The sequence below is a fragment of the Zea mays genome, chromosome 10, assembly GCF_902167145.1.
Source record: "Zea mays cultivar B73 chromosome 10, Zm-B73-REFERENCE-NAM-5.0, whole genome shotgun sequence".
Taxonomy (NCBI): Eukaryota; Viridiplantae; Streptophyta; class Magnoliopsida; order Poales; family Poaceae; genus Zea; species Zea mays.
The window spans coordinates 20,597,121-20,668,519 of record NC_050105.1 but is presented as its reverse complement, the minus strand read 5'-3'; the positions used below and the strand labels follow the sequence as shown (position 1 = coordinate 20,668,519).

Below are 71,399 nucleotides of genomic sequence, written 5' to 3'. Positions count from 1 at the left end.
CCTTTTGAATAGTACTCGCGGAAGGAAATAGGGCAGCGAGGCTTACCGACGGCGAGGGAGGTCCAGCGAAGGGTGGGGTGGGCTCCGGGATGTTCTTGCGGTCACGACGAGGTGCGGCTTGCCGTCGGTGGTGGCCGGAATCAGTCGATCCATGAGCGCAGGCGGGTGAGCTTGTCGGTGGCGTGTGCTCCGGCCTATCCACGGTGATATAGGTCAATCCAAGGGCACGGGGAGCTTCACGGGGTGCTAATGAGTCGACCCGTGCAAGGAATCGAAGAATAACTCACCGTGGAGCTCGGTCTACGTTCGCCGGCGGGCGGGTGAAGTCCGGTGACCTTGATCCGGCGTCTCCGGCGAGGCAGAGCTCGATTCCTCGCTCTGGGAGCTTCACCGAGGCACGTAGAGTCTCTCTCGAGGGTGGGACGGGGCTGGGAATGGCTCGTTTGGCCTGCCTATGGTGGCGGGTGCTCGGGCGACCGCTGGCACGCCGTGTGCAGGGCAAACTCCGGCGATCTCGTGCTCCGGTGAGGTCGAGAGCGCGCGGGGTCGTATGGCTAAAGCCTTGGCTGGCTTTATAGGAGCAGGCGCGGGCAGGGGACACGGGCGTGGCTTGGCGTGGCACGGGGCCCGCAGGTTCGGGCGCCGGGCGTGCTCTGGCAAGGTCAGGGCGCGTCGAACAGGTGGAGGTGTGTTTCTGCCCTTGTTCGAACGCCTGCTGAGATCGCAAACATGCGAATCTTGGCAAAAATCCGGCACAGACCTCTTCCTGGCACCTATGGCTATCTCTTGTATGTGAGTTCCAAGGGGAGATAAGCCCTAGGTGAGAAGATTTGCGGACGCCAAATCTGGGTTGTCTCACTATCCACCCCGAGACAAAAGTGATGTCAAATCATGTCAAATGGTTTTGGCTCGGGTTCAAATTTTTCCAGTGGTTTCCTTAGGTAGTTTGGCACCATTTCGATATTCGGACCAAGTGGTTTTGGTGCCATTTACTAAGTGAACACGTCTGATCTTTAGATTAGGGTTAAATTTTGACTTAGAGAAGATTAGAGAGCTCTAGTGTGCTCTCTACTTAAGGAGTGGATTTGGGGTCTTTGAGGGGCCTTTTTGTAATGTTTCCCTTGTGCATTTTATAGGTTTTAGTGTGTACTTAAACTTTGGTTAAAGATTAGAATCAAGATTTGGCCACTTGATTAACTTAGCCACTGATCCCTTGCTTGGAAGTCTAGTGCCCTTGGGGGTCTAGGGTTTAACCTCTTTGGCTCAAGATGAAAATTGTTCAAAATGTTTGGGTAAAGCTTTTTTCATTAACATTTCTTAGCTAACCCATGTTTCCAAGGTTTTAGGTGCTCCTTCTCCTCCAATTAACCACATGTGATAACAAGTCATCAGTGCAAGTATGAAGCCAGCCAGTGTCTTGGTAACACCTGAGGTGTTACAAAATGTTGCCTGAAAAGCCCTTAAACAGCTATGCCAAAACTACAGCAGAGAGGTTTTTGAAACCCCCCTTCGTTACTTTCCACCTAGCAACAAAAATACCCCCACCTGGAGGAAAAGACTTTAGGCCCTATCAGGGAGAGATCCTACCGAGGATGACCCCCCCCCCATCGTCTACATGGCCGGATATCTCCACACTCTCGATAACCACTACGATGACCTCTCCTCCCACTGGATCCACCTAAACTCCCGGGTGGAAAGCCTAGAGCAGCAGGTCAAGGAACTTAAAAAGGAGAAGGCATCCCTCCAAGAGTGTCTCGATATAGTAGAAGGCGAGGAGGCCAACACTCGTGAAGCCTACCAAACCCTGAAGATGGATTACGATAAGAAGCTAAAGAAGCTCGCCCCCACGAAGAAAATCCAAAAGAAGACCAAGAGCCAAGGATGCCAGACTGAGCGGAAGAAGAAAGCCCCTCCAGCACCACCTCCCCCCAGGATAGAGAACTTGTCCGACGTCGAGGATATGTCCCTAGCTAGCCTTGATGACCTTCTCAAGGAATTTGGGGACACTTTAGAAAAAAGAGTTCGGAAGTACCTCAGAGAGCGCTCGCGTGTAGTGCGACTTCTAGTAGTTGTATGCTTGTAATGAACTGGTGTAATGAATAAATGAAAAAAATTGGCATATGCATAATAGTAACTCTCTCCCCCTGGCAGATGGCTTCGGATAAAACCACGCCTACCGCCTCCGGGATTGGAGCAGGGTTTCCCCTAAGAGCTGAGGGAGAAGCTGATGGAGAAGGGAGTGAGACCCACCTCCCCGCACCTCCAGAGCTACCCTTAGATTTAGCCGAATTTCTAGCCAACCAAACCCGACTCATTGAGGCCCTCACTAGAAGTTTGGAGAATCAACGCCCGAATGGTGGAAGACCACAAGACAGGATGGGAGATTTTCTGAGGCTCAAGCCTCCCACATTCGCTGGATCTAGCAATCCCCTCGATGTTGATGATTGGCTGCGCACGATTAAAAGGAAGTTAGAAGCCATCGGATGCCCAGAGAATCAGCGTGTTCAATTGGCTGCTCATCAACTTTCCGGAATGGCCTTAGCTTGGTGGGATACCTTCAATGCTGCCATCAGAGATGCTACCTGGACAGAGTTTGAAACTGCTTTCCGAGAGCACCATGTGCCCCAAGGGATCGTTCAACTCAAGGAAGATAAATTCCGGGAACTAACTCAAGATGGAAGATCGGTCAGTAAATACGTGCACAAATTCACAGAATTGGCCCGCTACGCGCCGGATGACGTTAGCACCGAAGTCAAGAAGATGGCCCGCTTTTTGAAGGGGCTCGGACCAGAACTCAAGACCATCCTAGCCAGCCAAGATTTCCTCAGCTTCTCGCACCTCTCAAACAAAGCCATACAAGTGGAAAGGGCAAGGGAAGAAGAAAAAGGTCACCTCAAGAGGAAATTCCAAGTCCTCCGGGCTCAGCAGCAAGACCGGCACCAGAGAACTCGATCCTTTGGGTTTCCACCCAAGGGACCAAGTTTCATTAGACCAGCTGGATCCACTCCGTCACGTTTCAGTCGGCAGAGTCAGAGCTCCTTTCATGCCCCCTCGGTTGCAAGTAACCAACTGCCAGCAAATGCATGTTGGCACTGCGGAGACCCCAGTCACTTCAAGAACAACTGCCCCCAGTTGAAGGCATCAGGACCTGCTTACTCCAACTCGGTGAATGGCCCCAAGAATACCTCAACACCCGCCCCAAGGCACCCTCCTCCATCAGCCAGCATAACAAGACCCAGTATCAAGGAAGGGCATGAGTAAATCACGTCGATGCTCAGGAGGCTCAGCAAGCTCCGGGAGTAGTGCTCGGTGAGTTCCTTATTGAATTTACTCCCGCTACTGTACTTTTTGATTCAGGAGCATCCCATTCTTTTATAGCCACTAGTTTTGTGGAAAAGCATGGCATCCCCTCTACCCCTCTAGAGATTCCCTTGGTCACCCGAACCCCAGGGTCAGACCTTCTATGCCAACTCAAATGCTCCCAAGTCAGAATTCTTTTAAGTGGGGTAGTTTTCTTGGCAGACTTAACCGTCTTGCCATCCCAAGGGATTGATGTGATCTTAGGAATGGATTGGTTAACCAAGCACAAAGGTATCATAAGTTGCGCAAACAAGACAGTCCTTCTCACAGACCACCAAGGAAAGTCAGTCTCATGTCAGGCTCAACCACCCGCCAATGATCCAATGATGTTTAATCTAGCAACAGAAAGCATATCAGTGGTAGAAGAATTCATGGATGTATTCCTAGAAGAGTTTCCAGACATGCCACCAGAAAGAGAAGTGGAATTCTACATAGATCTGATTCCTGGTACGACGCCCATCGCAAAGAGACCATACCGCATGGCTCCTACCGAGTTAGCAGAATTAAAGCTCCAAATCACAGATCTTCAACAAAAAGGGTACATCCGTCCCTGCTCATCCCCTTGGGGAGCACCAGTCCTTTTCGTCACTAAGAAGGATGGAAGTATGAGAATGTGTATTGATTACCGATCTTTAAATGAGGTTACAATTAAAAACAAGTATCCACTCCCTCGAATCGGTGACCTCTTCGACCAGCTTCAAGGGGCCAAATACTTCTCCAAGATAGACCTAAGGTCTGGTTATCACCAGCTGAGAATCAAGGAAGCAAATATTCAGAAAGACTGCTTTTGTCACCCGGTACGGACAGTATGAATTCACAGTCATGCCTTTCGGACTGACAAACGCACCCGCCTTTTTCATGAACCTCATGAATAAAGTATTTATGGAAGAGCTGGATAAGTTTGTCGTAGTCTTCATTGACGACATCCTTATCTACTCCAAGAACCGCGAAGACCATAAGCGTCACCTCCGGGTCGTCCTCGGAAGACTCAGGGCACACCAACTTTATGCTAAGCTCAGCAAATGTGAATTCTGGTTAGAAAAGATAGCCTTCCTTGGGCATATCTTGACTGTAAAAGGAATAAAAGTAGACCCGTCCAAGGTAGAAGCAGTATCAAAATGGAAGCAGCCATCCAACGTCACTGAAGTTCGAAGCTTTCTGGGAATGGCGGGATATTACCGCCGCTTTATCAAGGGATTCTCCAGCATAGCAAGACCTATGACCGGGCTCCTCAAGAAAGACAATAAGTTTGTGTGGACCCTGAAGTGTGAAGAAAGTTTCTAGATCATAAAGGAGAAGCTCACGACCGCACCCGTTTTGACACTACTGGATATACACCAGGAATTCGTCGTCTTCTGTGATGCCTCAAGGCAAGGCTTAGGGTGTGTTCTGATGCAAAACGAGAAAGTCATTGCTTATGCATCACGCCTACTCAAGCCACATGAGCAGAATTATCCCACCCATGATTTGGAATTGGCAGCCATAGTGCATGCCCTGAAAATATGGAGGCACTACCTAATTGGGAACAAATGTCACATATTCACCGATCACAAGAGTCTGAAGTATATCTTCACTCAGCCAGATCTCAACCTCCATCAGAGAAGATGGCTGGAACTGATCAAAGATTATGACCTTGAGATTCATTATCACCCCGAAAAGGCCAACGTGGTAGCAGACGCCCTCAGCCGAAAACCTTTCGGGATAAAGGGAACCAACTTTTTAGAAGATTGGAAGAAGGAATCAGCTCAGCTGAATGCATGTTTGGGAAACAACGGCAGCCTAGAAGTCAAACCAATGCTAGAAGACCCCATATGCAAAGCTCAACGCCTGGACTCAGAGACAGCAAGACTTATGGAAAAATCTTGCAAAGAACAACTTCCGGACCTCAGGACAGATGAACAAGGAGTCCTTTGGTTCAAGAACCATCTGTGTGTACCAAAAGGGGAGGCACGAGAAGTCCTGCTCGATGAAGCTCACAACTCAGCCTACTCCATCCACCCAGGAACCACCAAGATGTACCTAGACCTCAAAACCAGATACTGGTGGAGAGGGATGAAGAAAGAGATAGCACAGTATGTGGGCCGGTGCGACACTTGCCAGCGAACGAAGGCCGAGCACCAGAAGCCTGCAGGCCTATTGCAACCCCTTCCAGTGCCCGAATGGAAGTGGGAGGAAATAGGCATCGATTTTGTAACCAGACTACCCCAGACGCAAAAAGGGAACGACTCTATCTAGGTAATAATAGACCGTCTTACCAAGGTAGCCCGCTTCATCCCAGTGAAAACTACCTTTGGAGGAGCCACCCTTGCACGGATTTATCTTAAAGAGATAGTCAGACTCCATGACATCCCAAGGAAGATAGTGTCAAATAGAGGAACCCAGTTCACCTCCAAATTTTGGACGAGCCTCTAGAAAGCTATGGGCACCAAGCTAGACTTCAGCACCGCCTATCACCCCCAGACAAATGGTCAGACAGAAAGGGTCAACAAGGTCCTCGAAGATTTATTAAGAGCCTGTGTGTTAACGTTCGATAGGAACTGGGAATCCAGTTTGCCTTATGCAGAGTTCTCGTATAACAACAGCCATCAATCCAGTATCAAGATGTCACCGTTCGAAGCATTTTATGGACGAAAATGCCAGACCCCTCTCATGTGGTCCAACGTAGGGGAAAAGACACTGGAAGGGCCTACCTTTGTTAAAGAGGCTGAAGAGAAAGTTACCCTGATCCGCAAAAGATTACTTCAAGCTCAGAGTCGGCAGAAAAGTTATGCGGACAACAGGCGGAGAGAACTCAGATTTGAGGAAGGAGACTTCGTCTACCTCAAGGTCTCCCCGATGCGTGGTGTCAGAAGGTTTCAAGTGAAAGGAAAGCTAGCACCGCGATTCGTCGGCCCCTATCCCATCATTGGCAGAGTGGGACCCGCAGCATACCGTCTTGAATTACCAGAGTCCATGTCCGATATTCACAATGTATTTCATGTGTCCCAGCTCCGCAAATGCCTGCAAGTACCAGAAGGTCACATCGAAGAAGAGGCAATCCAGATTCAGAAAGATCTTCAGTACCGAGAGAAGCCAATAAAGATTCTTGACTCAGCAGTCCGGAAGACTCGCAACTCAGAAGTGAGACTCTGTAAAGTTCAGTGGAGCAGAGAAGGAGAAGAGGAAGCTACCTAGGAGAGTGAGGACTCTTTGAGGAGGGAATACCCTTACCTTTTCTCAAATCCAGTCTAAATCTCGAGGGCAAGATTCCTTTAAGTGGGGTAGGTTTGTAACATCCCAAAATTTCAATCCAAGATTTGGAACCCTAATCTCCTAAACTTTTTTTATGTCTCCCTAAACTCCATCCCATAGGTCATCTCATCATATGCATACACTTTGATTGTTAGAAGCACCTCACATAGATTATTTTTAGCACCTAAGATTATTTTGCTAATTATTTGTTCAAGAGAAAAGGAGATAAAAGAATTAGAAATAGAAAATAGGATTAAGAAATAGAAAAAGGAAAAGAAAAAGGAGAAAGAAACCCCCCTCGGCTGGGCCGCTTCCGGCCCAAGCCACCCCCCTCTCGCGCGCCCGCCCCTTCCCCCCTCTCCCTCCCGCGGCCCAAGCAGCCCAGCATCACGCGCCTGCGCCCGCGCCTGACACCCCGGCCCCACCCGTCAGCCACGCTCCCCCTGGCAGCCCAGCCCCACCTGTCAGCTTCTCCCTCCCCTCGCCCGTGACCAGGCCACCAGTGCGTTCACCGCCGGCCACCATCCGCCCCATCCCCTAGCCATTAACGCGCTCACCAGCTCGGTTGGCGCCATGCGCCCCCGCGCACTGTGCCCGAGCCGTCCCCTCACCCCCCCCCCCCCCGCCTACCCGAGCCGTCCCGTCGCCATTTTGCGCCATCACCATCGTCATGGCGAGCTCGCCGGTGCTCGCCGCTCCTCCTCCCTTCCCCCTCCCCGGCCACCTATAAAAGGACCGCCCCGAGCCCCTTGTTCCACCACACCAGGCCTCAGCCACTCCACCTCCCTCCCTCGGGCCCAATCGAACTCGGCGTCGTCGCCCCTCCCCTCTCCGGTGAGCTCCGTCCTCCTCTCTCTAGTGGAGTATGATCAAATTGCTCTAGCTCTTAAGGTCTGTCTCTCTGTCGCAAGCCTAGCGCACACCTGCTCGTCGCCTATTGCGTCCAGTGGCCTCGCCGGCGACTTCACCGCCGCGAGCGCCCGCCACCCACCGTGGACCGACCACCCCAGGCCTCCACCGATCAAATTGACCCCACCTCCGTGACCCCCTACCCCCGCTCGTGCTTGGCCACCACCCCGTCCACCCAGAACCGGACCATCGGCGAGGAACCGCCGTCAGGTTCACCGGCGACCGGTTCTCCCCCGCCGCGGACCGCTCTCCTTCCCCCCTGACGTCGTCTCCCCTCTCCCTCTCTGGCGCGTGGGCCCGCGCCCACGGTGTCCGCCGCGCCGTCCCCGCTCTTCGTGGGTTGTCTGGGCCCATTTGGCCGCGACACCGCGCGCCCGCGCCCGACCAGGCCAAAATCCCCCCCCCCCGGCCCGGTTAACCTAGAATTCCTTTTCTTTTTCCTTTTCCCATTTCTTTTTCCCATTTTCACATATATATTTATATGCTGATATTTTATGCACCAAAAATAGTTTAAATAAATTATAGGCCACAAAAATAATAAGGTATAATAATTGGCACACCCCACCAAGTCACCATGATTGATGTATTGTTCCTTATCTGTGTTTGTTAGCGGAAGAGGGATCCGATCCTCCGGAATTTATAGCTCCGGAAGAAGGGCAGGAACCCGACCCCTCCGAGATAAATCTTTTGTGCTAGGAAAGCTTCGACGAAGGCAAGTCCATCCTTCCCTTGATGCATAATTTACCTATTCTCTCTACCACTACTTAAGCCGGGATTAAGGGATGGAATAATTGCATTGTGAGCAGAGAGATAGCCCCGCATTAACAAACATCTTTTGAGCACAAAATATGGGATGGGAAAAAGGGGCAATGATTTTGACCAAATGATGTTTTCAAAAAAGTGTGCGATGAAGGGTATTCACCCTCATCACCTGGTGAGTGGGATGATCAGGGACTCCCTGGTTTAGGGGAGGGCCTAAGGTGATGGCTCAGCTGGTTTAGGTGTGAGCAGAAGGATTGTCCCCTCATATAAGGACCGATTTGTCATCCTTCACTACCTGTACTCATGAAAAGTACAACCACTCTAGGCTGTGTGAGCAGTCACTCAATCTGAACTCGTATGGTCCAACCCCAGGGTTATGAAGGCTGGGGAGCACCGGGAGGATAAGGAGGGGGAATGTTTTGTCCGGTTTGGACATGGCGGTGGCCTGACTCCTTCCGGTATAACCGTTAAGGTTAGGACGTGCGAGTAAGGAAAGATATTCGGATTCGGATCTCATTGGCCATGAGATCGCAGAGCCGGACTAGTGGGTAAAGTGTACCCCTCTGCGCAGAGTTCAAACCTATTCGAATAGTCCGTGTCCACTGGAATGGACGAGTCTGGCGTGGTATGACAATTAGTGTTTTTACAACCTTCGTGAACAAGGAAATGTGTGAGTGTGTCTTTGGAAGAGAAAATGGTGCCACGGGAGCGGGAAGCTCAGTGGTGGTTAAGCAACGTGTTATTTCTATTTCTTTGGGAAAACCCTAAAAAGTACAGTCTTTCTCTGAGAAAAAGAAGAGTGACTTCAACTCCACCATATAAAGCATGTATGATATAGGTCCCTTTCTCTTTATGGGAGCGGGGTGGGCTTGCAGAATACCTAGTGTATTCACCCAGATTTATTTATGTTTTTCAGCAGCTGAAGACTTCTTTTCTGCTATGCTTGATTGAGGGGGTTGTGTCTTCACCCAGTTCTGCCTGTGGCTTGGGCTAGTTTATCTTCTACTGCGCTTTGTATTTCTGGCTCTCTCGAACTTGTACTCTGGTATTGTAATAACATTTATTCGAACTATGTACTATTTGAAGTAAGGAATGTGGTTACTAGCCTCCTGAGACTAGTAATTGTATCACATTTGAGTCTCAAAGGATCGGGGCGCTTCAACTAGCCACTAAATGTTTGGAGTGAATTTGGACTTGGAGAGGATTTGATCTCTTGTTTGTGTCTTGGAGTGAAGTCTAGAACTCTTGTATTGAATGTAATGGCTGAAAACTTGGATGCCTTGAAGTGGTGGTGGTTGGGGGTATTTATAGCCCCACCCACCAAAATGGTCGTTGGGGAGGCTGTCTGTCGATGTGCGCACCGGACAGTCCGGTGCGCTAGCCACGTCACCCAACCGTTAGGGTTCGACTGTTGGAGCGCTAACATATGGGGCCACTGGACAGTCACTGTTCACTATCCGGTGCGCCTTATGGCGCTGCTCTGACTTCTGCGTGAACTGTCCGCGCACTGTTCACACAATGTTCACCTTTTGCAGACGACCGTTGGCGCAGTAATCGTTGCTCTGCTTGGCACACCGGACAGTCTGGTGCAGCACCGGACAGTCTGGTGAATTATAGCGAAGTGGCATTTCCAAAAACTCGAAGCTGAGCAGTTCAGAGTTGATCTCCCTGGTGCACCGGACACTGCCCGGTGGCACACCGGACAGTCCGGTGCGCCATACCAGGGCAGCCTTCGGTTGGTTTTGCTCCTTTCTTTTTGAACCCAAACTTTAACTTTTTATTGGTTTGTGTTGAATCTTTGGCACCTGTAGAACATGTAATCTAGAGCAAACTAGTTATTCCAATTATTTGTGTTGGGCAATTCAACCACCAAAATCATTTAGGAAAAGGTTTGACCCTATTTCCCTTTCAGAAACTCACCACTTTCTCAAGTTTTCACAAGGATTTCAGTTTTGCCCAAACTAAGTCCAAAAAACACTTTTCTCTACAAAATGAGTTAGAGTGCAAACACAAGTACTAGAAACATTGTAATATCCATATGTAACATACCTAAGGGTTCAAACCTCACAGTTTTACCCTTTTACACAAAGTTGCAATTCCTGGCCTCTTTTGAGCTCATTTGGACTTAAGCATCTTCAAATTGCATTTAGTGAACATGTATTCATACACTTAGTACACAAGTTAGTCCAAGATGAGTCAACCGACACCTAGATTTGAACCTAACCTAACCCTAGACAATCTAAGATCCTTTATCAAACCTGCTCTACTCTCATTTCGAGTCAAGAGATAGATAAATAGTCACATCGCATTAAACTGATCGGGGGCGCTCGTAGTGACTTAAGGGGTCGAAACCAAGAAGTGGCTTATTTATACCAAGCATTCCTCTTATGGCTAGATCCAATATCCTGGTCCCTGCAGAAAGAAAAAAAAAGAATGCCACGTTCTTCCTTTCAGGAATGGAGGATTAGGGAGAGGATAAAGGATTTTTAGTTGGGATGTAGACATGATCAATAGAACTCGGCTAGATCCGAGCTAGGATAGTGGCGCCCATTCCTAATCAGTTCAAAAAAGGTTTGCTCATGCTGGAGGTACTAACCACTTAGTGATCGATCCACTAGTTCACACAAACCTGAAGAAGTTATCACAGACTTGCACGTGCGGTTCTAGCCAAGCTTTCCTTCTGTATCTAATAACATTGCTTCTTGCCGTCGGGCACCTCTCCTAACTAATGCCCATTTATTCTAGAATATTTTTTAGGAGGGACAATTTTACCAAATCCTTCTATTTTTAAGTACGCCTAGTACCATTTCAATGTGTTTCGATTCTTTCGAAAACGAGAGGTTTGATGCTTTTGAATTCATTGATCAGTAAACCTACGGTTCTGGTAAAGTCGGGACTGTGGTCGTCTGGCTCCACTTTGCTGGCTGATAAGATCACTGGGATTGACCAGCCAGCTCGATAGATTTGGCTATTCCTTTTTATTGAAAGAGTCAGACGACCACGGTCCTGACTTTACACAAAAAAAGTGGAAGCTTCTTTGACTCTCATGTTCTCCAAAGAATCCTTTCTCCTTCTACAGGCCATGGAAACTCATCGTGTGTTTAGTTAGGTTGTGACCGTGAAAAAGCTAATTTGGACTATTAGCTATGAAAATAACTGTTGTGGCTGTGAACTGTTAAAAAACAAAAAATCGTTTGGTGAAAACCACTAAAAATCATTAAAAATTATTTCATATATATTTCATAGTTCTATCCTAAAACCACTAAAAACAGATCCTAAGGTGCTTTTAGTTTTACACCGTGAGAAAGTCGGCTTTTAGAAAAGCTGCTTTCTAAATGCTTTCAGTTTTATAAAGTGTTTTTTCAGACTTTATATAACCTTGATATATGAACTTGAAAATTTAATAAAGCTTCCTTTATAAAAAAATAAAAAGCTGGTTTATATTAGTTTGGCTTTTAGTAGCTTTTAAGGGAAAAAAGCCAAGGTCAAAAATCAAACCGAACACAAACTAACGTTCTCCGAAGAATCCTTTCCGCTTCCATCGGCCACGGCCTCTTAGCCGCTTCTCGGCTGCGGTTGAAAGGCTGCTCCCCCACAATCGCTTCGGCCGCCGGGCGGTTGTTTACGAGAATCCAATTCTGGTGGGCAGAAGCGGCCAAGAAGCTAAAACAAACAGGCCTATACGTCATATAGATTTTCAAACAGTCGAAAAAATAGGTACCATCGAAATAGAATAGCATGTGGCTCCCACATGTAATAGTAAGTTCTTTAGTTCACAAAATTGATACAAGTTAGTGAATGGCTAAACCTGTGCCAATAAATTATTATTTTACCTGAGATAGCATATTAAAAAAGACTCGATCACTGCTACGCGTGCTACGAAGTCCATATATTTCTTCAGCCAGTATCCATTTTTATTCAGCTAGCCAGGTAACCACACAAAACTTTTTGTTTATTGTGGTTGTGGCCTGCTCTGAACTATAAATATATCGGGGCCAACCAGGCAACCTTCCACATCTTGGGCACTTCCAAACTTCTGTTCCAGATACTGTCCAATGGCGGCAAGGCGCTGACCAAACTGCTCCCTAAAGGTTGCATCAACAGATAACGGCTTCTTGCTGTAGTCTACGGTCCTACGACTCATTTCACCATCGGTAGGGCCAGAGTTGAGCACCATAAGCTCTTCACTGAAATTCGCAAAAGCTAGAGTTGTGACTTTGCCATCAAGCTTGTGACATGAGAGTCTCCATGGAGTGCCACGGGTACCAGAAGCGAGGGTTTCTCCAAGACCAGGGGCAACCTCAGCCTCTACTAATTTGGGATCATGGTCAACTGGGCTAATTGTATGAAGCACAAAAGAGAGATCTGGCTGCAGCATTTCCTGCACGAGAACCGCCATCTTTGCGTCTCTCTGAGGTACACCGGCTGCTCGACGGCTAAGGATTGCTCTCCTTGTGTATAATGATGCCCAAACCTGTCCAACCGCAGCTCCAAAGGATCTAGGGTCAGAGAGACTGACATTAGGAATTGATTCATAGAGTCCAGCAGCAGACATTCCAGCCAAATCCTCCACATTAGCAGTAGATCTCACAATTAGTCGAACATTCTGATCAAATGTTTTCTTCAAAGATTCAATGATTTCTTCCGATGGAGAAAGAAGTGAAACAGTTGCTTGAAGCTTCGAGGATAGGCTATCAAGTTCACCATTTTCAATTTGAGCTGTTTCGATCCTCTCTAGAAGATTAGTGTAGGATTTGAGTGATCCACTTTTCTTCAAGGCGTCCTCCATGGATCCAAAAGGAATCACAGCACCTGCAGGAACTCTGAATGCTGCTGGAGTTCCTTGGTCATTGTAAACTGCCCAATAATCAATGAAAAATGTAAGATAATAGGAAATGAAACATAAGATTTTCAAGAAAGCAGTTCTACCGTACTACTATAAGCTTGCAGTTCTGTTGTACTCATATAAGTTTTTTCTTATCTTAATGTACATAATGTACAAGGTCTATGGATCCATAAACACAATCATACAGCAGAAACGACCTTTTATTCTCGAACTATGCAGGAGAGCTGCGCGTCATTTTATTAACGTAGAAAAATGTAGTACAAGAGTCTAGTAGAACCCAAACCCAAGTAGAACGAACATAGACACACCACACGCCAGGAACTAGGCTAGATTTGTGCCACAATCTACAAAAACGACCTTAACAGTATCTTTTTTTTTTCCATTCTAGCACATAAAAAGCTATCACAACGTTCTTAGTTATTGTTACATGAAAACTAGGCTTATTCTTGATCACCTTGGTTAAACACTATATTTAATCATTTGTTATTCATTAAAGGAGTGTACAGCATTATGAGCTAGATTTACATGCTTTGAATGATACCATCGGTGCATATATTCTACAAATATGGATGGGTGGAATGCAAGTTATCTGCCCTGTTTAATACTTCTCTGTTAATAACCAGCAACATACTAATAACATCCAGGCAAATTAACTGGTTGTATAAATGATAACTACCTTGATTCACAACACAGTAGGTAACACAAATCGACATGAATTTGATGGATATTACAACTGGAATCGGTACCTTTATTTGACATTGAGGAAAGAACCGAAAGAGTTCCACATGCAGCAGCTTTTGCACCAGATGATTCAATCGATGCCTCTGAAAGCTCGAGCACACCAGACATACCATTTGCTACGGAAGTATAGCTCTTTTGCTGAAGTGAAGGTCCCTTAGAGTTAGGGAAAAGAAAAAAAGTAGGAGCAAGTATAAAAACATGTGTTGTAACATGTAGTTAGCAAGATGTGGTGGATTGGCATGCTTTGATTACATGATTTGAGGCAAAAGAAAGTTAACCTCAGACAATTCTAACTTCTTGTCTGTAGTCAATAGTGAGAATTGCTGTGCAAATAGATCTCCTCCAGCGGATGGCTCTGAAGACATGGCAGCACAGTCATCTTTGTTTGATACAACTGAAAGATCAACATTATTGGATGATGCACCCAACCTGAAAAAGAAACACAAAAACTCACTAAATAAATTCACGTAGAGGGTGCATAGGAGTAGCATGCTACTACAATACCACTAAGTGGTGCTTAATTAGCAGTCAGGTTTACTATGAGGGGGCCATCTTTCCTGTTTTTTTCTCATACAGTGGCCATAAATAAATATGTTCATTTAATGTTTTTTCAGGACATGCGAGCCAACACAGTCCATATCAGAATGGAATGAAATGTTAGTAAAATAGAACCTAACCTGACATGTTTTCCCTCAAGTAACCTCATGTTTTTAATCGTGTCATCGTCTTCACAAGTTACAAATACAACTTTCTCCTGGAAACATATGTAAGTAGCATTCTTTTTTTCTTTTCCAAAAAAATGCAGTGGAATTCATTAAAAACGAAACAGTATTTAAATAAAATGAGGCTTTTGGTACGAACTTGACGAGCTCTAACACCAAGATGTGATAGGTGAGGTAATTCTTGTAGAAGAACAACGCCCACTATGTTATCCCCAGCAGCTTTGACCTGTCAAATGAGGAGCCAAGGCTTTGTGATATCATGAAGTTATCAAGACAAGAATAACAAACCAAGAATTTAATTGTTTATAGATACCTCTTCATCTCCATCTGCCTTGTTTACAACTAGCACGACAGGTTCTTTCATGGATGACGGCAATGATCCAGGAGCTATTCTTTCAACCTGATAATGTTTACAAATAACCCAATAGATGGTAATGTTTACAATGTATATAAACCTATCTAGGGTTTCCCCTAACCCTAACAGGATATACATGGGTTGGGCCCTAGTCCCATAACACTCCCAGCCACACATGGCTAATACACAGTCTAAGGCTCCCATAGTCAAAACTCTAGCCACGACAGATATTGAGATTGTACCAAAACTCCGAGAACACCAAGGATGGAAAATCCCATGGTGAAGATGTCAGCAAACTGTGAGGTCATCAGGATGTGGAGGACACGAACGTCCTCGACCGCCACAGGCTCACAGACGAAATGAAGATCCATATCAACATGCTTTGTGTGTGGGTTTTGGACTGGGTTGATGGAGAGGTAGACGATTCTGATGTTGTCGCAATAGATGAGTATGCTCCTGGTAAGTGGGTTGTGAAGCTCCTTAGGAGCTGACGGAGCCAACACACCTCAACAACACCATTGGGGATGGTGTGGTACTCAACTTCGACGCTGTAGCGGGGGACCATGGGCTGACGCTTGAAGGTCCAGGAGATGAGGTTATCCCCAAGGAATGCGTACACGATAAAATGAATCAAAATCAATAAACGTCCAAGAAAGACCTAGACAGAAAAGTTGGAGTGCCTGAGTGCCAAATAACAAAAGGCAAGCGAATTGAGTCCCTAAAGAACTCAGGCAGACGAATTGAAACCCAAATAATGAAATTTCTCAGTTCTAGGTATCAATGGAGATGTTGGACACTTAGATTAGTGATAGAACTTCTATTTTCTTTTAGTTGTACTGTAAAGAGGGGCATGAGATTCTCCTACGCTTTCGAGAAAAAAAAGGGCATGAGTTGGGTAACTTGACATAGTCAAGTTTAGTTAGGTGTGGTGATGTACAATACAATTGCATAAAACTAGTGCTAGATAACCCAAGAGAACCCACAAAAATTTTGGAGGAAAAACCAAATCAAATAACAAACAAAAACCATGTTTCACAGAGTCTGCAGTAGCACTGAAAATGTTTGGTACTCCACCAGATGCTGCATTGGATACGAGTTTGGCCTTGTGCTAAATCTAAGTTGCACTGGCACGATCAGTGTGCACCGGATGAACAACATTGAACAAGCACCAAGCACCCAGTAAGGTTGCAAATTGTGCTGAAACATATTTGAAATCACTAGCGTATCCCATGTGGCACTAGATGCCACACCAGATATGGCACTCAGAGAGCTTCTAAATAGTAGTTTCACGTTTGTACTCACTGTTGTGTCCGGTGTGGCACCAGATACCACACCGAACAAGGCACCCAGAAAGCCTGCAAAATGTGCACAACAGTCGAGTACTCACCGAATGTGCCTTGTGTAGTTGTGTGCCACCAGATGTGGCCCTAGATAGGGTACTTAGAGAGCATGTTAGAATCCAGTGATACTGACTCCAGTGTGACACTGGTGCTGACACCAGATATCTGGCACAGTACAAGTAGTTTTAGAACTAGTCATTGGAGTGGCATCGGGGTGTTCTGTGCTCTGAAATTTTGCATCGGACACATCTGGTGCACACGAAATTTCTGAGTGCATTTATAACAGCTAGTTTGGCCCTTTGAGGCTATATACAAACCCTCATATCAGGTCCACATGATGTTTTGTCCCCTCCAACAAATATGGCAACCTTCTAAGAGATAAGATAACCCTTTGTATAGTGAGGAGATTAGAGAAGTGTTCATCTTGCGATTAGCAACCTCATTAGTGCATAGAGGACACCATCGCTTGGGCATGGGGACGAAAGCCTCGAATGCCGACACGGTCTCAACTATCGAGAAAGCTGGGGTGGATTGATATAAGGACCACCGAAATGGTGCTCGTCCTCCACAAGTTGAAGAACAAGGGCATACACAGTAGTACCTTCTTGCTCCCAAGTGAGGTTCACGACTCGCTCATTAGCGACCGCGAGGCCAGCGGCGAGCGTAGAATGAGCAGCAACAATGTCGTGGGGAGGAGGACCAGTCGTCTCGTGATCGGAAAGATTAGCAGTAGTGGAGCCATAATCGGGAGGGCAGATGGAAGGGGACCCATGTGCCAGGGTTGCCTAGGACCAATCCAGAAACGGCAAGGGTTGGGACGCGCATGCCAACAACAGCCAAGGCAGCAGAGCCGAGACCAACAGGAGTTAGGCCGCCCACGCCTAGGGCACCAGCGGCAGTGCCAAAGTTGACGAGGCCTAGGATGCCAAAACTAGTGAGGCTTAGACCACCCAGCGCGTTAGAGACCGACGAGACACCGACGAGGCATCAGGGATGATGGCGGGGGAGACTGGTCCATGCACCAGCGCCGGCATCAGGGAGACTAGGATAGGGGCGAGCGGCGACGTGACCAGCGGCGGCGGCGCGGTTAGGTGGGGCATCACGCTAGCAGCAGAGGAGGCAAGGGTGGGCGGTGGTGTGCCAGGAGTGGAGATTGGGTTTGGCGCAACCAAGCATGGCGCCACACCAACGCAGGTGGCGGAGGCAGGGGCGGACGATAGTACACTAGGAGGAGGAAGTGGAGCACACGAGGGTTGATGTCGTTCTGCAACGCCGACAAAGATAGGGGCAGCAACAGCCATGGACACTGTAACACCCCGAATTTGGGGGTATAAAATTTCTTTCTAAATATCTACCAAATTCAGGTGTTACTCTTGTCTCTCTCTCTCTCTCTTTCTTTTGGCTAGAATTAGGTTAATTAGGAGAGGAGTTAATTATTTATTTTGTTAAAACAATGTAAGTCATGAATTGTTGCATCATGCTGAGTCCAAAATATTCTTTGAATTGATGCACATGTTTGATTTGCTTTGAATTTGAAACTTGGTTTGAATTTGAATTGAAAACCCTAGAGAAAATAAAATAGAAAAGGCATTAGAAATTCCAGAAAAAGAGAAAAACCAATTCAACCCAGCCGGCCCAGCTCGGCCCAGCCAGGTCGCGCGCCAGCGTCGCCTGACTGGTTTGTCTCCGCGGTTGTTTCTCTCCGCGCGCGCTCCCTTCCCCTCTCCCTCTGCCCAGTGGGGCCGGTCTGTCGGCACCAGTCGCCCTCGCTCTCGCGCCCTTTTCCCTCTCTGCCTCGCGGGCCCGTCCTGTCAGCACGATGAACCGTTTCTCCGCACGCCCGCTCTCTCTCTGCGTCGTGGGGCCGCCCTATCAGCTCCGCCTTCCCCGCGAACCGCCGTGGACCAGCGCGCATGCACGCCGAGATCCCCACCCACGTCGCCTGCCCACGCACCCCAGCTTCCTTTTGAGCACCGCCCGCACCCGCACTCGCTCCCCTGTCTCATTCCGCGCAAGCCCACTCTCTCTCTCGCTCCGCTCTCGCCGCTCGCGCTCGCCAGAGACCTGCGCCCGCCGTGCCGGCCACCCAGCCCGTCGGAAGCCGCGCCAAGCCACTCCGAGCTTCGCCCCGAGGTGAGACGTCTGTTCTCGTGGTGGAGCATTGAATTAAATGGTGTTTGTGTTAAGTGAGTTTGCATGTCTCGGTTTTCGGGTCCCCATCTGGTTTAGGTGCGGGGACAAATTTCCCCCCGCCATGGGGTTCGGGTGCTGGTCGGGTTTTTAGTTTAGGTTTCGGGTTCGGGTCCGCAGAAGTTGCACTCGCCCCGAACCCACCCCACTGCCATCCCTAGTAAGGGTCTAGGGTTTGTTCTAATTAAAATGCTCAGGAGATGTCTCATCCTACACGGTCTAATTTTTTGAAGACTCAAGAGTAGGCCAGAATTTTTAAAGGATCATGGTCAACGCCACTCATGAATCATAACTGAAATAATGATAACATCAAATATCCTAGTATGACAGAAACCTGCCTTATGGTATATGCTTCAGTTTTCTACAACGATTTACATAAATGAATTATTATGAATTATCATCAAATCTAAATTTTAGCTCTTTGCCTCTTTTTAATCATTTGATGAAGCTTAAGGCATGCATAAACCCATCATGTGTGTTTGACAACTATTCAGTATATAAGCTGATCATTTGAATGATAAATATGTTTGATCTTGTCATATTGCAACATGTTTTGAATTACATCTCATTAAAAAATGAAGGGCAAATTGTCATTTTTCTTTTGTGGGCATGGTGTGGGATTCACAAAAAAAACTTACATTGATTATAGTAAGAACCAATGATTTCAAGTCGCCTAGTCGCCTGGTCGAACCCTGGGACCGACCAGGCGACTAGTCACGATTAGGCGACGACTAGGACGACTAGTCGACCCCTAGTCGGTCCTAGTCGGTCCCTGGTCGTCCTAGACTAGTAGTTATACTTATATAGGTATATATATAAATATACATGTATACATCATATAAGTTAGAACAAACAACTAGGATAACAAAGTAACATATTGTTTCATTGTGATTTGTGACTTACCTGAACCTGACATGTGACATGTGACATCCCAATGGAGTACAGAGAAGGGGGAGAAGTGGGGGAGCAGGAGGGACCTTCAGATGACATGCTCATCTCGTCACTGGTTCGCAGCCACCGCCGGTTGGAGACTACAACAGTGCAGCAGGTGAGCAGGATACAGGAGAAGGGGCAGGGGACGCAGGGTGTTGTGGCCGCCGGTGTAGCCGCCGACAATCAGCAGTCCAGGACTGGAGGGGCGGTGCCAAGAGAGGAGAGAAGAAACGTGCAAGTTGGAGACTGTTGGCGGCTAGGTTAGAATAGGAGAAGAGAGGGTACTCTAAATTAGACTGTAGATGGGCTAAAAAGGCCCAATAACCAAACCCTAGCCGGGACGACTAGGACACATAACTCAAACGACTAGTCGCCCTAGTCGACGATTAGTCGGACGACTAGGTCTTCTAGTCGAGTCGTCCAGCAAATCGTGTCCTAATTGCTGACCAGCCCGACTAATCGCGATTAGTCGGACGACTTGAAATCATTGGTAAGAACACAACAATAGGGCAAAAGGAGCGAATAGAAGTTGCCCACACCTGTATCAAGGCTCCATGGGCCACTCCAGGAACAAGAACATCCCACACAGACGACCCAAGAACTGCTCGAGTTGCTTTTAAAAGTACAGTGCAAAGTTTCGAGACCTGAAAAATAACACTAAAACAAATCTAAATAGTTAGATTCACATGAATCAGATTGATGTTAATCTTAATATCAGTATCGTCCAAACAATGTGCAGGAACACTCAGTGCTCTTATGTTGCTCCAAAGAAAACATTACCTAGCACGAATTTCAGCCTCAGTGTATGTTCTGACACTGTTCTCGGGTATTCCAAGGGCTTTCCCAAGAACCTACACACGTAGACAATTAATCTGAAAATTTACCCACAATTCACAAGAAATCTTAGAGTGTCAGCATAAATGGAAATATTTGCTTAAAGTGTTGAAATTGGTCTCTAGTTTTTTTGTACTTTATTTTTTTTGGAATTCCTCATATAAAAACAACTTGACCTGTGGGGGTAAGATTGCCCCCATGGTATTATATTAAGAAGACATTCTCACACAAGTCGAGAAAAATCCTGAACCCCTACCCCACCCATACACAACGGCACCGTAGCCCATGTGAGAACGACCACGACTGGGGCCGGGCTTTAGACCTTTGCTTTGGCGTGGGACAACTAGAGGTTTTTTTATCCACAGCCTGAAATTCGCTTCCATAGGGAGTCGAACCCAAGACCTGAGTGTTAGTGTGTCATGTATATTGTAATGGGCCTTAGCCCACATTCCTAGACATATAATATGTCCCCTACACAATTAGAGTTTGGGGTTTCACTCCCCAACATGGTATAGAGCCTCCTCTTTCCTGCCTTCTCCCTCCCCTAACTGCCGGTCTTCTACCCTCCCCGCCAGCGACCCCCTCCCGTCGGCAAGCCTCTTCTGCCAGACATAGTTGCGGCTGCCGCCGCCGCTGATGCCTGAACAGCTTGCGCCTCCACTCTCCCAGCCGTCGTGGACCCTTCCCCAGCCGTCGCGGACACCTGTGGTCGCGCTGCCACTACCTCCCCTTCACTCTGCACGCCTCTCACCTCCCTTGCTGCGCGGGCGACCGACGACCCCCTGCTACGCAGGGGGGCCATCTCTCCACCACCGCACAGTTGTGCGCGCTCCTCCCCTGCCCTACTTCGCCTGCGCGCCACCTCATCCCCTGCCTACGGCGGCTCCCCTAGGTCTCTTCTCCGACGACGACCAACTCCTCGATCGACGCCACCAGCTTCAACAATGGCTCGGACACGCCTCCTCATCCCCTTCCTCGTCGAACTCATGCCTCATCTCTGCGTCTTGGTGTCGATCCCGCGTGCGGCTCCTGGACCCTTCACACCGCTCCGTGCCTACCTCGTCTTCCAGCCTTCTTTCCACCTCCCTTAGTCAGGACCCCTGGTCTCGACGGCCACTGTCGTCTTCTCCGTCGTCTCTTCATGACAGCAAGCCCACATCCATCTCCTCGCTCACCACGCTGCCTCCCACCTTGCGCCCACACTCCGTCCACCAGCAACCACGCTGACCCACTCGACGGTGTTCCCTAGTCATGGGAAGTCCCTACATCTCCACTCTGGCCATCAGCAGCTCCACGTCGGTCCTTTATACCTCTGCATCGGTCGCGACGCCCTCATCAGGTTTGTTCGGTGTCCGCTTCCTTCCCTACGCCTGCAGCGCCACACGCGCAGTCACTCACCTCTTCTCAGGCGACGTTGCTCCCTGCTTCGCCGGTGCGGTCAAACGTTATCCTAGCTGCAGTCGTGGCACCCGCAGCACCCTATGTCCTCCTTCGATTGCGGCGATGCTCCCCAGCTTCTTCACGACGCCCGGCTTGGTGGTTGGCCTCTCCCCAACAATTGTCGGCCTCCACTGCTCCTCGCGACCGCAGTGACGCCCGTTGTGCCCAACGGTTTCCCCAGCACTGTTAAACTTCGGTTTCCCTAACCCCACCCCGGCACACGCGTAGGGCACTTTCCTGGCAGCGACATGTCCGCTCTCGCACCTGCTCTGTTGACGCCCGTCCTTCGCCATGCCAGAATCCACATGCCTCCCTATTGTGTGCGCGTCTCCCTTCACGACAGCCAGCTTCTCCGAGGCACCTTTGTGGTCTTTGATCGGGTCATGAACCCTGTGTTCCATGACTACATCGAGCTTCACCACCCTCCAGCCTCCACCCACCCTCAAGAGGGCCACCACGCTACTGGGTTGTTAGTGTTTCGCAGTTCCGCGATTGTCTTCACAACCCATGTTCGGTGTCATCATGCTCGCCATAGGAGGCCCCAGCGCCCCTCCCGGTTGCTCTGTGGGGGTGCCTCTGGTACCTCTCTCCTCATTCCCCAATGTCATCGCCGCCCACTCCTACTCCCACCAATTGGGTTGCTGACTTCGACGCCTCATACCACACCACTCCTGACCACAATATTGTTTCTTTACCTCATTCCCCTATCCCCACTTTAACTTCTTCCATCATTATCGATAATGGGTCGACTATGTTTGTTACCTTAGTAGTTAGTAGGTGACACGGTTCTTCCTAGTCCATTGTATATCAACAACATCCTTGTTGCCCCCCAACATCATCTAGAACCTTCTCTCGATTCGTTGCTTCACCACTAACAACCACTATTCTATGGAGTTCGGTCCCTGGGGGCTCACCATACAACATCATCTAGAACCTTCTCTTGATTCGTTGCTTCACCACTAACAACCACTATTCTGTGGAGTTCGGTCCCTGGGGGCTCACCATACGAGACCTTACCACTCGTGTTGTGGTTGCTAGATGCCCAAAAGGATATTTGGATTTCGAATAATGGTATAACAAAGTTCTTTGTCAGGAAATACTACAAAATCAAACATAAGACTTCCCACTTTCCCAGGTTTCTAGGGTATTCTCAAAGTTTTGGAAGTGCAAATGTAGAATGATAATCAAGTTTTTCGGTTGGCTACTGCTCATGAACAGACTTAATACCAGCGTTATGTTGCTCAGGAAAAATCTGCTGCAAGAACATAATTCCCATTGTGTTATGTGTCGGGATGAGGATGAGGACATTGATCATCTTTTTTTACCTGCGGCTTCGTAACTCGATGTTGGAGGCTTCTTAATATCCGATGCGATGTTAGGCTTTTTATTCACCAACGGTTAGTGCAGACATGCAGTATATTTCTACTTCTTTTGACCTTATGGGAGCTATGGAAAATGAGAAACAGAAAGATTTTTTACAGCAATGAAGACTCCCTCAGCCTCTGGGCTCTATGTTTTAAAAAAGAAGCTCGTCTACAAAGTCCAAGATTTAGAGAAATTTATCAACCCACCTTTCTATCATGGCTAGACAACATGTAATCTTATTTTTGAGATCTCGCTTATCGGATCTTCATTTCTTTTCTTTTTTATTTCGGTTCTCTCTCCTTTCTGGTGGGAGATCGTGGTGAATATTGCTAAGTTGTTAGCTATAAGTATCTTTTTATCTCTTTTGATTAAAATTTCATTATGGGAACCTCCCCCACAGTTTTTTCGATAAAAAATGTCAACGTGGTACACCTCTCCACCAACCCCGTGCAGCATGTAGAGATCAACCTCCACTTTGTCCATGAGCGTGTCGTCATTGACGATGTACGCGTCCTCCACGTACCGACCACTTCGCAGTTCGCCAACATCTTCACCAAGGGGCTCCCCTCTACAAGTCTACGGTGTTCTCGGAGTTTTGATCCAATCTCAACATTTGTAATGCCTAGAGTTGCGACTACGGGGGTGTTAGACATGTGTGTGCCTTAACTGTAACAGGCTTAGGCCCACTTATATACTATTTCATCTATTAATATAGCAGCTCAACCCTAGTTAACCTAGTTAGGGTTAGGGTTTCATCCTCCTAACAGTTCTCAATTTTTTCTCAAATGCGCAAGAGAACTACGCATCATTATATTAAGTAGAAGCAGTAGTACCAGGTCCAAAGTGAGCCGACCATTTCAAGGTGGCCAGAAACAAAAAAAAAGAAAGGCCCAATTAAGGAATAAACCAAACGACCACTAGGCTAGGCACTAGACATCCATGAAAAGGGTTGTGACTTTCTATCTTGGGCTCCCCATCTCAAACCTGAAGCTAAGGAGATCGAACCTCTTGGACTAGGTGGAGAAAATTGTTGATAGACTTCCTAGCTAGAAGGCTACTCTTAATCTTACTGGATGAACAACCCTAGTTAGATCTGTTTTATCAACCATTTCGGTATACCTGTTAATTGCTTTGAATGTTCCCAATTGGGTGATCAAAGAGTCTGAAGGGCATTCCTTTAGAAAGAAAGGGGGTCAATGGAGGTAGTTGTTTGGTGGCTTGGGATAAGGTGTCTAGGCCTTTAAGCTGTGACACCCTAAATCCATCAATTAAAGATAACTTAGTTTATATTATTAATTTTCAGTGGAAAGGAAAACATTTATGTTTTCAAATAATAACATAGTCATATAAACAAAGATAAGTAATTTTTTAGCAATAAAATTTATCAAGTGTTTGATGCATTCATTCTGAAACATGTGTTTTGATTGATGTGAATTTTGAATCCAATTTTTGGAATTAATCTTGTGAAGAGAATCTCATTTGTTCAAATAATAATGAATTATTAAAATAATAAATTTGGTAAGTATGTATTTTGATTTGTTCATAATAAACTTGAGTTTATCCTAATTTTGGAATATATATGTATGTATGTATGTATGTATGTATGTATATTTTGGAAATGGAAACTAAAAAAAAATAAAAAAAATCATGCTCACGCACGTCCAGCACATGCAAGCCCATCACGCCACGCGCCTCCCTCCCTCATTCCTGGCATGTGGACCCCACTCACCCCTCCCAGCACTGGTCGTCTTCCGGCTCCTCACCCGCACGCAAGGACAGCGCAGCCGCCGTCGGGACGTCTGCTGTCGTACCCTTTTGGCTCTGCGCGGCCACCTCTACGCCTCCCTGCCCTAGCCGCGAGTAGAGCAGCCTTATGCCCGCACCTGTCCGTTTCCTCTCCTCACTGACCGCGTCGTCGTTTTCCCTCCCGCATTCACGTCTGCTCGATGGCGGTCATTAATAGTATTTGGTTCGTGCAGACGTTTCCGAGGTCGCCATTCCTTCTCCCTGGGCTATTTATGGACACGTCGAACTCTTCTCATGTTCCCTTGATCACTCTCCTCTGCGCCCGCGCATCCAACCTGCCCGCACCGCGCTGCGTCACTGCCACCCACGCTACGATGCGCCCGCAGTCGCGCTCATCTCGCTACGCCTCACCTGTTTCCCATTCCCGCAGCCGTTTTTTGTTCGTTGAATGCCAATATTAATGGCCATCAACGTTGGCCATCAACGCCGATTAATTTCTCCTCCCTCCCCTCGCCTATAAGAGCAGACCTCCGCCCACACTTCTCACCTCGCCTCACCCCTGCTCGGCCCTTCATGTCTCTACTCGCCCGTTCCTTCTCTCGCTCGAGCTGCCTGCATGCACTGCGTCATCATCTGTTCTCGCCGCTGACGCTGTTGACTCCTACCGCTGTGCCAAGTTCGCCGAAGCCTTCTACGTCTACGAGTCCCCTCTCTGGAGTGTGTCGTCGTGTCGGTTACTTGCCCAATCTCGATCCCACCAGCACCAGGCGCCATTCGTCGCCAGCCATCTTCGCAGCTCGCCGGAGCCCTGTGCACATCGTCAGGACCTCGCGCCGTCGACCCGTCCCTCGCCAGCTGAAGCTGCTACTCGCGCCTTACTAAGTACGTCGTCGTCACCGCCAGGAGATCCGCCCCTGCGCCTAGCTTGCCCTGTTCCGGGTTCGCCGCACCGTGTCTCTAATCGGTGTTGTTGCTCCTTGCTGCACGCGCTACTCGTCGGAGACTCCTTGCCACGACGCCCTGCTGTTCGTGAAATTCCCTCACCGGAGCATTATTCGCGAAGCCATGACGTCGTCACCGTTCGTCATCGCTGCGCTCGAGCTTGCCCAACGAGCCCGCAATCGCTCGTTCCCTGCTCTTTCCCCGCTCTGCTCATCGTCTGTCGGAAGGTAGAACACAAGTAAATTTTATATGCTACCACTAGTGTATATGGTTAATACCGTATAAATTCATGCGACTTGATTTCAATTATAAAATATGTGTCAAATCCAAATAAAAAATAATAAAGGTTTGTTAACTCCATAATTTATGTGGTAACCATATTAAAATAGCCTTTGATTAGTTCTCTTGTTTTTATAATAAAAAAAGAGAAATAGTTATGTATAATGACATCTATATAAAAAAAGTGTAAATGTATTAACTACCCCTCCTAGTCTACCTTTAATTATGTTTTGATCCTTATTACAGTTTTTGTTAATAACATGTATATTGGAACCTAAATAAATTATAAATGGTTTTGTTAGTTTCATTAATTATGCGATAAGCATTTTAATTAGTGTTTTCAATAGTTCATGTACTTTCATAGTTGAATTTGAATTATGGTTGTTATACAAGAAGTATTAAATTGGCCTTTTCAATGAATATCATGTTTTCATAATTTAACAATGTTCATTATAGATCTTTAAGTACAGCCGCCTTAAATAGAAATTTAAAAAAAATATGTAGACCATATGTTTCTTAATAAAAATATAAAGATAATATTTGGTTTAGTCACATTTTCACATAAACCATGGTTAGGCTTATATCTTAAAGTTCTTTATAAATAAATGTTTTAGAATATGTTCCATAATGCTTCAAAAATTAATAATGTGTTTCGTAGCTCATCAATCTTAGATATATAACATATATCTTTTCTAAAAGGTTAAAAAGGTTTAATATTATTATAATGTGTTTTATCGTCTTATGAACCCTTAATCTTAGACATAACACACATGTCTTTTATAAAAGATTAAAATGGTAAACCTAATATTTGTATATTTGTAATTAAGATATTTTCAAGCTTAGGTCTTGTTTTATAAATATAAATCAAACCTTTTTCAAAAAGAGCATCCTTATGTTATAATCATTGCTTGTGGTGTTTTTGAAAGCAAATGATCCTTTCGTTATACTTGCTTTTAGCTTTGTCTATGGTAAATGGTGTATGTTATTGAGTGGTGTTTGTTTCTTCTTGTTTGTTTGTGTGATGTTTAGAGATTGATCCAGTAGTTGACAATCAATATCTATTTCGTGGAAGAATCTCGAGTTTTCTATAAGCAAGGCAAGTGGACTTCTCCCCTGCATATTCTGTCTGATCTCATACAATACATTCAATAAAGATTACTTTTGGATATGTGCATAATTTGATGGGTTACCTATTCAGATACACCTAACCTTTCCAACCTTATTCCTTATGCTATTGCTACAACTTTAACTTTAAGCTGGTACTCCTACTGATGATATTAATGTTCCAAATGGTAAGTTTACATTATTGTTGTTAATCTGATGATTAAGCAAGATCATATTGTGATAATTGGAACATGGAGTGACCACCCAGGAAAACAGTGCAACCACGAGTGCTATCATGGCTCTGGCTTTGGTGATTAGCTTTATATGCTTAGTGCCTAGCAACCTTACCTGAAATATGGGCAAGAGGGGGAGCGGTTGATGTTGGCAGCTCACGTTAACATGGAGACCTAGTCTTGGCTAAGCTACCTCGCCAAGAGGGCCTCCACTCCGACTTGGAAACCTTACCTCATAGTGGATCCCTAACCATTCACCTTGGAAGTGTTTACGGGTTTGGCTGACCCAGGCTAGAGGGGGATACACGGCTTGTGGGTAAAGTTGTACCACCTCTGCAGAGTGTAAAACTGATATATCAGTCGTGCTCACGGTTAAGAGCAGCCTGGACCCTCAAATGATAATTAAACTTGAAGATGGAAATAAATCGTGATCGGTTTTGTTTAAGCGATATGCTTAAGAGGTTCGCTCAAGAGGTTGAGCTTTATGTTTATGGTACTTGCTCAAGTGGTTTGAGCTTATGTTGATTATGAATTATTCTTAATTGGGTTTGGTATATACTTATACTTAGTAATTAGGTGTTGATAATAAAATGTTGACCAACTAAAATGCTAACCGCATTAAACTTTAGCCTTACCTTGTTAACCTTGCATTTTCACCCCACTTGCTGAGCCCCGAACATAAGTGAGCTCACTCTTGCTTAATTTTGATCAGAAATTTGCAGATGAAGATTTTGATGGTGAACTCGATGGATGCTAGTCTAGTGATACCCCCGATCATCTTCTTGTGGAAGGATGTCCATGTTCTGCTATACTTTGATGAATAATAAAGGTTAAGACATTATGTCTGTTTGAAGTATAATATGTTAATATAATCTTTATTTACGCTTTTATGCATTGTTCTTTTGATATATTACACTTATGATGTCAACATATGTGTGGAAAAAGATCTTGGCACACATATGTTACGCATTCGGTTTTGCCCTTAAAACCGGGTGTGACATAAGCCTTGGAGGCTTAGGTGTCCCGAATCTTTGTTATATGGATTGGGCCTTGCAGCTTAGATGGCTTTGGTTTAAAAAACAGACCCCTCTAACCCCGGAACGGATTGAAGTTTCCTGTCCAAAAACAAGTTCTTTCTTTGGCTCGCGACTCGAGATAGGTGCTGGACTGCAGATCGTTTGGCGAAGAGGGGTTTGGACCATCCTGTTCAATGCCCCCTTTGTGATCAAGAGGATGAAACGGTGCATCATCTTTTTGTAAGTAGAGGGACTCTAACTCTCATCAAGAGGATGACACTATGAGTTGGGGCAATTTTCTGTTTATTTCCTCAAACACTACACAATGCCATACCCATCTAAGGGTTGGAGACCCATATTTATAGCCCTAGAGGCTGCACTACCACACCTTCTCACACACACTACACAACAGGATTGTCCTCTAGATGCTAAAGAGACTACAGAGGACAGTCAAAAGCGACTGTTGTCCTCTAGATGCTAAAGCGACTATAGAGGACAGTCAAAAAGCGACAGTTGTCCTCTAGATGCTAAAGAGACTACAGAGGACAGTCAAGTTGTCCTCTAGATGCTAAAGGACTACAGAGGACAGTCAAAAGCGATTGTTGTCCTCTAGATGCTCAAGACTTATTCCATCACTCTCCCCCTAAGTCTTGGGCGTCGTCTTGTGAGAAAGTTGGGTCATCCCGGACCTGGAGCAAAGCTCAACAAACTTGATCTTCCCAAGGGGCTTGGTGAGTAGGTCTGCAAGCTGATCATTGGTGTTGATGTAACGCGCCTTGATGCTCCCTTCTACCAAGCAGTCTCGGATGAAGTGGTATCTCAGCCGGATGTGCTTGCTCCGTTCATGGAACACGGGGTTCTTGGCCAATGCCAGAGCGGACTGGCTGTCCACCCTGAGTTCCACCGCTCCAGTGTCTCTCCCGAGGAGATCACCGAGCAGTCGAGCCAGCCAGAGCGCCTGAGTCGAAGCAGTGGACGCCGCTATGTACTCGGCCTCGCAGCTGGACATGGCCACCACCTGCTGCTTGACCGACTGCCAGCTAATTAGGCACTTGTCGAGGAAGAAGAGGATCCCGCTTGTGCTCTTGCTAGTGTCGATGTCACCGGTGTGGTCGCTGTCGCTGTACCCGACAAGGTGTGCCTCCCCAGGGCACCTCGGGTAGTAGAGACCGTGGTCGAGTGTCCCCGCAACATAGCGGATGATCCTCTTCACAGCCTGCTCATGCTCCGTCGTCGGTCGCTGCAAGAACCGACTAACGTAGCCGACGGAGTATGCCAAGTCAGGTCGTGTGTGGACGAGGTAGCGAAGGCTCCCCACAAGACGCCGATACTGTGTAGCATCCACCTCCTCTGTCGTGCTGTCGCGACTCAGCTTCAGCCTCTCCTCCATCGGAGTGAGAGCTAGGTTGCAGTCGGTGAGCCCAGCCAGCTCAACAATGCGCTTGGCGTAGGCGGTCTGGCGAAGTGTGATCCCGGAGTCTCCCTGGTGCACCTCAATCCCCAGGTAGAAGGAGAGATGCCCCAGGTCACTCATTTGGAAGGTGGCCTTCATCTCTTCCTTGAACGCTGCCACCTCTGCATCCTTGGCGCCGGTGATCACCAAGTCGTCGACGTAGACACCCACCAGCAGGGCACTTCCTCCATTGCCCCGCCGATAGATGGCCGCCTCGTGCGGGCTTGGCGTGAAACCCATTCCTTTGAGCGTGGAATCCAGCTTGGCATTCCACGCCCTCGGTGCCTGTCGCAGGCCATAGAGAGCCTTGCGCAGGCGCAACACCTTGCCCTCCTTGCCAGGGATCGCAAAACCTGGCGGCTGGTGTACGTAGACCTCCTCCTTTAAGTCGCCGTTAAGAAACGCCGACTTGACATCCATGTGATGAACGTGCCAGCCATGCTGGGCTGACAGCGCAAGGAGGAGTCGCACGGATTCCATCCGTGCCACGGGGGCGAAAGCATCGTCGAAGTCGATCCCCTCCTGCTATAGGAAACCGCGTGCCACCAAGCGAGCCTTGTGCTTGACGATGGCGCCGGCTTCATCCCTCTTCAGTTTGAACACACATTTAAGGGTGATCGCGCGATGACCATGAGGGAGATCAGCGAGCTCCCAGGTGCGGTTCGTCTCAACCGCGTCCATCTCCGACTGCATCGCGGCACGCCAAGCCGCATGTTTCTCGGCCTCCGCGAAAGACCGAGGCTCACCATCGTCGCATGCAAGATGCAACTCTCCTGCCAGAATGCGAGATGCAGGGCCTGGCACCGACGGGTCGATGAGAAGGCCCTCCACCCTTCGATACCGCAACGGCTCGTCGTCGTAGCACGCATCGACGCGCTCCTCGTCGCGGGACAGAGGGGTCACGAGCTCCACTGGGTCGTCCTCGACACGAGCTGGTGTCAAAGAGGACGTTCCCGGAGAGGGTACCGTCGGTGCTGGAGTACGTGGTGGCGAAGAGCTTGCTGTAGCCGGAGTCGTGGCTGGAGTGCGTGGTGGTGAAGAGCTCGTTGTAGCAGGAGCTGGAGAGTTTGGCGCTGGAGTCGGTGGAGACTTGGGGGCTGGGGTAGACCTGCTCGGAGAAGAGTTGTCTACTCCCCCAGCTCCCTCAAAGTAGACGTACTCGATGGTGAAGTCGTACGTCGGAGTCGTGTCGTCGTCCACCGCCTTGTCCCACGCCCATCCTCGCCCTTCGTCGAACACTACATCGCGCGCCGTGCGCACACGCTGTGTTCTTGGGTCAAGGATGCGGTAGGCCTTCGAGCCCTCCGCGTAGCCAATGAACACCCCCGGGGTGCTCCTATCGTCGAGCTTGCTGATGTGGCCAAGCTCCTTGGTGAACGCGAGGCAGCCGAAGACCCGTAGGTGAGAGACCGCCGGCTTGCGCCCATGCCAAGCCTCGTACGGTGTCATCCCGTTGAGAGCCTTGGTGGGCGAGCGGTTGAGGATGTAAACCGCTGTCACCACCGCCTCTCCCCAGAAGACAGCTGGCATTCCTCTCTGCTTGAGGAGAGCCCGAGCCATCCCCACAACCGTCTGGTTGCGCCGCTCGACGACGTCGTTCTGCTGCGGGCTGTACGGCGCGGAGTAGTGGCGCTGAACGCCCTCATCCGCGCAGTACGACGCGAACTCAGACGCCGTGAATTCGCCGCCGTTGTCGGTGCGCAGCAAGCGCAGCTTGCGGCCGCACTCCGCCTCCGCAGCGACCTACACACGCCTGATGGTGTTCGCAGCTAGGGATGAAAGTAGGATGGGAAAATCCCGAACCGACCGTTATCGTATAACCGATTTTGTTATTTTTGTCCCGATCGATTTCGAACCCGATGTAAAAAACGAAAATGGAACGAAAACGGGATATACAAAACGGTAAACGGAAACGGAAACGGTAGAGCTGTTTTCCCGACCGTTTAACCAGGATCCCGTTTTTAATCGGGATGATCCCGTTTTGTTACCGTATTTTGTAATTCGGGAGCACTAGGCTCAGCCCATCTAAGCCCAAATCTAACCAGCTAACCTAGTGCCTGGCAGCCTCCAGTCCTCCACACGCCGTCCCTCCTGCTCTCCACACGCCGCCGCCCTCTCTCCAAAGTCCAAACGCCCGTCGCCCAGCAGGACAGGTCGGCAGCACATTCCTCTCCCAGTACCAGGTCCCAGCCTCCGGCGGTCCGGCCCACCGGCCCTCCGCCGTCCCAGCAGGGCAGCACATCCCTCTCCCAAGTCCGCCGTCCCTCTCCCTCTGACCTCTCCCTCTGCCCTCCGTCGTGCAGAGTCTGCTCTGCTGTCGACGGCTCCTCGCTGCACCACTGCACCAGCAGGCAACACGGCACCCAACCTCCGCCGTCCAGGTGACCAGGCCTCCGCCGTCCAGACCTCTAGGGGCTGCTAGCCTCCACCGTCCAGGCCTCCAGGGATGAAGACACATTAATACGATGTTGAGAATAATGAAGATGCAGCACTAGAATTTTCTAAATTGATGAAGACGCACTAATAGGATGTTGACAATAATGAAGGTGCCGCACTAGAATTTTCTAGCTGACTTTTTTTGTGCATTAATAGGATGAAGACGCACTAGAATTTTTTTAGAATAACGAAGATGTAGCAAGTGACTCCTCTCCATGAGCAATGTGTCTTATGTTTATTTAGAGATGTGAGCAAATAAGCATTGGGTGTAAGTCTATGCGTGCACTAGAATTTTTTGTTAAGTTTTGAATATATGGTTTCATGATGTGATTTTACCGAACAAAAATACCGGTTTCCGTCCGATTTCGACGTTTAACCGACCGGATCCTATCGTTTTTCGATTCCTGTATTTATCCCGTTCGTTTTCGTTACCGATATATCCCGTTTTCGTTTTCGTCCCGCAAGTTAAATATGAGGTATTTTTCCGACCGTTCCCGACCGTTTTCATCCCTATTCGCAGCCTCTCCCTTGCTGCCAAGGATCATCACCCACATATAGCGGGAGAGATCGTCGACGAGCAGCAAGAAGTAGCGTCGTCCTCCTGGTGTGGCTGGTGTCACCGGGCCACACAAGTCCCCATGCACGAGCTCGAGCCTCTCCTTGGCTCGGAAGCTCGACTGCTGGGGAAAGGGGAGTCGTCTCTGCTTTGTCAACACGCAGACATCGCAGAATTGCTCCACATGGTCAAGGCACGGCAGGCCTCGTACCATCTCCTTGGCACTGAGCCGCTTCAGGGCCTCGAAGTTAAGGTGCCCGAAGCGCTCGTGCCACTGCCATGCCCCGTCGTCTCGACGAGCAGCAAGGCAGCAAGGTTGTGCCACCTTCACATTGAGGATGTATAGCCGATTTGGACTCCTGCGTACCTTGGCAAGAAGGCGACGAGAGGGATCCCAGATCCTCATGACTCCGTGCTCGACCTCCACGCGCGAACCGTTCTCATCCAGCTGTCCCAAGCTGATGATAGAGTTCCTTAACGCGGGGATGTAGTAGACTCCGGTGAGCAGCCTGTGCTCACCAGACGCGGCGGTGAAGACGACTGAGCCGGCGCCCTTGATCTCTACGCCGGAGGCATCCCCAAACTTGACGGAGCCTCGGACGCTAGAGTCAAGCTCGGTGAAGAACTCCCGTCGGCCGGTCATGTGATGAGTGGCCCCGGTGTCGAGGCACCATCCTTCGATCATGTCCTTGTTGGAGCCGTCGCCGAGGAAAGCGCGTGCTTTCGACTCATCAAGGTGGAGGAGTGCCGCTGTGGCCGGTGCCGCTGGAGATGGCTCGATGCTTGCATGTGCCAGGAGCAGGGCCTCCTCCTCCGCCTCCGCCTGTGCGACGTTGGCCTGGCCACGTCGTGGCTGCCGACAATCCCTGGCCCAGTGGCCAAGCTTGCCGCAGTTGTGACAGCCGTCGTCTCGTGCCGGCTTCTTGTTGCCGACGATGCCGCCTTGGGCACCTCCACGGGCACCACCCTCAGCATGTCCTCGCGCCCCGGCCTGGGCGCCTCCACGCGCCTTGCGCGGCTTGCCGCGTTTGCGGCCTCGTGTCGAGGAGGACTCCCCCTTCTTCTTGTCACCCTGGCAGGCCTCCCACTGCTCCCGAGTGAGATGTAGCTTCCCGCTGATAGTGATAGGCCCAGAGAGAGCCTGTGGTTCGTCGCCGTCGACCACCTTGAGGCGACCAATCGCCTCTTCGATCGTCATCGTGGAGAGGTCTAGCAGAGACTCGATCGAGCGAGCAATCTGCCTGTACTTCTCGGGGATGCAACGGAAGAGCTTCTCAACAGCTCTCTCCTCATCGTAGGTGTCGTCGCCGAACTGCACCATCTTCTGCAACAGAGTGTTGAGGCGGAGAGCAAAGTCATCAACATCCTCACCTGGCTTGAAGGCCAGGTTCTCCCACTCCTTGCGAAGTGCCTGCGGTGTGGTCTTGCGGGCACGATCGTTGCCGATGCGGGTCGCAGCGATGGCGTCCCAGGCCTCCTTGGCAGTCCGCTTCTGGGAAAGCGAAAACTGCATCTCGGGCGGGACTGCAGCAATGAGGGCATCCAGCGCCCGCCGATCCTCGTGGTAGTCGACGTCGTCGTAACGAACTGCTTCCCACATGTGGCGAACCTGGAGTCGTACCCTCATCACCGCGGCCCACTCGACGTAGTTGGTCTTGGTGAGGGTACGCCACCCACCGCCGGGACCGATGTCCCTGACAATGGCCTGGGCCATGCGGCGACCATGGTACCGATCCGGGGAGGGAGAACCGCGCCGCCTGTAGAGGCCGCGATCTCCGTCGACTCGGTCGCCGCCGCCGGGAGCACCGCCGGCGCGTCTACGCCCGTCTGGGCTGCCGCCGCGTGCGCCCTCGCCTGGAGCGCCGTCAGCGCGTCGGCGCCTATCTGGGATGCCGCCACGCGCGCCCCCATGGGGATGCGCGGCTGCCCACTGTGCCGCCTGCTCTCTCGCTGCTTCCCTCGCCAGCCTGAGCTCTTCGTCGGTGTTGTCGTCGACAGAAGCAGAGCTGCCAGCTCTACTGCCGCGCAGAACCTCGAGCTCTGTTGCCGCCGCACGTGCAGCATTCGCCGCCTCCGCTGCTTCTACTTCCGCTCTCGCCGCTGCCAGTTCCGCCGCCGCCAACCGTGCTGCCCTCACCGCTGTCGCTGCAGCCGCTGCTGCTGCTCGATCGCGTTCTTGTGCCGCGGCGACCTCGGCCTCCTGCTGGCGCCGCGCACTCGAAGTGGCCGAGTGTAGGGACATGGTGGGCTAGTGAGGGGTCGCTGCGTGTGGAAGAGGCTGTCTCAGACGAAAGGCTGCTCGTCTGAACAGGGGAGGAAGGAACAGTTGGAGCTCTTGCTGCCGACTGAGTGTGGGGAGAGGCGCGGGAAGCAGATGAGCACGAGATGTTTAGGCTGCAGGATAGTTTGGCTCTGATACCAATTGTAAGTAGAGGGACTCTAACTCTCATCAAGAGGATGACACTATGAGTTGAGGCAATTTTCTGTTTATTTCCTCAAACACTACACAATGCCATACCCATCTAAGGGTTGGAGACCCATATTTATAGCCCTAGAGGCTGCACTACCACACCTTCTCACACACACTACACAACAGGATTGTCCTCTAGATGCTAAAGAGACTATAGAGGACAGTCAAAAGCGACTGTTGTCCTCTAGATGCTAAAGCGACTACAGAGGACAGTCAAAAAGCGACTGCTGTCCTCTAGATGCTAAAGAGACTACAGAGGACAGTCAAGCTGTCCTCTAGATGCTAAAGGACTACAGAGGACAGTAAAAAGCGACTGTTGTCCTCTAGATGCTCAAGACTTATTCCATCACTTTTAATTTCTTGTGTCTTCTCTAGGGAAGTGTGGTTTAGGATTTTCTCCCTGGTTAATCTGCGGCAGTTCTCCCCCGCAAGGGCTGATTTGGTTTTCCAAGATTGGTGGGCTAATTTGGAGGATAAGGTCCCTTATGCGCTGCGCAAAGGGATTAACTCCCTTGTGATGTTGGTGGCATGGTGGCTTTGGAAACAGCGGAATAAATGTATGTTTGAGGGGGATGTTCCTAGTGGCAACCAGATTATTCAGAACATCAAAGACGATGCTTAGAGGTGGTGTCTCGCGGGTGCCAAAGATCTGGGCACCATCTGGCCTTAGTTTAGGGGCAGCTTTGGCTGTCTTCTAGATGGATGTTTATTTTTATTTTATTTTATTTTTATTTTTGTTGTTTCTCTGTACTCTGGTCTTCTTTAGACCATTGGTGTTTCTTCTATCTTAATATATCTAATGCGCAGTTCTCCTGCGCGTTTTAGAAAAAAAAACATGTGACTTCTTTGCCATCTCAATGGTGAACTTCGTTGGTAATGGACAAAACACGATTTTCAAGAAGGATCGATGGCTAAATGGTTGCACCATTACTAATATGGCTCCGGAAGTGGTTGTTGTGGTTGCTCCTAAGGTGGCTAGCTCTAGAACAGTTGCTTAAAGCCATCCCTAACAAAGGTTGGGTCGGTGATATCAAACAGGTGCTTTCCATAACAGGTATCCAACAGTGTCTTCTCCTTTGGAATTTATTGGAGAATGTCTCCTCAGTCCTCATTGCTAAAGATGATCAATATCTATGGAGGCATACCTTTTCTGGGACCATTTCCTCCAAATCATGTTATCAGGCCTTCTTCAGGGGGTCTATCACTTTTGAAACCTAGAAAAGACTTTGAGGTCTTGGGCTCCGCAGAAATGCAAGTTTTTCCTTTGGTTAGAAATGAGAAATGCAAGTTTTTCCAGCAGAACCCAGACAGTTGCCCCTTGTGTGACCAGGAAAGCAAAACGGTGCAACACATCCTCACTAATTGTGTCTTCGCCCGCCAGTTCTGGTACCATCTCTTTGCTTCTTTTGGGATGTGTCACCTCTCCCCTAGGGCTGATGATGATTCGTTTGCGGAATGGTGGAGGACCATCCAATGCATAAGGAAAGACAGGAGAAAACGGATCAACATTGCCATCATTTTGGGTGCTTAGTGCTTTTGGCTGCAGAGGAATAGAACTGTTTTTTATGGGGATCATCCCTCCATTCAGAAAATGCAGCAGCATTTCAGTGATGAACTTGCTTGCTGGATCTTGGCTGGCGCTAAGGGCTTGAGTCAGCTAGGGCTAGCAAACTTCATGAGAAGTGTTAAAGTGTTTGAAGGTCCATCTACTATATGGTCCATGAGGCTCCTATATATATAGTCATCTCCCTACTGTAGTACTCACTTCTCAAATCTCCAAGGTTAGTAACAGCCGTCCCCACTACTACTGAAGTGTTCAACGTCTCAGATCCCCAAGGTTAATAACATACTCAAAGGGGGGGGGGGGGGTAGGTGGAGAGCAGAATAGGATGTGATAAACTTACGATTACAGGACTCATCTACTCTTCATTTGGTAAACTCACCTTGACTTTTTCAGGGAATATTGAAAGAAGTGCTTCAGAGTATTCTTCTGTTAGTCTTCCTGTTCTATCAAGAGTGGCTTTGAGTCTCAGTGCCCAAATATACTTTCCATCCTCATTGCCTATGTACATGACAACAGTAGTTGAAGGGTACTCCTCACCACAATGAGCACACAAGTAGGGATACATATTCATGCATGACATATATAAAAGGAGAAGTTGTACCTTCAAATTCAGATAGACCTTTCTGCTTCCAAGAAAGAAGCTCATTCACTATTGCAGAACACTCATTTGGTTTCCAACCTGAAAAGCAAACTTGATTTATGCCAATGATAAGGGCATCAAGGGCATCATCCCATAGACTTGTATTTGTAGGAAGACCCTCTGCAAGTGAAGCTGATCCACCTAAAGCTTCAAGAGCATTGATGTATCTGTTATGGTACCATAGCAACAAAAATAAAAACACAGTGCTTCCATGAGAAACCAAGTATGTTGGAAGCATCATAGTTGAAAAAGAAACAAATTTATTTTTAACTATGTTATTACCTACTTAACAATACAAACGAATAATCCTCAAGCCCAATTTCACAAAGACGCCACTGCAAAACCTCGACAATGAATTTAATTGAAATACATGCATCCAATTTCAACACATACTTTCTCAATTGTGTTTTGACAAAATAACCTTTTGTCGCATTGCAATAGCACTATCTGGAGCATCATTTCTAAGGCCACTTTCCAGACCCTTCATTAGAATTGATCTTAGATAAGATAATGACAGCAAGGTCTTCAGCAAAACGTGAACGCCGCCATTTTCATCCAAATCTTTTGCATCTTCCAGTTGGTCTAAATTCTGAAATAATCAATAGAATCACATATACACGTATAAAATGGCCATTACACTGGTGAGCATCAGGTTCATCGCTCAGTAAACTGGTTAAAGATAAGTGGTAACAGCTGTTTACTTATTAAAAAAAAACTCACACTAGAATGAACTTAATCAGATACTAAGTATAGGCTCCCAAATTCAAGTTAAAAGGGACTTGAATTTGGGTTGCAGGGTGTACACCAGGGCCAATAACATTATCCAACTAAACATAGCATCGAACCTAGCAAGGCATGAATACTAACAGATTTTAAGTACATCAGCAAAGATGAGGTTATACCTATTCTATGGAGTTGAGTTGCCAAAACATAGAAATAGCAAATACGTGTTGGTAGCACAAATTAATATCTCCAAACTTATTGTACTTGTCTATGTTAGGCAGTGAAGAGCAAATTCACATAAAAAAAACTAACCTTTTTGGTTTTCAGAAAGGATGAGAGAGCTTCTAAGCCAGACTCATTCAAAGATTGCTCAATAGATTCCAGTTGCTCCAGTAGACTGCAAAGCCCATATTACAGTATCACATAATTATTTCAAAAAGTATTTCACCACTAGAGTACAAAGAAAATATGATGAAGCATAAAATCTTCTTTTATATTATCCACAGAATTATGTCTTAATACAAAGATACGCAGCTCTCCTGCATGCTTGAGTGAAGGAAGGAGAGATTGTTTGTAATGCGTCTAATAATATTGCATTGAGCCTCTGGATAAATATATAGGTGTACATGGCTGGAGATGGAAGGTTATCCCGAGCAATGTTTTCAAGTCAGAAGACTTGCTGGTCGTTCTGGCGGACCGACTTGGGCGATTAATCGTGATTAATCACGATTAGTTGGACGACTTGGCGATTCATCATGATTTTCCCAAACCGACTTGGACGATTAATCGCGATTAATCGGACGACTTGAAAACATTGATCCCGAGATTACAATCAATCCAATCAATACTAAACTAACCATATCAGGATTCAGGAGTTGCCTAATATACTCTAACATCCTCCCGCAGTCGTAGCGTTAGCAACACAAACGATAATACTGGAGAACAATGGAGACATACGGTGGATTTATTCTCTTAACTACTCTAAATATTTAATTATTCTAGATTCATCTTTCTTAGTTTTGCACAAAAACCAGGCTTTTAGGGAAGTTATTCTAAGAAAACAAAGATCCACTCCAATGACCTTGATTTTTTTGGTTTAACATTTTTGCCTTCATCACCATCACCAATCCATGTCTGTATTGGTACTTCTGGTGACAAGTCGTTATTGTTAGAATAGGAACCCATACCCTAAACAGGGGTTGGGAGTGATATTAATAGAGTGAGTAACTGGGCCAGGCCCATTACACAGGGGGTATAACGGTCATTACAAGGGGAATAACACAAACCCTAGACGGGTAGTCTAACACCCCCCCGCAGTCACAACTCTATCCTGTACAGATGTTGAGACTGGAACGAAAGTCTAAGAATACACTCGACGGTAGTCCCTTGGTGAAGATGTCGGCGAACTGCAGCGTGGTGGGGACGCTGAGAACCCGAACGTCACCGGCAGCGACACGCTCGCGGACGAAGTGCAGGTCGATCTCCACATGCTTTGTGCGCTGATGCTGCACGGGGTTGGTGGAGAGGTAGACCGCGCTGACGTTGTCGCAGTAGACGAGGGTGGCGCGCTGGAGGGGACTGTGGAGCTCGTGGAGGAGCTGGCGCAGCCAGGAGGCCTCTGCCACGCCGTTGGCCACGGCACGGTACTCGGCCTCAGCGCTGGAGCGAGAGACGACGGGCTGACGCTTGGCGGCCTAAGAGACGAGGTTGGCGCCCAGGAACACGGCGTAACCGGAGGTGGACCGGCGCGTGTCGGGACAGCCAGCCCAGTCAGCGTCGGTGTAGACCACGAGCTCTGACGTTGGTGATGGTCGGAGAAGTAGGCCGTAGTCGAGGGAGCCGCGGAGGTAGCGCAGAATCCGCTTGAGCGCAGTGAGGTGGGGCTCCCGCGGAGTGTGCATATGCAGGCACACCTGCTGGACGGCGTATGCGATGTCGGGCCTGGAGAAGGTGAGGTACTGGAGCGCGCCGGTCAGGCTCCGGTAGGACGTCGCGTCGGCGACCGGAGGCCCATCGTCCTCAGAGAGCTTGGCCTGAGTGTCGACAGGCGTGGAGCAGGGCTTGCAGTCAGACATGCCAGCCCGCTCCAGGATGTCGATGGCGTACTGGCGCTGGTGGAGGAAAAGGCCCTGGGGCCGGCGCTCGGCGGTGATGCCGAGGAAGTGGTGTAGGGGCCCCAGGTCCTTCATCGCGAACTCCCGCTGAAGGGCGACGATCGTGCGGTGTAGAAGATCGGCGGTGGATGCCGTGAGCACAATGTCGTCGACGTAGAGCAGGAGGTAGACGGTGTCGTCGCCGCGCCGGTAGATGAACAGGGACGTGTCCGACTTGGCCTCGACGAAGCCGATGGAGGCCAGGTAGGAGGCGAAGCGACTGTACCATGCCCGTGGCGCCTGCTTGAGGCCGTACAGGGACCGGTTCAGCCGGCAGACCAGATCCGGACGGTCAGCGTCGACGAAGCCGGTGGGCTGGCTGCAGTAGACAGTCTCCGTCAGAGTGCCATGCAGGAAGGCATTCTTGACATCGAGCTGATGGATCGCCCAGTCGCGGGAGAGGGCGAGGGAGAGGACGGCGCGAACAGTGGCGAACTTGACGACGGGGCTGAAGGTCTCGTCGTAGTCCACTCCGGGGCGCTGGGTGAAACCCCGAAGGACCCAACGGGCCTTGTAGCGGTCGAGGGAGCCATCCGAGGTCAGCTTGTGGCGAAATAGCCACTTGCCGGTGACCACGTTGGTGCCTGGTGGACACGGCACCAGGTCCCAGGTGTGGTTGGCCAAGAGGGCCGCGTACTCCTCCTCCATAGCACGACGCCAATGTGGGTCGGCGAGGGCAGTGCGAACGGAGGAGGGCACCGGGGAAGCGCCGGGGGGAGTGCTGGACGTATCAGCAGCCAGGATCAGCCGGTCGACGGGGCGGAGAACGCCAGCAGCGCGCCGAGTCACCATCGGGTGAACGTGCCCGGGGTCGCGATGGATGGCGACCGGGTGGTATACGGCCGGCTCGGAGTGAGCCACCGGAACGTCGGGAGCGGCTGGTGGGGCCGGCTCACGGCGGTGATAGACGACGGCGGGGTCGGCGAATCGGGCCGCGCTCGTCGACGGGCCCGAGTCGGGGGGCGCCGAGGTAGTGGCGTGGCCGCGGCGATGGTAGACGAGGGCGGGGTTGGCGAACCGAGCCGGAGTCGACGGGGCCGCGCGTGGCGCAGGCGGGGTCGACGGGGCCGCGCGGGGCGCAGGCGGGGTCGACGAGGCCGCGCGTGGCGCAGGCGGGGTCGACGGGGCCGCGCGTGGCGCAGGCAGGACCGACGGGGCCGCGCGTGGCGCAGGCAGGACCGACGGGGCCGCGCGTGGTGCAGGCGGGGTCGACGGGGCTGCGCGAGGCACAGGCGGGGTCGACGGGGCCGCGTGTGGCGCAGGCAGGAGCGACGGGGCCGCGCGTGGCGCAGGCAGGACCGACGGGACCGCGCGAGGAGCGGGTAACGGCGCAAGACGGGGAGCCGAAGGTGGGGGAGGAATTGGGTCGGACTCGAGGAGGGAGTCAAGATCGGTGGGTGGGGTGGAGCCAGCAAGGGGAAACACATCTTCGTCAAAGATGACATGACGAGAGATGATGATGCGGTGGGAGGTGAGGTCCAGACACCGGTACCCCTTGTGGTCAGGGGAGTAGCCAAGGAAGAGGCAGCGAGTGGAGCGAGGAGAAAGCTTGTTAGGGGCGGTAGCGGAAGTGTTAGGGTAGCAGGCACAGTCGAACACGCGCAGGTGGTCGTAGGAAGGGGTTGTGCCGTACAGGGCAAAGTGAGGAGTAGGGTGGCTCACCGCCTTCGAGGGAAGACGGTTGAGGAGATGCGTGGCAGTATGAAGGGCCTCTGCCCAGTAGGTGGAAGGGAGAGAAGCCTGAAAGAGAAGGCAGCGGATCATGTTGGTGGTGGTGCGAATCATGCGCTCGGCCCGGCCGTTCTGAGCAGAGGTGTAGGGACACGAGAGACGCAACTGGACGCCGTGAGTGAGGAAGAAAGAGCGGGAGGCGTTGTTGTCGAACTCGCGGCCATTGTCGCACTGCAAGGTACGGACCGGGCGCCGGAACTGGGTGGATACCCAGGCGAAAAAGTGAGTGAGGGTGGGAAACGTGTCGGACTTCAGCCGAAGGGGGAAAGTCCAAAGGAAATGGGAGTAGTCATCCAGAATGACCAGGTAGTATTTGTAGCCGGAGAGGCTAAGGACAGGAGATGTCCAGAGATCACAGTGGATAAGATCAAAGGCCTGAGCAGCCCTGGACGTGGAAGTAGAAAAAGGAAGACGGGAGTGACGGCCGAGCTGACAGGCATGACAGAGACGCTCAGAAGAGCCCCGAGTATATGATATGTCGGAGTGGCCGGAAAGCTGGGACATGACGTCAGGTCCAGGGTGCCCGAGGCGACGGTGCCAAATGGCGGAGGAGGTGGTGGTAGTAGCAAGAGCATGGGATGTGGTGGTAGTAGCAAGTACAGGAGATGAGGCTACTCTGGTGTGGGGAGTGGAGGGCAAGTGTAGAGAATAGAGGGGGCCGGAGCTGTCACAGCGAGCGAGCACAGCATGTGTGGGAAGATGGCGTATGGTGAGGCCCCAGGGGTCGAACTCCATAGAGCACTGGTTGTCACTAGTGAAGCGACGAACCGAGAGGAGGGGATGAGTAAGCCCGGGAGCAACAAGGACGTCGTTAAGGCAGAATGGTCCTGGAAGAGCCGATGTACCTACTGAGGTGACCGGGAGGGTGGAACCGTTGCCGACGACGATGGAGGTAGGATGTGAGGGGTGGGGTGGATGGGAGTGGAGTAACGAAGTAGTGGTGGGGGTAGTGTGGAAGGAGGCCCCGGAGTCAACCACCCAATCAGTGGTAGTTCGGGGAGGTGGAAGTGGCGAAGGTACGGTGTGAGCGGAGAGGGCCAAAGAAGGTGTCCCGACGGAGGCACGAGGAAGGGAGGGAGATGACACGGGCTCAACCGCTAGGGAGGCGATCGCAGCACGTGGGAAGACAAGCGGTCCAGGCACGTGACGGCCCGCCTGAGGGTGGACCTCGACGCAGTCCCGAAGAATAGGGTTCCAGACTGGGTCGAAGGACACGAACATGCCCCGGATGAGCTGGCCGTCGTAGAGGAGGACACGCACAGTCACGAGAGCAGCGGGCGAGGTAAAGCTCATGGCGACCGGTGCAGGCCGACGCAGGGAGGCGCGGACTGGACAACCGGGCGCGCAACAGCAGGGGCGGCAGATTGCTCGGCGTCGGGCGTCCAAGGCACGGGACAGCAGGGGCGCGGCGAGACAGGAACAGCAGGAAGGAGAAGGCTGTCGAGCAGCGGGGACGCCAACAGGAGGCGGCGGCCGGGCCTAGGGGAGATGGTCGTCGACGGCTGGCTGCGCAGGGGCGCAGGGTAGGCAGCCGGCGGCGCGCAGGCGACCGGACCGACGCAGGGGAGCGATGGAGGGTTGTTGGTCGGTGCGCAGGCGGCCGGACAGGCGACAGCGGCGAGCAGGCGTCCGGATCGGCGACGGAGGCTGCTGCTGCAAGACAGCGCTGGTGGAGGCCGACGAGGCTGCAGACTGGAGCGCAGGAGGCGGCACTGTGGTGGACGGGCGGTGGAAGCCGGAGGTGAAGCCGCCGCCGACCACCGTGTAGTGAAACCGAGCCGCAGGCGAGGGGCCGATGGCGCGGGCCCGCGGCGGATCCGTGGGAGGCAGCACTGCAGGGCGCACGTGCAGGGTGCTCGCGGATCCAGGGAGGGAGAGCCACGCAGCGGCGGTGGCGACCGCAGCGCTGACGGCGCCGATGCAGAAAAGCAGGAGCGCTCCCGCGAACGGCGCGCGGCGTCCGTAGAGCAGCGCGCGCAGCGCTCGACCGACGGCTCCGGCGGCGGGAGGAGCGCCGGGGAAGGGTGGAGGCCGACGGCCGAGGGAGGGAGGGAGAGGGCCGACGGCGCCAGGGAAGGGGAAGAACCCCTGGAGGAAGGCGGCGGCGGCTACAGGGGAGGGGAAAGCCCCCTGGCGGCTGTGGCTGCGTGGGAAGAGGAGAAGAGACTAAACCTAGCTGATACCATGTTAGAATAGGAACCCATACCCTAAACAGGGGTTGGGAGTGATATTAATAGAGTGAGTAACTGGGCCAGGCCCATTACACAGGGGGTATAACGGTCATTACAAGGGGAATAACACAAACCCTAGACGGGTAGTCTAACAGTTATAAATAGGAACTCAAAACTGATGTTACTATCTTTGTCACGTGACGGTGCACCTACAGATGGCAGCATAAGAGGGCTGCACATGACCAGAAGGTGTGGCTGGGCCACAGGACCGTGGCTAGAGACCAAGGACATCATGGCTAACTTAGGCACAGGATATAAGATGTCAGGATTAGCATGATTGAAAGAATAGTACTAATAGGAGCAGTTTATTATAGCAAACAGTGAAATGAAAATTATGAATGCAGAAAATGTGGGCAAATTAGGAATTAGACAACCTGCCAGCATTAAAGAAATCTTTTAGTTCACTATAAAATATCTTGAATTGTTCAACAAAAGCTTCATTGTACTCTCCAGGAGTCTTAGTAATCCTAGCAAGCATGGCTTCAGTAGCAATAAGATCCTCAGGGCCAGCATTCCGGTGAAGCTTGTTTTGTATAGTATGCTTGATTTCTTGCTGTTGATAATAGAAGACAACTGAGCAAGAATTCCAATGAGGAAGTTATCCCAAATTTTGAAATGTGATCACCTTGAGATCATGTGGTATGTCATTACGATGAGCAATATCACGAATTCGTGTTAGAGGAACGGAGGCAGTAAATTCTGATTTAAATGAAGGTAAACAAGGATGAATCTTGCGTATCACAAGCAAATCCTGTATTAATATAAATCAAAATGTAAATGGTCAGAATTACAAAATAGAATAATATTTATCTTCATTAAGAGTTTAAGACATATATGTTAGACAATATGGGTTTGGGCTGGCCATGTGGCCCTAGCCCAGTTGGCCATCTGATTTAGCTGTGTTGCCTTGGACGCTTAAATCCGGCAAACCTGTATATTGCGTTGCATTCTAGCTCCCCTGTAATCCTGGTTGTTATATAAATGAAACATTTGAGCATGTTCAAGCTTTAATACAATCTACTAGTATACATATTTTTCCCAACTTACAATATATTCTAGAAAAGATTCGGCGAAACTACTCAAAATGCTTTCTTTCTTGGATCCATTCATTTTGCTCTGTGGAATAGAATCTGGAAATCATGAGCTCCTACTCACTGAGAGTTCATTTAGCTTGCAATGAACATCTGTTGTTGGACAGACGCTCATCTTGCCAAGAGAGGACTTCCTTATCTGGCTGCTTGCCCACTTTGTGATCAAGCAGAAGAATCAAATCAGCCTATGCCAGAAAGTATGGTACAAAACCTTCCAAAGATTGGGATTGAATTCCATTGCGTCGGCCTCTATCAGCAGATTCTCAATGACAACAAACATGGAAAACAGAGGTTTAAATTTGAATCATATTGGCCAAAGGTTGAAGATTTCCAGCAGGTGGTTGCGGAAGTCTAGAATTCAGTTTCAATTTCCTCCTGTCCCTTTGACACATTGGCCAGAAAATTCAAAGCCACGGCACGGCGGCTGCAGAGTTTTTTTTCGAAAGGACGGCAAGAGGATTGCCGAATATATATAAAGGAGTATCAGTACAAATAACCAATTACAGGGACTACTGGCCACCAAAGCCCCAACTACAACCACTGCATAAAACAACAACAACAACAACAACAACAACAAAGCCTTTTGTCCCAAGCACGTTGGGGTAGGCTAGAGATGAAACCCCGTATGAAAACCTCAGAGCTCAACCCCCAAAGAAAAAAGGGGAAACAAAGGCAAAGGAGAACCGAAAACGACGAAACGGGGGAACACATAAAAGAGATAAAACCCACAAGAACCAGCAAGGTCTAAATGGGCACAAGAAAAGGTCAAACGATTAAGGAGGAAAAGCGAAACTATAAATCAAGGTTCTGGCACGTGAATTGCACACTTCCACCCCTTCCTATCCACGGCGAGCTCTTTATCAATATTCCACTCCTTCAGGTCCCTCTTCACAGCCTCTGTCCACGTCAAGGTTGGTCGACCTCTACCTCTCTTCACATTCTCGGGACGCCTAATTATTCCGATATGCACTGGTGCCTCTTCAGGTCTTCGTTGGATAAAAAATGAAAGAAAAACCCCTAAAAACAACCACTAGAGAACTCTGATCAAAAGATAGCATAAGTCGCACTGTATTGTAAGACATCCTCCTTGATTAGATGGGCGACAACAAGTTGATCATTCCTAGAGTTGAAGCCAGAAAAATGTGGGGCATGTTCCTTCGCATTTTTGAGGTGAAGTTGTTTCTACGGCGGTCTATCTCATCAATAGACAACCGTCATTAAAACTCCCTGGTAAAACACATGGTGAAGTTCGTTTGGGGACTTCTCCATGATATGATAATCTTCGTGTTTTTGGATGCACATGTTATGTCTTGTTAGCACCCCGCGAACGGACTAAAATTTTTCTGGAATACGCAGGAGAGCTGCGCATCTTTGTATTAATAGAAGAAAAGAGAGGGGGGAGAGAACCCCAATACAGCACACACACCACTAGAGACTAACTACGGATCACCGACTAAAACATGGAGGAAACACGACCCACACCGCTGTTTTAAGCCAGCAACTCATCGACTTGGAGGAAGGGCAAGGCCTTGGCACCAGTCATGGACCAGAGCACCGCCTCTTCCCTAGCCATCCTAAGGGCCGTGACCAAGCTGGGATTACAACCATCAAAAACACACCTATTCCTATACTTCCAAATGGTCCAAGCACCTAGGATCACTACAGAATTGAAACCTTTTCTCACAAGATCCGATGCCCGGGAGCTGCTAGATTTCCACCACGACTCAAAGGATTCCTCATGAGCTGGATACAGATCCCGCAGCCCCACTGAATTAAGGAAATCAAACCAGAACTGCTTAGCAAAAACACACTTGACCAGCAAATGATTTATGGTTTCAGCCTCTTGGTCACACAAGGGGCACTGCTCTGGTCGGTCTAGCCCTCTTTTTCTGAGCCTGTCAGCAGTCCAGCACCTATTATGTTCCACAAGCCATATAAAGAACTTGCACTTCCCAGGAGCCCAAGATTTCCACACCCGCTCTGCTGGTTCGAACTGAACTGAACCAAGGAAGAGAGCATTATAAGCAGAACTAGATGTATAATCACCTGAAGCGCTGAATTTCCATAAATGTCGATCCCTTATTCCAGGCTGGAGCACAACTGCATCAAGCACTTCACAAAGTTCCAAGAATTCAGCAATGACTCTGACTGAGATTGCCCCTTGCACATCGGAGAGCCAATGGAAATTAGGGAGAGCATCTTTGACCAACCGTTTGTTGGCAAGACGCAAGGGCACCAAAACAAACAATGCAGGAGCTATGTCCTTAACACTGATAGACTTTATGTTCAGAACTGTAGCCAAGGAACGGACTAAAATGGCTGCTCAATCTGTTGAGTCTCTTCCTTGGCTACAGTTCTAAACATAAAGTATATCAGTGTTATGATCCATCTACTCGTCACATTCGTATTTCCCAAGATGTGAGCTTTAATGAAAATCGACCCTTCTTCCACAACTCGTCCATCCACTCCTCATACTTTCCCACAGAGTCCACCTCATTCATGTTGTTAGCAAAGGTAACTGCAGACGCCTCTGGCATGTGCCTAGCGTACATGGCTAGAGGGGATCTGATCCCACTGATTGGGGATAGGATAGATAGGATCCTGCCAATCTGGGATAGTGATCAATCAGGGAGATCTCACGGGTACTGTTTCTATAAACCTGAGATCTCCCCCTTCCCTGTGCCTATATATATGTACTTCTGGTCCCCTTTGCAATATATGAAATACAACAGCTGGTCTGCTATTCTCTTCTTATCCCTTTCTTACATGGTATCACGAGTTTGGGTTTCGATCCATCTCACCCTTCCGCTGCATTAGGCGCTTCATCTAGCCTGTGCCACCACCCTTCCCCTACATGCCACAACTAGGCTGCGCCCTTCTGCGCGTCGACCCCAGGCCGCGCCATCTCCCTGCGCGACATCACCCGGCCGCGCCCTCCTCTGGCCATGGCTCCTTCAGATCTGCCACCCCACCCACCGTCGACGACACCACTGCGCTGACCGTAGCTAAGCACGCGCCCTCGCCCAAGCTCTCCAGGCAGAGCAGGAGGCGGCCACCGCTGCCCAGGAGTGCGACGTGGTTGCCGAACGCGTTCGCGCCGCCCTCGCACGCGCTGATTGTGCTCGCGCCCTCGCTGCTCAGGATGCCACTAATGACATCCCGAACGACAACGACGCTCAGTTCCACATCTCTGAGCCAACAGGTGATGCTGCCAAGGGTCTTCGTGACGCCATCCTTCTCCACGAGGCTGCTGCCATCGTCAACCTTCACTCACAGGTTGTCGCTGTCCAGAACATCCGGAGTCTCGTCCACGTCACCCTCGACCTCGCCTCCAACAACTACTCTCATTGGCGCAATGAGATTCTCCTCGTCGTCGGCAAGTACTCCCTGGACAGCCACATCCTCGACGATGCTCCCTCGCCTACCTTCCCCGACTAGGCACGCAAGGATTGCATTGTCAAGTCGTGGATCTCCGGTTCCATCTTCCCGGAACTTGCTGAGATGGTCATGCAACGTGGCACCACTGCCCGCATCGCCTGGCTTTCCCTTGAGAACCAGTTTCTCAGCAATCGGGAGACTCGCGCCCTCCATCTCGACGCCCAGTTCCAGCACTTCATCCAAGGTGATCTATCCATCTCCAACAACTATCGTCGTTTCAAAACTATGGCAGATGCTCTCGGCGACCTTGGCGAACCAGTCTCCGGTCGAACATTGGTCCTCAATGTTTTGCGCGGCCTCAGCAACCATTTCTCCAACATCGGCCGCCATCTTCGCCTCGGTCGCCCCTTCCCCATGTTCCTCAACGTCCGTGCCACTCTTCTGTTGGAAGAGCTCACGATGGCTCACCGTGCATCTGCTACGTCCGCCGCCCTCCTTGCCTCCACCAAGCCCTAGCAAGGTGGGACCTCGTCGGCCTCCAGCAAGGCGCCACAGCCTCCTCCACATTCGGGAAACACCAACCAGTTCAAGAACCGTCGTAGCAAGAGAGGTGGCCAAGGCCGCCAGGGCCTTCTTCCAACCCCGGCAACTGGTCCCGGCGGCCCAGTCACTCTTCAGCATGGGGGCACCTCCGGCCTATGGCCCTCCCTCCAAAACCCCTGGACTAGGGCCATTCAAATGTGGTCCGGTCCACGAGCGCCGACTCCATAACAATAGCAGGCTCTCCTGGCGTAGCACCAGGCCCTGCTGGCTCCGCCGGCCCAGCAGTAACAGGTCATCTACGCTGCTCCGGCCTCCATCGCCCCACACCATGCACTGCTGGCCCACCAGACCCAACAGTATGTTCATGGCACTCTACAAGGACAGGAAGGTGCCCCACTGCAGCACAACCTGCAGACCGACGCTCTGCAGGGAGGTATTTCCCAGGTTCCCTATGGCATCCTGGGATAGTCGGCCACTCCATATTGGGTGCCCAGTCCCTTCAGCACCGTGTCCCTGACTCCGCCCCAGCAGATCGGCTGGTACTTCAACACAGGTGCAACCTCCCACATGACCTCAAACGCCGGTACCCTATCAAACACTTCAACTCCCTCTCTTACTACACCTTCCTCCGTGATTGTCGGTGACGGCTCCCTTCTTCCAGTCATTTCCACTGGCTCCACCACTTTACATGATTTCTGTTCGCCGGTTTACCACTGATAATAATTGTTCCATTGAATTTGATCCCTCTGGTTGCTCTGTGAAGGATATGTTGTCTCGAAACGTGATCGTCAGGTGCAATAGCTCCGGGCCGCTATAACCCATGTGCCTCCCTGCTGCACACAGCTTCGTCGCCAGCTCCACTCCACTTTGGCATCGTCGTCTTGGCCATCCTGGTCACGAGACCCTATCCAAGCTCGCATCAGTCATTGCTATGTGTAATAAGGATGCTAGATCCACTTTATGCCATGCCTGTCAGTTGAGTCGTCGTGTTCATCTTCCGTTCCGTACGTCTACTTCTCGTGCGGTTAACAATTTCGATCTCATTCGCTGTGATTCGTGGACGTCCCCTATTTTAAGTGTCTCGGGCTACAAATATTATTTAGTCATTCTTGATAATTACTCCCATTACTTATGGACTTTTCCTTTACGCCTGAAATCGGATACTTTCCCGACCCTCACTCAGTTTTTCGCCTATGTGAAAACACAGTTTGGCATCACCATTAAAGATGTGCAATGTGACAATGGACGTGTGGTTTCCAACAGACTCAAGGGCATGATTATGCTGAAACTTTTGCACCAGTTGCCCATATGACTATTGTTCGTACTTTGATTGCAGTTGAGCCTCATCCTCTTAAACTCTCTCAGATGGATGTCAAAAATGTTTTTCTTCATAGTAATCTGCATGAATAAGTTTATTTTTTTCTCGAAAATGCATGAGAACTGCACCTCAATATATTAAAGTCATGTTTGGAAGCAACCCAGTTTTTAAGAAACCAGTTTTTATTTTTTAGCTAGGAGAGGCTAGCTTCTTGGTTTTTAAGAAACTGTGAAACCAATTTATAAAAATTGAGGCATAAACTGGTATTTTTTGGAACCACCTTAGTTTCCATAAACCAATTTCTTAAAAATTGGGTGGTTCGAAAGAGGCCCTAAGAAGAAGAAAGAAATAAAGGTCAAAGAGACCTGATACAAAGGTCTCCTTAAGGAGGCCAAAAACACAAAAAAATCCATCAAACTCACCCAAGCAACAACCTCTAGTTTTCACGAAGGAGGGCAGCAAGGCATGAAAGGCCTTTAGCCCAGCCACTTCCCAAAACTGCTTCTCCCTAGCTAACCTAAGGGACAAGGCCAAACTAGGAGTACAACCATGAAAAACACAAATGTTTCGGAGCTTCCAAATTGTCCATGCCCCCAAGGCAACAAGGGAGTTGAGACCTCTTACCTAATTGATAGGCTTGCGGACCTCTTACCTAATTGGAAGGCCGACTTGATGACTCAGGCTGGAAGAGCTATCCAAGAGCAATATGTACTCACGGCAACAGTTATATATCACGCCATGACTTTGGATTTACCTAAATGGGCTATCAAAGCCATTGACAAAATTAGACGTGGCTTTCTTTGGAAAGGACGAATGGATGTGCTCGGTGGTCACTGCTTAGTTGCTTGGGGCAAAGTGACACGATCAAAGGAGCTTGGTGGGCTTGGCATCTCTGATTTACAAAAACTGATTTGGGCCATACGGGTAAGATGGTTGTGGTTGGAAAAAAACAGACCCCTCGAAGTCTTGGGCTGATTTACCTCTCCAGAGTTCCAACATACTGAAATCTATCCTCTCTACAGCTATGATTACAGAGGTGGGTGATCGTCGTAACACCTTATTTTGGAGGGACAGATGGTTGATGAGACAGAGGATTGAGGACCTAACCCCTCATATTTTCGCCCTCGTCCCGACTAGGATTGCCAACAGGAGAACGGTGGCAGAAGGAATTGTGGAGATGGCTTGGATCTGAGACCTGAGAGGCACCATCACTTGGGCTGTCATCTCTGATTTTTTGACTCTTAGTGAAGTTATTGCAGATTTCTCCCTTAGTGATGGAGTGCCAGACAAGCATATCTCGAGATTTTCCTCGTCCGGCCAATACTCTTCAAAGTCGGCTTATGATATGCTATTCCTAGAATCCACTTCTTTTGGAGCCTTTGAGCGTGTTTGGGAGTCTTGGGCACCTTCAAAGTGCAGTTTCTTCCTTTGGCTTGCCATGCACAATAGATGTTGGACCGCAGATCGTCTTGCTAAAAGAGGACTACCCCACCCCAGTGCGTGTCCCCTTTGCGACCAAGAAGAGGAAACAATACAGCATCTTCTCATCTCTTGCGTCTTTGCAAGACAGTTCTGGTACCTCTTGCTGCGCAGGTCCGGGTTGCCTAATCTTTCACCGGACAATGCTCTTTGCAGCTTAGAAGACTGATGGAGCAGGGGTGTGGAGAAGATTCCTCGAGATCTCCAATCAGACTTCAATTCTCTAGCTATTCTTGGCGCTTGGAGCCTTTGGCGTCATAGCAACGACTGTGTGTTCAATGGGAGGTCGCCAAGCCTAGCAAGTGCTCTCACCCTCGCTAGTGATGAGCTTAGGATGTGGTGTCGTGCCGGAGCTAAAGGGTTGAACTTGCTTTCAACTCTAGTGTTTATGCTTGACCCAGGGTGATAACCTAGTGCCTTGTTCAGAGTGGTTGTGTGTGGTGGCTGTGTTGTGTCGTGTGGGTTGAGTTCTGTGTGTTGTGTTGTGTTGTACCTTCTTCTATCTATTAATGGAATGATACGCAGATCTCCTGCGTGTTCGAGAAAAAAAAGGGAGTTGAGACCCTTTCCAGATAGACCACTGACCATTTCTGAGATTTGCTCCCACCAAATCATGAAGGATGTAAGACCTAGCTGAGGAGTCAATCTTTCAAAACCAAAAGGTTTCAGATGGTTAAACCAGAACACTCTTGTGAACACACAAGAGACAAGGATATGGTCAAGAGTTTCAGCTTCCTGATCACATAAGAGACACCTAGCTGGGTGAAACAAACCTCTCTTAGCAAGCCTATCAGCAGTCCAGCATCTCTTGTTTGTAGCCAACCAAAGGAAAAACTGACACTTTGGAGGTGCCCAGGTTTTCCACACCAGATGGTAATGACCAAAGGATGTTGAACCAACAAAAAGACCTTCATAAGCCAACTTAGCCGAATATTTGCCATCTGCGGCAATGCTGAATACATGTTTATCTTCCACTACAGGATGCAACACTATGTCTGATAGAATCTCCCAAAGGTTCAAGTAGTCCACTATAGCTCCAACAGACAAGGCACCCTTTATATCAGATATCCATTTTATGTTGGCTAGAGCCTCGAGGACGGTCCTCCTATTAGCAATCCTTTTAGGAATGATGGCAAATAACCTAGGAGCCAGATTGCTCACATTCTGACCCAAGAGCCATTTATCAGTCCAGGACAGAGTGCGTGCTCCATTTCCCACTTCTGAAACCAAAACAGTGGAGAAGAAAGACCTTGCCTTCTTAGGGACTTGCATAGTGAGGTTTGCCCAAGGCCTGCCTGGATCAATTTTATGTAGCCACAACCATCTCATACGAAGAGCCCAGCATAATTCCTTCAAACTAGAAATCCCAAACCTCCCAAATGGATTAGTAACCAACGCTGAAGCCGGCCCAAAGCAATTCAAAATCAATCTAACACAATTTAGATCATCCACAATGGGTTTAACAAAGAGGACCACGTCATCAGCATAGATAGAAAGCCTGTTTCAGACACTTGCTCCTTCCAACCAATGCAGCAGCCCCCTGCTTTCAGCCGCCCTAAGGCTGTCTCCAGCAGCGTCCCCTAAATTTCATCCTCTAAAGGAATATTCTTTGTCCTTTACAGCACCCTCTAAACGATTCTACTCTCTATATTTTCTTCGTCTCCAGCAACGTCCCCTAAATTTGGTTCTCTATATCTACAGTGTTACCAAATTTCAATAATCTACACTATTTTTTAAGTGTTCTCTAAATTTCATCATCTATATCCCATCCTCTATAACAAAATATTTTTTAAATAAACTTATAATATTAAACAAAGGGCTTAACATCAGTACGGGGCTACTCTTGTTGTTTAAGCAGGACATCCACAACAGGGTTGCTGCAAGCTGATTTGAGCATATCGTCGAACACCTTCTATGCACGTCGTCTCTAGCATCGTCTCCACTAGTTGCCACACTTGATCTGTTGCATGATTGGCTTCTTCAAGTCAGGAGAGCATAGCGGAGGATGAGGAGATGGAGCACGACTTTGATGGCGAGCGGCGGCGGCGGCGACTGTGCGGTCTGGGGCGTCCTCGGCTGCTCCCCTGCGCATAGGAAGAAGCTGACGTAATGACCGCGACCGCGTTCCATACCAGTGCTCCATCGTGCATACGTGAGCTCGTGTAGTCGGTGACTCGGCGAAGTGAACGGCCGTGGAGAAGATGACCAGCAAGTGGCAGTCAAAACTCGGAACGGTGAAGCGATTCGAAGAGGAATAGTGTGCCGCTGTGTGGATAGAGGACGCACAGTGAACCACTACATTTAGTGGCAGCCAGGGACGAACGCTATCTTAGTGGACGCGATAGCGAGCGTTGTTGGACGCCTTGCGGACGTTAACAGACGCTAAATTTAGCGTACCGGACGCTTTAGCGTCCGTTGCTGGAGAGAGTCTAAAGATGTTGCTAAGAACATACATAATCAACACAAACAGCATAGGAGAAAAAGGGTCCCCCTGCCGAAGGCCTCTTCGATGCCTAATATGATTCCCAGGAAACCCATTCAGCAACACTTGCGTAGAAGAAGACGCCAGCAGATTTGAAATCAGATTGTGCCAAATAGGACCAAAACCAAGATGAGATAATACGTCAAGGAGAAAAGCCCATGAAACTGAATCAAAGGCCTTGAAAATATCCAGCTTCAAAAACAGACTAGCGACTTTCTTTTTGTGAAGAGACTTAATTGATTGTTGAACTAGCATAAAATTATCATGAATTGACCTTCCTCTGACAAAAGCACTTTGATTAGCTGCAACCAACTCATGCAGGCGAGGGCCCAGCCGATTAGCAAGCAATTTTGTGACCAATTTAGGCTAATAGGTCTGAAATCACCAAGCGAAGAAGCATCCATCTTTTTAGGGATCAAATGAGATAGGACGAATTCAGCTGCCAAAGCTTTTGAGCATTGCCTTGATGAAGGACAGCCAGAGCCTCCATTAGATCCACCTTAATAATGTTCCAACAGGTTTTATAAAACCTCTTAGATCCACCTTAATAATGTTCCAACAGGTTTTATAAAACCTCCCAGTAAACACATCAGGCCCGGTAGCTTTGTCGGATGGGAGGCATGCAATAGTGTCCATCACTTCCTTTTCAGAGAGGGCAATCCAGGGCACTGAGATCAACTGCATCTCTGTGACAATTCATCAAATCAATTGTATACTGTCTCTGAAAACCAGCACCAAACAAGTTGGAAAAAAACCCATCTAACACTTCATGTATATAACCACCCTTCCTTCCTCCTCTAGTTTGGTAAATTCCTTTTCTTTCGAAAGCAAGCTTGCATATGGAAGAACTTAGAATTAGCATCTCGTTCTTTCAAGTATTGGATTCTGGATCTCAAACGTGCAATAGTTCTTTCTAGAGAAGCAAGAACTAGGCAGTGCTGCTGCACTTTTCTTAACAACCAAAGCTCTTCTCCCGACAAAACTCTGCTGTCCTAAGCCGTTTCCAGCCTATGCATCACTTCCCGAGCAAGCTCCAACTGGTTCCTTAAATTACCCACTTCCTTATGCCCCCAAGACTGCAAATTTTTAGCCAGACTTTTAAGCTTTAGCGACAACCTCTCCATAGGACAGGAGGCCTAAATTGGTTGGTTCCAAGAGGCAGCTACCACATCCAAAAATCCAGGAATTTTAGGCCAGAAACCTCGAAGTGAAATCTGCGCTTTCCCCTACAATCCTCCCTGAATTTGAGTGTTAAGGGACAGTGATCAGAGGATTCAGAGGCATTGCTATAAAGCAGACAGTCAGGAAAGGAATCCTCCCAACTAGTAGTGCAGAAAACATGGTCTATCTTCGCCAGGTTCATGGGTAGTTTCGACGAGGTTTCTTCTTAGTGCAAAGTCATGGGCTCTTTGCCCCATCAGTCAAGTTTTTTATAGAAATTAGTGATATAAATAAAATAATTGAAGGACAATGTTGATTTCACAACTACTATGAGGAATGAAGCAATCAACCTGAGACGATGTGTTTTTTCCATAGTATATCCTTTCAATTTCACCAAAAATTTGCCTAGATATCTCAGCATGTTTATTGGGTCGATGGTGACCACCATCCTCAAAGCATGGTATTTGACCAGTATATATCCACTGCAATCAAGAGAAGATATTGTCATATTGAGAATGTTACCAAAACCATTTCATCGATATCATTGTCTCCAGACAACAAAGCTCATAGGGGAATATCTGGATATCTGTGGCACCTATTGACTAACAGCACAGTAAGGTGCAAGAGGGAGGACCTTTAGATATATAGCAGAATATGTAAGAGCCTCCAAGTGACTCTGATCTTGAACATATTCAGACAAGAGCACACGGACAAGCTCCAACTGCAGAAACATAGCAAAGTGAATTGGCATAAATAGTCCAGTAGATCAAATTAGTTTTCTTTCTCCAGAAGTAAGTTTGAGCAATACCGTGGTTTTATATTACTTAGTAAATGAAGACCATTCAGCTTTAAATTAATCTCGGTTGAAAGCTTTACAAATTCTACAAATGGAATCTAAAATTTTCAGTATATGTTAGATAATACCAAAAAAAGGATAGCACTAGCTTTAGGTCCTTTAAGAAAAAAGATCTGGGAAATAAACACTATACTTCTAGGTAATAGCTTCACAAGAGATCCCAGTTATCACAGTTAACAACTACTCCATTATGAATTACAACTAATAACTACTACTACCAAAAGGTAAACAGTCAGGTGTTAAGATCGAAAGAATACACCCACATGGAATATTGTACCCATTCCACAAGAAAAAATAGGGAACTAAACCAACAAACCTTCCGCCACCAGTTTCTTGATGCTTTATCACCCTCCACCAATTTCAGCGATACTGCATCAAGCCCAGTCATGTCCCACTTCCTACAATTCTCAGTATTGTGATGCTCATTAGACCGCATGAAAACTGTATCACTACCTTGCCATTGGCCACCAAGTGTGCTTGACTCGTGTTTTGGTGTCAGATCGCCAACCCCAGCGTTGCAGATACTCCCCATCTCTTCTAGAGCAATATTTTCAGATAGTTTAGCATCTTCACCTATCACCTCAGTATCTCCAGACAACTTAATCTCTGATGATCCTAAAAGATCTAAAGGCTCTTTTGTCTTATTCCAGTGGCATGGCATATCAAATGAACCATTTTTTGGCAAATTAACTACACGGTTATCACCATCCTCCCATATTTTGTCCTTGCCTTTATTCAAAATTATCACAAACTTGAACTCCAGAAGTGCTTCCCCAGGGACATCAAGCTGGCAGACCCAACCATTTGGTGTCCAATCCATATCAACCTGACTCTTCCATGAGCCAAGCTCTTTTGTCGAACCAATAATGCCAACATGCTCACCAAACATAACCTGGTGATCCAGACGAACATGAAGACGCACTATATCCTGCTTTAAAGGATCCGTTTGTTTTTTCTCCTTTGTTCTGTAGAATAAAAAAAGTCAGTGTAGCCAATAAACTCTACTAGAAATCAGACTTTCAGAACTCAGAGAGTTGCATGCATGTAAGAGCAGAATTTGCAAGTAACTGCTTCATCTTTTCTGCTGTATAATGACCATAGGCCAGAGAAGAAAAATATATTGTAACGAAATAACTGTGACAAGTTCATAAAAGGTGGTCTACTTGTCATACATCAATGCATATGTGTACAAGACATCACATTAAGTAGTAAGTGGAAAGCTAGACATGGAATTTCATTTAGAGTCATCTGTATTAATTGAAAAAATATATATAAACTGATCAAAATGTGCAATGTATTGGAATAGTAAACCCTAACCCTAACAGGGGTTGGGTGGTGTATTAATAGACTTGAGTACTGGGTCAGGCCCATTACAGAGGGGCGAGACAGTAATTACTTAGGGAACAACCCCAAACCCTAAACGGGTATTCTAACACACCCCCCCCCCCCCCCGCAGTCACAACTCTATCCTGTACAGATGTTGAGACTGGAGCGAAAGTCTAAAAATACACTCGACGGTAACCCCTTGGTGAAGATGTCAGCGAATTGCAGCGTGGTGGGGACGCTGAGAACCCGAACGTCACCGGCAGCGACACGCTCGCGGACGAAGTGCAGGTCAATCTCCACGTGCTTCGTGCGCTGATGCTGCACGGGATTGGTGGAGAGGTAGACCGCGCTGACGTTGTCGCAGTAGACGAGGGTGGCGCGCTGAAGGGGACTGTGGAGCTCGTGGAGGAGTTGTCGTAGCCAGGAGGCCTCTGCCACACCGTTGGCCACGGCGCGGTACTCGGCCTCAGCGCTGGAGCGAGAGACGATGGGCTGCCGTTTGGCGGCCGTAGAGACGAGGTTGGCGCCCAGGAACACGGCGTAACCGGAGGTGGACCGGCGCGTGTCGGGACAGCCAGCCCAGTCAGCATCGGTGTAGACCACAAGCTCCGACGTCGGGGATGGTCGGAGTAGGAGGCCGTAGTCGAGGGAGACGTGGAGGTAGCGCAGAATCCGCTTGAGCGCGGTGACATGGGGCTCCCGCGGAGTGTGCATATGCAGGCACACCTGCTGGACGACGTAAGCGATGTCGGGCCTGGAGAAGGTGAGGTACTGGAGCGCGCCGGTCAGGCTCCGGTAAGACGTCGCGTCGGCGACCGGAGGCCCGTCGTCCTCAGAGAGCTTCGCCTGGGTGTCGAGAGGCGTGGAGCAAGGCTTGCAGTCAGACATGCCAGCCCGCTCCAGGATGTCGATGGCGTACTGGCGCTGGTGGAGGAAGAGACCCTGAGGCCGGCGCTCGGCGGTGATGCCGAGGAAGTGGTGAAGGGGCCCCAGGTCCTTCATGGCGAATTCCCGCTGAAGGGCGACGATCGTGCGGTGAAGGAGGTCGGCGGTGGATGTCGTGAGCACAATGTCGTCGACGTAGAGCAGGAGGTAGACAGTGTCGTCGCCGCGTCGGTAGATGAACAGGGACGTGTCCGACTTGGCCTCGACGAAGCCGATGGAGGCCAGGTAGGAGGCGAAGCGACTGTACCATGTCCGTGGCGCCTGCTTGAGGCCGTACAGGGACCGGTTCAGCCGGCAGACCAGATCCGGACGGTCAGCGTCGACGAAGCCGGGGGCTGGCTGCAGTAGACAGTCTCCGTCAGAGTGTCATGGAGGAAGGCATTCTTGACGTCGAACTGGTGGATCGCCCAGTCGGGGCTGAAGGTCTCGTCGTAGTCCACTCTGGGGCGCTGGGTGAAGCCCCGAAGGACCCAACGGGCCTTGTAGCGGTCGAGGGAGCCGTCCGAGGTCAGCTTGTGCCGAAATAGCCACTTGCCGGTGACCACGTTGGTGCCTGGTGGACGCGGCACCAGGTCCCAGGTGTGGGTGGCCAAGAGGGTCGCTTACTCCTCCATAGCACGACGCCAATGTGGGTCGGCGAGGGCAGCGCGAACGGAGGAGGGCACAGGGGATGCGTCCGGAGGAGTGCAGGTCGTATCCGCTGCCAGGATCAGCCGGTCGACGGGGCGAAGAACGCCAGCGGCGCGCCGAGTCACCATCGGGTGGACGTGCCCGGGGTCGCGGTGGATGGCGACCGGGTGGTACACTGACGACTCGAAGCGGGCCGCCGGAACGTCGGGAGCGGCGGGTATGGCCGGCTCGCGGCGGTGATAGACGACGGCGGGGTCGGCAAAGCGGGTCGTGCTCGTCGACGGGCCCGAGTCGGCAGGCGTCGAGGTGGCGGCGTGGCTGCGACGGTGGTAGACGAGCGCGGGGTCGGCGAAGCGAGTCGGGGTCGACGGGGCCGCGCGTGGCGCAGGCGTGATCGACGGGGCCGCGCGTGGCGCAGGCGGGGTCGTCGAGGCCGCGCGTGGCGCAGGCGGGGTCGTCGAGGCCGCGCGTGGCGCAGGCGTGATCGACGAGGCCGCGTGTGGCGCAGGCGGGGTCGTCGGGGCCGCGCGTGGCGCAGGCGTGATCAACGGGGCCGCGCGTGGCGCAGGCGTGATCGACGGGGCCACGCGTGGCGCAGGAATGGGCGCGAGGCGGGGCGCAGGGGGTGGGGGGGAACCGGATCAGACTCGAGGAGTCTAGATCGGTGGGTGGGGTGGAGCCTGCAAGGGGAAACACATCTTCGTCGAAGATGACGTGACGAGAGATGATGATGCGGTGGGAGGTGAGGTCCAGGCACCGATACCCCTTGTGGTCAGGGGAGTAGCCGAGGAAGAGGCAGCGAGTGGAGCGAGGAGAAAGCTTGTTAGGGGCGGTAGTGGAAGTGTTAGGGTAGCAGGCACAGCCGAACACGCGCAGGTGGTCGTAGGAAGGGGTTGTGCCGTACAGGGCGAAGTGAGGTGTAGGGTGGCTCACCGCCTTCGAGGGAAGACGGTTGAGGAGATGTGTGGCAGTATGAAGGGCCTCTGCCCAGTAGGTGGCAGGGAGAGACGCCTGAAAGAGAAGGCAGCGGATCATGTTGGTGGTGGTGCGAATCATGCGCTCGGCCCGGCCGTTCTGAGCAGAGGTGTAGGGACACGAGAGACGCAACTGGACGCCATGAGTGAGGAAGAAAGAGCGGGAGGCGTTGTTGTCGAACTCGCGGCCATTGTCGCACTGCAGGGCACGGACCGGGCGCCAAAACTGGGTGGATACCCAGGCGAAAAAGTGAGTGAGGGTGGTAAACGTGTCGGACTTCAGCCGAAGGGGGAAAGTCCAAAGGAAATGGGAGTAGTCATCCAGAATGACCAAGTAGTATTTGTAGCCGGAGAGGCTAAGGACAGGAGATGCCCAGAGATCACAGTGGACAAGATCAAAGGCCTGAACAGCCCTGGACGTGGAAGTATTAAAAGGAAGACGGGAGTGACGGCCGAGCTAACAAGCATGACAGAGGTGCTCAGAAGAGCCCCGAGTATATGATATGTCGGAGTGGCCGGAAAGCTGGGACATGACGTCAGGTCCAGGGTGCCCGAGGCGACGGTGCCAAATGGCGGAGGAGGTGGTGGTAGTAGCAAGAGCATGAGATGTGGTGGTAGTAGTAAGTACAGGAGATGAGGCTACTCTGGTGTGGGGAGTGGAGGGCAAGTGAAGAGAATAGAGGGGGCCGGAGTTGTCACAGCGAGCGAGCACAGCATGTGTGGGAAGGTGGCGTATGGTGAGGCCCCAGGGGTCGAACTCCATAGAGCACTGGTTGTCACTAGTGAAGCGACGAACCGAGAGGAGGGGATGAGTTAGTCCGGGAGCAACAAGGACGTCGTTAAGGCAGAATGGTCCTGGAAGAGCCGATGTACCTAATGAGGTGACCGGGAGGGTGGAACCGTTGCCGACGACGATGGAGGTAGGATGTGAGGGGTGAGGTGGATGGGAGTGGAGTAACGAAGTAGTGGTGGGGGTAGTGTGGAAGGAGGCCCCGGAGTCAACCACCCAATCGGTGGTGGTTCGGGGAGGTGGAAGTGGCGAAGGTACGGTGTGAGCGGAGAGGGCCAAAGAAGGTGCCCCGACAGAGGCACTAGGAAGGGAGGGAGATGACACGGGCTCAACCGCTAGGGAGGCGATCGCAGCACGTGGGAAGACAAGCGGTCAGGCACGTGACGGCCCGCCTGAGGGTGGACCTCGACGCAGTCCCGAAGAATAGGGTTCCAGACTGGATCGAAGGACACGAACATGCCCCGGATGAGCTGGCCGTCGTGGAGGACACGCACAGTCACGAGAGCGGCGGGCGAGGTAAAGCTCATGGCGACCGGTGCAGGCCGGCGCAGGGAGGCGCGGACTGGACAGCCGGGCGCGGAACAGCAGGGGCGGCTGAGTGCTCGACGTCGGGCGTCCACGGCACGGGACAGCAGGGGTGCTGCGTGACGTGGAACAGCAGGGGCGCGGGTCCTCCGGGCGGGTGCTCCTGGTCGGGTGAAGCAGGGAGGAGAAGGCTGCCAAGCAGCGGGGACGCCAGCAGGAGCAGTGAGGGCCAGGCCGGGTGATGGCGCAGCGCGGCGAGGGAATCGACCGTGGGACGGCGGGGTGGCCGTGGGGTAGGGGTCGCTGCGGCTGCGGCTCGGCTTGGGCGAGCGGCTCGGCCGCGGGGCAGGGCACCGGCGAGGTCGCGGGTGCACGGCGGCCGGCTCGGCGAGCGGCTGGGCAGGGGCGCGGTCCTTGGCGGCTTCGCGCGGTGAAGAGAGCAGAGAGGAGAGAGGAAGGTGGGATGGCGGCTGGCGGATGCGGCCTGCAGGGGGCGGCGGCTGGGGCGCGACCTGCAGGGGGCGGCGGCGCCTGAGGTGGTCGGAGGTGGAGGGGAAGGGGCGGCGGCCAGCGGGGGAGGAGCTGGCGGCTGGGAGCAGAAACCTAATTTTGCTCTGATACCATATTGGAATAGTAAACCCTAACAGGGGTTGGTGGTGTATTAATAGACTTGAGTACTGGGCCAGGCCCATTACAGAAGGGCGAGACAGTAATTACTTAGGGAACAACCCCAAACCCTAAACGGGTATTCTAACACAATGAACCAGCATTGAATTGAAGAACAATACTCCATCAAATCAAATGAGTTCCAATAAGTATATTCTTGCGAGATTAACTCCAGATGTTTGAATGCATCAGCGGGTCCCAGAACTTGGCATGATGTGTCATTTAGGTCCCCGAACTCTCAAAAACCAGGAAAACAGGATGATTTTGAATCAGATTCGAATCAGCAAGGTATCCCAACTTTTGTGGAATCATGAGACAGCAGCTCTGATGACAATGAAGGCAATGGTATGTTTTATCTTTTGAGTATTTTATGCATATATACTGTCATATAGGTTTTTTCAGTGTAATGTGTTTTTGTTGAAAAATTATTCATCAAAGGTGATGGTGATGTTGGTGGTTCTTGTGGCAATGCTGGTGGTGCTAGTAAGCCTAGTCGTGGTGAAGAATCTAATGGAGGTCAAACTCATAATAATGTTTTTTTGCAAAGTCATAACAATTGTTATTTTTCAATGGAAAATATTGTATTGGATAGTACAATACTAGGCAAATATGGCTCTTAATTAAGCTAAGCGTATCAAATCTTAGATACGTTCGAATTGTAATGCTTGATGTATTGATAGGAGATGGGGTACAATATATAGACTCACAACCCTAACCTAATGGGTCGGCAGCCCAGCAGTGGTGCCGGCCCACTCACACACACACAGTCTAACATTCCCCCACAGTCGCAACGGGGACACCACACACGAAGAGACTAGAGTAGAAGCTGAAAGTAGGAGCCAACGGGTTGAAATCCCCCCGCGGTCGCAGCGTCGTGAGGATGTGAATGTTGCGGCTGGAGCAGAGACCAGTGTGTGCGCCAAGACGATAGCCCCTAGATGCCGAGGTAGCCGAAGTCGAGGTGGTCATGATTGGCAGATTGGGAGACACGCAACAGAAGCCTGTTCTTCGGGAGGGGCGACATTCAAGCGTCAACGATCGACAGGGCGACACAACAAAAGAGCACTAGCAGGCCGACCTTCTTGCTTCTTCGATCGTCCGGACATCGAGGAGCCCCGCCAGAGGAGGCCGACGGGAGTGCACGCGTCTGCGCCGGTCATGGTGTCCGCGCCCGCAGCAGAATAGAAGGGGTAACGACGGATCCGGCCGGGAAGGCCACGACAGCGACGGATCCGGACGGGAAGGCGCGATCCGGCCAAAGGGACGGCAGATCAAGCCGAGAAGGTTGCAGCAATATTGAATCCGACCGGAAGGCTGCGGCAGCGACGGATCCAACGAAGGCGATGAAGGGGTGGCTGGCAGAGCGGGTCCAGCCGGGCCTGGCAGGGGGTGTTGACGGCAGCGGTGAAAGAAGCGCAAAGGGAGAGGCGGGCTGCAGAAGAGAGAAAGGGAGCGGCCTTTTGGCCGGTCGGCGGCAAATCAGGTGGCCAGCGGTGCTAGGAGGCACGGCGGCGGCGGATTAGGCGACCGACGGCGTTGGGAGGCACGCCGTGAGGTTGGCGACGTAGCAGAGGAGGGCTAGTGGCGGATCTGAGCCGCCGGGGGAGGGTTTGTGGCCACGCCGCAGAGAAGCAGGAAGAAGAGTGGGGCGCCAGGGTAGGGGCTAGCGCTGGGACGTCGCCAGGGAAGGGAAAGGGTGGCGCGAGTGCGCTGGGAAGGACGGTTGCGCCTCTAGGGCGGCGCCGGCAAACTGTAGGCGAGGGCGCAGCGCGGGCGCCGAGCAGGGTAGGGGCGCCATGCTACTGGCGAGGGAGGGGAGAGGGGCGCGGGCGCCGAGGGGGGGCCTGCGCGTGGGGGCGCGGACACCGGGGAGGGGCCGTCGGGCGCGGCCGAGAGTAGAGGGGAGTGGCCACCGGGGGAGGGCGGCGGGCGCGGCTGGTCTCTGCGTGGGACGCCCGGCCACAACGCGACCCGGCGCGGCTGGCCTCAAAGCGGCCTGGCGCGGTCTGGCAAAGGCGCGACGCGACGTGGCCGACGAAGCACGTGCGCGGCGCGAGCCCTCCGCGTGGCCGGCGTGGAGCAAGCCTGGCGTGGCACGGCCGCCGAGCATGGCTGCCGGCTGGGAGAGGAGAGAGAGGAGGCGGACGACTGAGGCTGGCGGCTGGGAGGTTAGAGGCCGCCCCCGAGAGGGAAGGTTGAGCCTCCCGGGGGCAGCGGCGCGGAAGCCGTTGGGCAGCCGCTAGCGGCGGCTGTTGGGGGTGTGTGGCGGCTGGGTAAAACCCTAACCTCTGATACCATGTAGGAAATTGCATTGCTTGATGTATTGATAGGAGATGGGGTACAATATATAGACTCACAACCCTAACCCTAATGGGTCGGCAGCCCAACAGTGGTGCCGGCTCACTCACACACACAGTCTAACACCTTCGATAGCTTATGTGCTAATTTATCGCAGTTACAGGTCTGAATTCAGATCATAGGTTCTATTTCTGTCCATGAGTTATACTCTTCATATTAAAGAATTTTTAATTTTGAATGATAAGCAAATGGAAGCTTCAAGCCTTCAATACTTGTAATACGAAGGACTATTGGATTATGGACATGTACTCTTAAGTCAGTTTAATTCCCTTTGAACTTGTAATACTTTGGACTGTTTTTTTTTCTCGAAAACGCAGGAGAACTGCGCCTTTTATATATTAAGACGAAAGCAATACTTTGGACCATTAATCCAATGGATTGCGTGGATGTATCATGTATGTAGTATTTGGGAATATTGATTATGTATATGGACTACTTTTAAGTTAGTTTAATTCCCTTTGAACTTGTAATAGTTGGAACTGTGAATCTAATGAATTGTATGGAAGTGAAGAACATCGTGTCAGGTGAAAAGTGATATTCTGAAGAAACAGCATGGCTCCTCTCGCTCTGGGCCCCGTTTCTGCTCCCACTCTCGCCTCCTCCGTCCGCCGCCATGCTCCCGCTGCTTCCCTAGCTTCCTCGCGGCTTAGGCCCTATCGCAGCAAGCTTGGGGTGCCTGCTGCCTCCTCTCTTCGTGGCAGTTGGGGGTTTTCGTTTTGGTTCCTGCTCGATGGCTTCCCCCATAAGGTGGGATGATCGAGGCAGGTTGCTGGCTGGTGACTTGAATTGTTCTTCTGGAAAAGCGTTCCAACTTTCGATTCTGGAAAAGCTTTGCACTCGGTTCTCGGTGGCTCTCCGGTGGGTTTTCATGTTGTTGAGGAATCGAACAAACACTTTTGATTCTCGGTGGCCTCCAAAAAAGTGGGTTTCATGGTGCTTGACCTAAAGCGCATCATCTCTAAGAGCTTTGATGTTTACTTCCATCTTTAGAGGAATGGCGGCCCCAATTGGAGGAAGGAGTATGCGCTTTGGTGTAGAGAGGAGGATGATCAATGGACTGTTGTTAAACACAGAAATTCTAAAAAAAATGGAGATTGGTCTTTTTCGCGAAGAATTTGATGCAAGACTCACCAATCAAGAAACATCGTCCTTTGGATCTTCTTAGGAGGATTGGTTCTAGATCGGCTATAAAGAAGAAGCTTGTTTTTCGTGGTATTTCTGATGATAATTGCCAGATTGATTTTGTGCAAGTAGGGGAGTTCAAATGCTTTGTTCCAAACCCTAGTTTCAATTCAAATTTAAATTCAAATTTGAGTCTTCGGTTTGGTTCTGACGTGAGCACCGGGGCGCCTGCCCCTTCTTTGGTCCCTGTTCCGACTATCATTTCTTGGATTACACGTGATTTGGACAGGGTTGTTTCCCTTGGGGTGACGTGCAAAAAGCTCTCTTTGCCAACAAGTCGTATTCTTACGTCGCAGGCGCATTCCACGATGGTTGTGACTTCTAGCCTTGGGACTAGGGCCATTCATGACAAATTCTGCTACCGATGTTTTTCATGCTTCCACCTCATCAGGAACTGTACGAGCCCGGTTAGATATCGCTGCTGACTATCGCTATGCCATTTTGAAAAATATTGTAACAATAGCAAGTGCAACCTTTGACAAAACTACACTGGAGGCCCAAGGTACACCTCATTAATGAGTCAGCGCAAATAGTGATAGTATGGAAGTTGCTTTGGAAGTTGTTCCCGTCGCTCCGTCTTCGGTCTCTTAGCCTCATGACCTGATCGTGTGCCTCTAGTGCAATCTGCCCTGCCTTCTCCCTCTTTGCCCCCCGCGCCGTTTCTCGTCGCTCGCTCTTCCTCCCTGGCTCGGCCTTTGACGATCGAAATGGCCAACTACGTCGCTGATCCAAGACCCTTTCTCCCTCCGGAGATGATAATGGAGGATGGAGGTCCGCTGCGTCGGGCGAGGGCTCGGGTTCATATGGTGGACTTGCTTGAAGTCAAAGCTGAGCAGTTCGTCATTGTAGAAGATGTGGATGGTGTTCTTGCTCCGAGTGATCTAGGTATGTTTGTCCAGCAGATTCGAGACTTTGTTTAGTACGAGTTGCATCTTAAGGTTGTCAGTGCTTCTAGACACCCTTTTGGCATTGAGGCTTTCGAGCTTGCTAGTCTTTACCAAAGGGACAGACTCATCGCCGGCAACTTACATGATGCTGATGGAATTTCTATCCGGTTCATTCGTCTTCAGGATGTCGGTTCACATCTTGGTCCGCTTCACCAGCCCTGAACCGGTTCGCATCGTCTTCAGGATGTCCCAGGCCTCCTTTGTCGTCGCTTTCACCCCCAAGGACTGGTGCATCTCTGGAGGAACCACTCGTAGGATCGTCTCCATAGCCCACCGATCCTCGTTGCGCTCAACGTTGCCAGTGTCGACTGCCTTCGACAGTCCACACGCATCCATCATGACCTTCATCATCACCACCCAGTTGTCGTAGTTGGTGCGGGTGAGCATAGGGTATGGTGCTCCGCCTCCAACATCCTGCATCCTTCGCTGGATGACCAGAGCACTGCCTCCGCCACCGCGGTTGTGCCCCGGCGAGTTGGATCCTTGCCGCTCCCGGCATCTAGGGGACTAGGACCTCGTCACACGCGACATCTCCTCAGGAACCGAGGCTTCAAACCAGGCTTCGATGCCACTGTTAACAAAACCAGCACCTTCTCCCCTCAGCCACACCACTCACACACATTGTTTTTGATGAAGAGTAGAACTGATATGAAGTAGAAGCTTTATTCCCAGGCTTAGCTTACAAGAGAGGGTTACATCCCTACTTATAGATCATGCAAGGACGCTGCTACAGTAGGACGGTTTGCTATAGTAGGTCGGTTGCTACAATATGCCGGCACTACAGTAGGCGTCTGCTACAGTAAGACTGCTGCTGCTGCTACTACCTAGCTGTCAGCTACAGCTGACTTTCTAGAACTCTAAAGACACCTCTATACTACTCTAGTATATTAAGCACAAGAACACACAAATTAGTTCTAACAATCACGTTCCTTGTGTGGCCCAAATTGAAGCTAGAATCCCAAAAGCTAATCTTTTCAGATTTGAGAACTTCTGGGTTCATCATCCGGGTTTCTTTGATTTAGTCCAGCAAAAATGGAATAAAGACGTCAGACTAACGTCCAATGCATCTAGAATTATTGCCAAACTTAAGAATGTCAGAAATGCTCTCAGGATTTGGAGCATGAAGCTCTCCAATCTTAATTCCTTGATACAACAGAATAATGAAGTTCTTCAAATTATGGACAAGCTGGAAGAGTGTAGACCTCTGTATATTCAGGAATGGAACTTTAGAATCATTATTAAAAGTCATCTTGAGAAGTTGCTAAAACCCGTGGAAGTTGCTCGGCTTGTGGTTTATGGGTTTTGTTTTTGCTTCCCTTTCTTCTCCTTCCCTTACTTACTAGGTAAGTCCGGTTTGGTTTAGCCTTCTCTTTTCCTTTCTCTACCATTGTTTGTGCAGTCCTCTCCCGTTTCTTTTGTTTATCTTTTAATAAAATTTGCACCGTTGTAGGAGATTACCTACAGATATTATTATATATGTACTTTTCAATGTTAGATGGTTTGGACATAACCTGTGTGTTATCCTGCCCGAGAAGAAAACGACAAAGCCATAGATTTCCAATAAATCTAATAAACCCGTTTGTGACCTACCGTAATGAACCACACGTTCCAATAAGGTCCCACACAAAGTCTCCCGAGAGGCTAATTAAGCAGAAAAGCGAACAAAATGTTGACCTCTTTGTAGCCGAAGCGGCGGATCCCGCACGGCATGAGAACGCGCGTCTCCACGGGGCAGCGACCCGGCCGCGGCGCCGTACAACGGCTGCAGCAAAGGCTCCGCCGAGCCCGCGCCACGGCCTCGAGGAGGCCGCCGCCACGGCGAGCGAGGGGTCGAACGGTCGCAGCGACGTCATCAGTCTTCGTCCTAATCCTCCTCGGCCGCAATCCGACGAACAGGCGGGTGTCGCCTCGCTTGTCCCAAACTGGGCGACTTTGAGATATAGAGGAGACGGTCACGGCACGGGGCGGGACGGGGCGCGAGAAGGACGGTGTTGGCAACGGAACGTGTGGACGTCGTTTCCGTGGCTGTTTTAGGCCAGCAGACGCCGAACGCGGAAAAAGCTCATATGCCTGATCCCGTGATCCGTCAATCGCGTCGCCAAAAACAAAAACACTCCTCAGGTTGTCTTCAGCAGAGGCGACCGCGACGCGCATTTCAGGTAAAAAAATTTGGAGTTGATCCTTTATTTGCCCCTGTTTTTGGACGTCATCCCTTATTTCCCCCTAGTATAGTTCCCGTTTATATTCAGATTCTCAATGTTCATCCCTTTTATACCCTATTAAGTCTGTCACGTCAGCTTACTCCATCCGTCAAGTTAGTCTCTCCGTTAAAAAATTCAAAATGGCTAAATTGCCCTTTGCTTCCTAGTGAATTTGCAATGATGAGGTGTGCTTATACTTTTTCTCAACTACCTTTTACTGTGTTGCACATAGGAGGAGAAACAAGAAGACATCAAGTGTTGTCTCAAATCAATTGGAGGGTGGGACATCAAATGTTGCTGAATCTAATCAGTTACAAGTTGTTGAATCGAATGTAGATGCCTCCAATACGTTAGAGGGTGCTTGATGCGTCAAGAGTCTAATATGTGTTGAGTGTCTGCATTTTATTTTGCTCCAAAATTGGTCAATGGAAGGGATGTGGCAGAATTAAAAGTCTTGTTGGGTGTAGTGAATTTTATTTTGCTCCAAAACTACTTCATGGAAGGAATGTGCTAAGCTCTATTTTGTTCCAACACTACTTGCTGGATGGAATGTAATCGAAATTTGAACTTGCTAGATGTCAAATTTGCTTGATCCATACTCCAATAATTTGTTTGCATAATATTATGTTGTCAAAAAAATATTGATAAAATTGTCATGTTCGGTCATAAAAAAACTCATATTTAAAGTGTACACAGGGACAAATAAGGGATATGCTGCTAAGGGCATGCATGTCCAAATGGTAAAAAGCAGCCACAGTAACAGAAAAAGGGTACAAAAGGGAAAGGATTTGAAACTCTGGACATGTAGGGAAAACATGTTTAGTCAAAGGTAAATAAGGGATGGCGTCCAAAAACAAGGGCAAATAAAGGATTAACTCAAAAAATTGCACTACTATTCGTACTCCCAGCAGCATGCCACACAGACGGCCGGAGCTAAGATTTAGCTTAGAACGAACGTAAAAATTAAGCCTTATATTTAAGTATAATATTTTTTATGTACGTGTATATATTATATCGATAATACTTAACATGATATCAAAATATTGTACTAAATAAATTTTACAATACTTCAAAAGTTTCTTCTGACTTTTTTAGGCAAAGTCATCAATGATTATGTTGATATCAATCTTATCTAATATTTTTTTCTCAATATGTAAGGTAGCCAAATGATTCAATCGTTTTTGAGAGATTCTAGAACTTAAATAATTCTTCAATTATTTCAACATCGAAAAACTCCTTTTATTTAATGCCACCATAACAGGTATAGTAAATAATATTTGATAATCTATAGAAACATTAGGATAGGAATCCATGTTATTGACATACTCAAATATCTTCATAGGAGACATAAGTGGTTATGGCAAATTTAACTTCAAAACTCTCAACTTAGAGATTAGAGTATTTAACTCAATATTAGATATCTTGTTATCTATACAATTACTGTAAGATATGGGCCCCTAGGATTTGGGGGCCTAGGGCGGCCGCCCAGGCGGTCCTACGCTCAGAGTGGGCCCTGGCCACAGACATGATTGTGGAAAATGTCGTAGTCACGCTCGCGTTGCGGATATTCACGCGTATGACACTATTTTGCAAAATTGTTTCTCCCTTCTGCTCGAAGCCTCCGTCCGTCGCCGCTGGATGGCAACGGATTGGATACACAATGTCATATCTATACAATGGCCAAGCTAAGGGCTTGTTCGTTTTACCATTAATCCATGTAGCTTGGATAGTATTGAGTCGGTTTAAATCTATAGCAAGTCAAAATTCATCCTAATCTATTCCAATACACTCCAATCCACATGGTATTGGAATAACAGAGTAAGACCTAAAGTGGATCAAGAAATGGTGCATTTACCTTAAAGAGTGCATAGTACTAATAATTTGGAGGTAGTGTGGGATTTACAAATTTTCGTGGGGCATGTGCACCCACTTCTCACTACCTAGCTTCGCCCCCTGTGTCTATACCCATTAAAGAAAAAATACCACACTATCTATACCCACTAATTATCATGGATATAAAATTACCTCATAAATCATGGCTAGTGGATACCATTGGAAACTCATACCCTCCGATATTCTAGTAGACATGATTATTTTAATCACAAAAGTATCAAATAAAGATATTAAAGCTACATATCTCATGTGTTAAACACCAGATTTGGCACCTGAGCACGGCCGGACGGTCCGGTCAAGTGGCCCAAACAGCGCTCCAGACGGTCCGTGATTAGATTAACTCTCGCGA

General features: G+C 49.7%; 1 protein-coding gene and 1 long non-coding RNA gene across 5 annotated transcripts; one reads left to right on the top strand and one right to left on the bottom strand.

Moving 5' to 3' along the window:
* Positions 1-11,956: 11,956 nt before the first annotated feature.
* On the bottom strand, positions 11,957-69,080 carry LOC100274067 (uncharacterized). 4 transcript variants are annotated; one of them, XM_020544950.2, is made up of 19 exons: positions 68,631-69,080; positions 56,930-57,578; positions 56,392-56,478; positions 56,108-56,239; positions 44,931-45,056; positions 44,680-44,858; positions 38,503-38,587; positions 37,889-38,056; positions 37,750-37,802; positions 37,429-37,634; positions 37,207-37,325; positions 20,170-20,240; positions 19,929-20,046; positions 14,885-14,971; positions 14,711-14,797; positions 14,527-14,603; positions 14,128-14,278; positions 13,855-14,002; positions 11,957-13,119 (listed from the first exon to the last, which is right to left on the bottom strand). In XM_020544950.2, the coding sequence occupies exons 1-19, from the start codon at positions 68,807-68,809 to the stop codon at positions 12,215-12,217; spliced, it is 3,627 nt and encodes a 1,208-aa protein (XP_020400539.1). In that variant the 5' UTR covers positions 68,810-69,080; the 3' UTR covers positions 11,957-12,214. The 4 variants fall into 4 exon arrangements, with proteins under 4 accessions (XP_020400539.1, XP_020400542.1, XP_020400543.1 ...); NM_001360531.1 differs by having other exon boundaries at positions 11,967-13,119; positions 13,855-13,987; positions 68,631-69,020; XM_020544953.3 differs by lacking the exons at positions 19,929-20,046; positions 20,170-20,240 and having other exon boundaries at positions 68,631-69,034.
* LOC103640930 (uncharacterized) lies at positions 68,644-69,724 on the top strand. Its single transcript, XR_559943.3, has 2 exons — positions 68,644-69,115; positions 69,390-69,724. It is a non-coding gene; the product is annotated as an uncharacterized lncRNA (long non-coding RNA).
* The last annotated feature ends 1,675 nt before the right edge of the window (positions 69,725-71,399 follow it).

Coding starts and splice junctions, on each gene's coding strand:
- LOC100274067 (XM_020544950.2), bottom strand. CDS start 68,809: ATGACGTCGCTGCGACCGTTCGACCCCTCGCTCGCCGTGGCGGCGGCC. Junction 14,972..19,928: donor CCCATGGAGCCTTGATACAG/GTGTGGGCAACT, acceptor AAACATTATCAG/GTTGAAAGAATAGCTCCTGG. Junction 14,798..14,884: donor AGGCAGATGGAGATGAAGAG/GTATCTATAAAC, acceptor CTCATTTGACAG/GTCAAAGCTGCTGGGGATAA.